This window comes from Choristoneura fumiferana, chromosome 4 (assembly GCF_025370935.1).
Source record: "Choristoneura fumiferana chromosome 4, NRCan_CFum_1, whole genome shotgun sequence".
In the NCBI taxonomy this organism is placed as follows: domain Eukaryota; kingdom Metazoa; phylum Arthropoda; class Insecta; order Lepidoptera; family Tortricidae; genus Choristoneura; species Choristoneura fumiferana.
The window spans coordinates 18,382,597-18,454,685 of record NC_133475.1 but is presented as its reverse complement, the minus strand read 5'-3'; the positions used below and the strand labels follow the sequence as shown (position 1 = coordinate 18,454,685).

At 37.3% G+C, this 72,089-nt stretch overlaps 1 protein-coding gene across 1 annotated transcript; it reads right to left on the bottom strand.

Annotated features, from left to right (window-relative positions):
* Window positions 1-31,310: 31,310 nt before the first annotated feature.
* On the bottom strand, window positions 31,311-55,952 carry LOC141427578 (sodium- and chloride-dependent glycine transporter 1-like). The gene is made up of 12 exons (XM_074087159.1): window positions 55,791-55,952; window positions 48,163-48,334; window positions 47,301-47,579; window positions 44,640-44,862; window positions 42,811-42,925; window positions 41,083-41,262; window positions 40,334-40,523; window positions 37,962-38,161; window positions 37,218-37,349; window positions 36,587-36,721; window positions 34,691-34,843; window positions 31,311-34,174 (listed from the first exon to the last, which is right to left on the bottom strand). Exons 1-12 carry the CDS (start codon window positions 55,818-55,820, stop codon window positions 34,043-34,045), a joined length of 1,941 nt encoding a protein of 646 aa, XP_073943260.1. The 5' UTR covers window positions 55,821-55,952; the 3' UTR covers window positions 31,311-34,042.
* Window positions 55,953-72,089: the final 16,137 nt, after the last annotated feature.

The window sequence follows — 72,089 nt, the reverse complement described above, 5'->3', positions numbered from 1 at the left end:
GCTGTCAGTTTCGTGAGAAATTTATCATTAATAGTCATACTCGTGTTTGCAATTATTTTTTATTATAATGCTTGTCTTAAAAAAAATGACGTGGTTTGTTACTTACACGACTCAAGGAACAGGCATGGTGCAAAATAATGCGTCATAAAGTTAGATATAGCTATTATCTTTGTAAGGCATTCCTGGAAAGCTAAATGAAATCTGTTTGATCACAATTTGCTGTTACAAAAGCGTATAAGGTTTTCTTTCACGAACGCCATATTGACTTAGTTATGACAAAGCTAATGATATTTAATATGTCAAAATCCGTATCGCTGTTTAGACTGCAGAGAGAAATAAAGTAATAGAAATACCCTCCTTCAGGCAGACGGGTAAAATACAACCTCATTATTTGGAGTCAATTAAAAAGTATTGTCATTTGCCCCAAGTATTTGGAGAATATTTTGCCAAGCTGCTCTTCCCTATTCAAAAAGAGTACCTACTTCTAATTTCGTGAAATCAGTTGATTCAATTTGTATGTTACATCGTCCGTCGGAGAGGCTCTACTAAACGAGATGTACAAATCCCGTGAACCCGTGATGGCGTCATTAAATAAAGGAAAGAATTGTGCTCAAAAGAATTCTTCAGAAAATATAACAGTTGAAGTATTTCGTTACTGGAGAGGGCTGAAGTGTTTCCCTTTTAATCGTAATTTCTTCACGGCTCCTGATTTGTTTACGTTATTTTTATTGACTTGGAAATTTGGAAATCGCAGACTCATTTATTATTTAATCATTTTGTTTTCCGCTTTTCGAATCGCTAATGAACAAACATCTGTTGTAATGTATTTCCATGAATGCCACTCGTAGTTAATATCACCTCCATAAAACTACGCTTCATCATCGCAGCCTATATACGTCCCACTGCTGGGCCTCTCCTCTCAGAACAAGAGGGATGGGCCATAGTTCCCACGCGGGCCCAGTGCGGATTGGGAACTTCACACGCACCATTGAATTGCTTCGCAGGTTTGTGCAGGTTTCCTCACGATGTTTTCCTTCACCGCAAAGCTCGTGGTAAATTTCAAATGTAATTCCGCACATGAATTTCGAAAAACTCAGAGGTGCGAGCCGGGGTTTGAACCCACGACCCTCTGTTTGAGAGGCGATAGGTCAAACCACTAGGCCACCACGGAAACCGAAGATCAGTTTTATAAACCGACGACTCCCGAAGTTGTAGTAGTTGTCCTGTGCTTAATTTTACTATTGTCTCGGCCTTACTCAAACTCAAATTCAAATCATTTATTTCATGTAACAAAAGACACATAATATATTAGAAAAAAAACATTTAAGGAGGGGTTAGTAACTTATACACATACATAATTATAACACGTACACTACACGTATACTTAGGTACTTATGTACTTTCCACTGCAGGCTCAACTTCAAAGGGTAATTTTTTTTGTTTGATTTACAAAAGTCTAAACACATGTCAAATATTTGGGCGATTGTTCAAACGTTTCAACCGTCCCATTTTCTGGACACTTCTCTGTAAAAATGGCAAAAGATTCTGATACAGTTTTTTAGTTATCTGGTAGAAATACAGGAACTCTGACAAATAATCGAAAACATCGTCAAAATCTACAGCCAATACGTAAAAAATATGACCAGAAAAATAAAGAATAATTAGCCATTTTGTGATAATCTAAATGACAAACTTTTTCATAGAATAAATACAGTTACTAAGTAGACAACCTAACTCGTTAGCAGTCCGATGAGGCACATGTGCCCCATAAGCGCGATGCTTACTCTTAATAAAATCTCATTTTCGTATGCGAAATGTGAACTAGTTAAATATCGCACCTTTGCGGATTTAATGCCAGCGGGCAGCGACGCAGCCAGTGTGTTACTCTTTCATTGCTTGCCCGCGTCTCTCACCGCACAGTGAACTCACAATTAACACGCAATGAAGTAAGAAAGCGCTCGTCGCATCGTTGCTCGCTGGCGTCTAGTTCGCGGTGTTATATTTTATAACTTTAGCACCTCTGCATTTTACAACAGAATGCAGGAGTGCTCAACCTCGGAAAGCAGTTTCACTCTTAATAATGTGATACTTGTAATGGGCAGGCCACATCTGTTTTTAAGACGAGATAACCGTTGGGGGAGAAAAGTCCTTGAGTGGCGACCACGAACCGGAAGACGAAGCGTTTGGCAGGCCTCCCACAGGTGGCCTGACGACATCGTGAGAGTGGCGGGAAACCGGTGGATGCAAGTGGCGAGTTGTCGTTCATTGTGGCGTTCTAAGGGGGAGGCCTTTGTCCAGCAGTGGACGTTCTTCGGCCTGATGATGATGATGATGATGAATGTGATACTTGTAATACCAGGTCACCGAGCTTTTCTGTTTTTAATGTTACGAGTATCTGTAATATTTTGGAGATTATACCTATTTAAATTGGATGGAGACCACGGATAGGCAAGCGCAGCGTAGGACGTCCACCAACGAGAGCTCGCGGGTTCACAGTGGATGCAAGCCGCTTCCAACCAAAGCAACTGGAAGTCTATGGGGGAGGCCTGTGTCCAACAGTGGACGTCCTACGGCTGAGATGATGATGAACGATTGAAATAAGTTTTAAAAGTAAAATTTTAACTACATAAAGAAAAAAATTAAGTCGCATAAAAATATTGAAGTGGCAATGGGCGGGCCACATCGCTCAAATATCAAATACGAGTTTCTTGGTAGAGAAAGGTCGAGTGGCGACCATGAACCGGAAGACGAAGCGTTGGCAGGCCTCCCAATAGGCGGACTGACATGAGGAAAGTTGCGAGCAACCAGTGGATACAAGACTGGAGATTTGTCGTTCATTGTGGCGTCCTAAGGCGTTTGTTTAACAGCTGACGTCTTCCGGCGGGATTACTAAGGTATGGGCAAAAAACTTTTCCCAAAGTATCACATCCCGAAATATTTTACTCAAATTATCATGGCATGTAAAATTAGCAATTATTTTGCCAAATGATAATTTACCAAATGAATAAAATGCCAAAAAGCTAATAATGCTAAAAATTAGTTTCGGAAATGAAATTACTGGGATAAATATTTTGCCGAAACGCGGTACAACCCTTCTGGCGGATGATGATGAGATGATGAAAGATATTGTTAGTCTAATGAAATTTAAACTAATCGCAGTCACAAGTGATAACTTTGTCTACAGCCCGTCTGGATCGCTACCTATATTTACTAATCCTGCGCCAAAAGAACTGTAAAATTACTAGCACAAGAGATATATTGGTGATTATTTCATAAATCCGTCATCATCATGGCGTTCTAAGGGGGAGCCCTTTGTTCAACAGTGGACGTCTTCCAGCTGATGATGATGATGATATCTATAATCTAATCTATCTTATAGCTTTAAACGAGCAATTTTTGTATATACATTTACATATTTCGGGGATTTAAGAAACGGCTGGAACGATTTCGATGATATTTGGTATGTAAGGGCTTTTGGGGATGAAAAATCTGGGTCCATAATATCGGCTCGCATACTTATTGCAAGTCCGAATGTAATATTTGTCAGAATGATCGTTTGTTATAACACTTTTTTCGCTGAATCCAATAATTGTTCAGAATTGTTATAATACAAACCTAACCTAACCTATAGTTTTCTATAGGATGACCATTTAAAAGTTTCAGAAAAATTTCAGATTTCAGTGGGGAAATAGTATGATTCGGACAAAAATTTCGGTATGACTAGCGAAGAGTATGCGAACTTTGGGGCTCCCAAAAAATTGATCTAACTTGGTCTTATCTCTGGGAAAACGCTGGTTTAGCCTGAGCGGAGCTCGGTCGCCCAGGTACTTAAATTAAACAGCGCATTGGTTTTTAACTGTAATACTGTAACTTTTTGTTGACAAATAAACAAATGAAAATGTATGATGTATGGTATGAATGAATATAATTTTAAGAAATCTGTAAAAAAGAAGTCACTATGACAGCTCAAAAGTGCTATGAAATTCTATTTTCTTAGGTGTAAACGTTGGTTACTATAACTATGTAGTTCAGTTTTCGCGACAGTGTCATCGTGACTCGCACTTGCGTGTTCCCTTGATGACCACAATAAACCTCTTAGAGTTAACGATGGCATAATGGTCACAGAGGCAGCTTGGACCCATTCTAGTGACAATAAAGGCAATAGCTACGTAAAGTTTGCATACATACTTAAATATTGTATTTGCAAATCGTTGCTCTTACTAGTTGGTTAAAAAGCTAAAAATTATTGTAACGGCACAGGATTGCTTAGCTTGCGATATGGTTAATACGCTTTAGTTATACAGTCTGTAGCCACACTCAGTAGTCTCTCGCCTGCTACTGCAAACCAACAAGTCCCAGTTAGCAATAAACGAAGTCATGTTGCAAGACAAGTGTATGTGTGTGTGTGTGTGTGTGTTTGTTTATAGCTTCTTCACGCTAAGTTTAACTTTGCTTGTAGATAGCTGGACGTCGTGAAATAACGTAATACTACTTTTTACGAGATATTTCCACGAAATAAAATTTCTAATTTCAAGTGCTGGGGATGCTTGTAGTTTTTAAGAATCTCTATTGGAATACAGCTAAATCCTGGAATTTCAATTTAACTACCGGAGCTATGGTTTTCGAGTGAAAAGACAAGGACAAAGTCTAGTATGTATTATAATTAAAATCTGTTGCCATACTACCAGGCATACTCGCACAAAAACTCCACATCCCTGGTTCCCAGAGGCCAAAACTTATCTAGACAACAATGAACTCGCCACAGAAGTACTAGGATACCATAACCCGGTTAGATATTGCGGGCGGGGGACGCCGTAGCTTAGCGGCTACGGCTGTCCGGGGTCGGGAGACCGGCCGTACCCGTAAGCGGTTTTACTGCGCTGCCGTAAAGGACGTAACGGCGCCCCGTGGTGTGAGTTTTATTGAATTAGTCACTTTTATTTCCATTCCAAGCGCTAGTGGATTTTTCAATGTTTTGGAGTGCCTTCGAAAGTGAAGAGCTGTAAGCGGTAGGATGTCCCTTGCTGGACATACGCTACTCCTATAGACCTCCAGTTGCTTCGGTTGTAAGTGGCCTGCATATACCGTGAACTCGCGACACATGCATGGTACCATCAGCCAAATAAGTGGTCTATCAATTTTTAATCAAGTTCCTGTCAAATGAATATGTCACTAAAGTAGAACTTTCAAGTTGACAGACACGTCTATTGGCATTATCGTTTTGTGACATGCAAACGATTATCAAATTTAGGGTGGTAGACCACATATTTGGCTAATGGTACAAAGAAGATGGTTTGCAGATATTTTACAGTGCTACCAACATGTTTTGTCACAGTCATACTTACAAAACGTCTAAAAGTTGTATGTATCACATGCGTGAAATTAACTGTCTATATTCTTAATATATGTATAACCAACAAAAAGTTGAAAAATCCCCGACTATGCTACTTCAAAGTTCAATGTCTCAAAAACGGCTGACCAGATTTTGATGAAACATGTCAAAGAACCATTGCTAGAAAACCTGCTTTCAAATAAAAAACCGCATTCAAATCGGTGCACCCGTTTAAGAGCTATGATGCCACAGACAGACCCGCAGACAGACAGACACACATAGCGGTCAAACTTATAACACCCCTCTTTTTCCGTCGGGGGTTAATAAAATAGATTAACAGTGACATTTAAATACTCTTGAATTGAATAGCAAAGCTAAGCCTAAGCATTAGATACTATTCTACTAAATTAGAATAGGATTTGTGGTTTATTAAATCAAAACTAAACATGTAATGATAATGTAGTCTACGTAATGCAATATTAATTGTCCAACCTGACCTGTGACCTGATTATCGATTTATGCTAACTTGTAATGTCTAATGAACAATGTCTTTGTTAAGTAATTATCTAAGCAACAACAATTAACTACCTAATTTCTATTTTTAACCCCCGACGCAAAAAGAGGGGTGTTATAAGTTTGACCGTTATGTGTGTCTGTGTGTGTCTGTGGCACCGTAGCTCTTAAGCCGGTTAACCGATTTGAATGCGGTTTGTTGTTATTTGAAAGTAGGCTTTCTAGCGATGGTTCTTAGACATGTTTTATCAAAATCGGTTCAGCCGTTTCAAGATCATCAGCTCTTTTGTTCGCTGCGGTAGGAATCTTAGACGCATAATGGGTACCTATTTACTTTACTTTCAAACGTATTTGGGATCTTAGATTTGAAACACCCATATATAACTATGCAAGATTATGGAATTCTCGGCCTGATGCTGCAGCCAGGATATCCAGAACACTAGTAGGTACACTCTTGATAAAACCATACCAGATATATCGTGTTTGGATTCGTTTCGATCAGTATTTGATTTCTACATACAATGCAATGGTGGCAACAGGAGATGAGCTGATGCTGCAGCCAGGATATCCAACACACTAGTACAATTTTAAATAAAAAATATACCAAAGTTTAAAAACAAAAATTAAAAAAAAACAATTTAAATTTTTAAAAACCCCCGACACAAAAAACGGCAGCAAAAATAAAAAAACGCCCGAAAAAAAACGCCGCCAAAAAAGACAACTAAAAAGTAAAAAATAATTATGCACCAGCTGTTGCCCGCGACTTTATCTGCGAAGAATTCGTTTATCCCTATCCCGCGGGGACTATGCTGATTTCCCGCAAAATTAGCCTAAGTTAATTTAGTATAAGTACCTAGTAATATTTTTTTTATCCAAGCGTCGTCGGTGTCGGGGGACCGCTAAGGTTAATACTTTAAAAAATACAACATAACTTTAGTTTCCTGTTACCCTTAGCGACCCCGTTGCTTTTACTTAAATAAAGGGAAACCGAAAAATGTCATGAAGGTTCACTTATGATTCTCATTCGATGACCACGACCACTCTGTGAAGAGTGTAGCGACTCAGAAGAGAGAAGAATAACTTTCAATATAAAGTTCCGAATATTTTAGATAAACATAATTCATAAGAACGTGTTTTTACTTGTATCGTGGTTCGGTATAAGTACTTTCATGCAGCCGATCGTCGTACGTTAAACTAAATCATTGATAAGTCCACTCCGCTCGCAATGGAAACCGGATTTAGCCTATTCCTAATAGAAACATGTTTTTACACTTTTAAGCTGCCATTTCGTATTGTGGCCGCCGTCTAACTAGTAGTAACACTGGCCGACGGCGCCATCTTGAATGGAATGACGTTTCTAGGTGACAGTGACAGCTGTCATACTTTCCGCGCCAGGATGTTATGGTTTATGATTGTGTTTAGAGCATCAAATAAAGTATCAGTAAAGCACGCACACACCTACATAATTACACGTCACTGTATTAGCTTTGTGCTCTAAAGGCAATTGTATAGTTAAGCCGCATAATGGTTCTTAGGAGGACCATTACACAGGATTATTGATCCCATGACGGCTGTGACAATGATTAGGGCAACGGCTACACTGGATCTAAAAGACAATGAAAAATACGACTTGCGAAAAATAATAATAAAACGTATATTCCATGCTCTAGCATGTTAGTTACAATCTTGTGTTAGTTATTTAATTGAGATATAATAACATTAAACTAAACTTAACAATATAAAGCCTTAAATATAGCAAGGGGTTGTATAAAGTCCCTGAGTTTATAATAAAATACCTAATTTTGCCGTAATTATTAAGCTCTCACATTTCGAGAGGAGGCCTGTGGCACCAGTGGTACGTCGATATGAGATAATGATGCGATGACCGCATGATCGTGATTCTAGAAGATGCAGCGAAATATCGGTGGTTAATTAGAAGTAAATTCGTCAAAGAACTAAAGTCACTGACATAGCTGGAAAAATATGCAAATTGAAGTGGCAATGGGCGGGCCATATCGCTCGAAGAAGAGATGACCGTTGGGGGAGAAAAGTCCTCGAGTGGCGACCACGAACCGAAAACGAAGCGTTGGCAGGCCTCCACCAGATGGACTGACGACATCGTGAGAGTTGCGGAAAGTGAAGTTGCAAGTGCTATGTTAGCGACGCGCTCGGGCTGTACTTGCCCTTGTTTACAGGTGCGCCAGCCTTTGAAAACGTCGCCGTCACGAGTTTTTGTTCGTAGAAATGTCAGGCCAACGAGCGCCGCTTCCCAAAATTGTGATAAACGGGCTAGAGAAATAGGTACTTTTAATATCTTAGGAGTGTTCAGTGTGTTATAGCTATCTTCATTACAAGTGCACGAAATCTTACAAAGTGTTTCGTTTCATTGTGGCGTTCTAAAGGGAACCTTTGTCCAGCAGTGGACGTTTCCGGCTGAAGACGATGATGATTAATTAGAAGTAACCGCGGTCCACATCTGCAGAAATTATTTCCAGGAAATTTCTTATAATTATCAGAATCTTTTGAAAGGTTGCTAAGTGTTATTTAGTCTTAAACTAAAGTACCGTTAAATATATGGACATCAAATGAATTTATAACCTGAAACGGTGGAAGTGCAGTAATTGATTGCCAGGGAAAATTAATTTAAGTCAAAGAACGTTTCTGTCTCTTTACGAGTACCATTAGGGTTATTGAAAGGAAACGAGTAGAAAAAAAAGAGTATAAAATTTGCCCTAAGACTATGTCATATACAGGGAAAGTATCTTAAATATTGTACATAGAACATTTTTCTGGAAGAAGACTTAATTTTGATTTCGAAAACAATTTTAAACTACATTCAAGATTTTTTTAATCCCTTGTCTAAACCGGGAACCGAACCGGAAAATAGTGAAGAACACCAGTGATTTTACAATAGCAAAAAACACATCCCTCTATGTGGCATAGCCGTGGGAAATCAGTTACTTAATATGTGAAACAAAGAATGATGGGCAAATTGGCCCAAATAACCAATACAAATCTCATGTATACCACGTAAAAGCTAGTTACTTAAGCTTAATTTTCTAATACGGGGGCAAACTTCAAAAACCCCGGAGAATAGAGTTATCAGCTGCCAAATATCACACAACGTTTATTACTATTATTTACGTTGTTTTCATTCCGTGTCTGTACGAACTTAAAATATTTCATCATAAAATATCTCGATTCTCCCAGCCTTCAGTCTTTTTTAGGGTTCCGGAGCCAAAATGGCAAAAACGGAACCCTTATAGTTTCGCCATGTCTGTCTGTCTGTCCGTCCGCGGCTTTGCTCAGGGACTATCAATGCTAGAAAGCTGTAATTTTGCACAATTATGCCGACAAAATGGTACAATTAAAAATTAAAAAAAAAAAAAAAATTGTGTTCCTCCCATACACGTAAAGTGGGGGTGATTCTCTTTTTTCTCATCCAACCCTATGATGTGGGGTCCTAGTTGACTACGGAACCCTAAAAACCGCTAAGAACATGTCGCACCATGCTCAGTGTAGGGTTCCGTAACTGTTACTATAAAAAAAAATAGGGGGCACTCACCTTTTACATAAATAAAATCGATCCTGCGACGATACGACGCGAAAATAGCACTGACGTCATTTTGTTAAGAGCATAGTTTTACGGCAATAACTCAATTTAAAAAATCAAAAACCCGACTGCCTTAAAAACTAAAAGAAGAAAATAAATCTAGTGGTCTAGAACTCTGTCAAAAAGCTCATTTAAGGTTAAACAGTCGGGACCCATTACCAAGATTTTTTGAGCTGGTTACCATTTGAATAGGTCCCGACTGTTGAACCTTAAATGAGCTTCTTGACAGAGTTCTAGAACACTAGATTTACTTTCTTCCTTTTAGTTTTTAAGGCAGTCGGGTTTTTGATTTTTTAAATTTAATGTTTTTTATTTTATACTTTTTTGATATTTCTGTCAAAATAGTACATTAAAAGTATTATATTAACCCGTATATATTTAGAATGGGCTAATTATTAGCTTTCATTTGATTTCCATATTGTTACAATACAAAATATTTTTTTTATTCCTTCGCCATATTGATATATTATATACCTACTCTATGTCACTCCGACAGTTATGACAAATCCAATGATACCTCATATATTACAATCCGTCCAGCCGTTTAGTCTGCAGCGAGGACCAAAGAAATGGACATACATACCCACATACATAAATACATACATAGGTACATACATACTTACATACATACATACATACTTAAATACATACATACATACATACATACATACATACTTACATACATACATACGCTCGAAAAACATAACCCTCCTTCGGGCAGTCGGGTAAAAACGGTATATTCGACCATGTTGAAACCAATTTTGATTGAAAGTATTTATTAAATTTTACTTTGGTATTTTTCCATTTTAGTATTTTCACTTTACCAATTAAACTCACGAAGCTCGTATTTTCTTTTCCAAATTTTATGCTCCACAATTTTGTAATAAATTTTAATATCACTGGAGCTATAGCCGAGATATTTAATCGCGAAAACTGACTTTTCGACTTTGACCTTGAATTATTTACGACGCAGACTCGAGATTAAATGTGATTTGAGACAACATTTAGGACACGATAATGATGCTGTACACGAGTTACCAGCTTATTATCTCTCATTACGAAGTGAATCTCCATATACTACTGCATTAATTATGTCGTAGAAAATTAGCATCAGGCACTTTGTGACAATATTATTTCCTTTATGTTTAGAAAATATCGAGGTAGAATTTTAAATAAAGCAGTATAATAATCGTTAGAACGGAACAAAGAGTTTCCGAAAGACAATGGCAGTGCATTTGACCAACTTTTAATATCAGTGGAGAGGAATAAAGGCGAGCTCATTTAGGAATTACACGGTGCAGTGTGGAGGAAAAATAAAGGCTTTCTGAAGTAGGGAGGGCAAAGGCCGATCTCAGGGTTTTGGTACGGCTACCGCTTAAAACCGGTACAATACCCGGCCATAAATAATAATAATAAATGCCTATAAATGCACATCGGTGTTTGGAAAGAGACTCGGCTAATTTCGGCTTCGTAGAGCGTTGTCACACACTTAAGTGACTTTTGTCAGTCGTACAAGTGCAACAGAGCACGGACGCATTTAGATGAAAATATATAATATAGAGTTGTTGAAAACCCCCAAAACTTTACATTGTACATGCTATCGTACTGTAGGAAAAAAAGAGAACTACCCTTTTTCTAGTAGTTGCAACAGCTCTCTATAGATATTCGAAGTTTACATGTCACTAATTACGTATACTAATCAAGTCCATCCAGGTGCAATATTTATTAGATATAAAACGTCACTTAATAAATACGATGATTGATGGACGGTCGCCGTGTGCCTATCGATATATTTTTACTTTTTATAAAGGAATTCATATGCAATATGCTAAATTACTTTTGAATAATTAATAATCAACGTACATCGCAAATTGGGAGTGGTTCATATTAAATTTTTACTGAAAATATATTTTTTAGTAACTACAGCGTGCATTTTTTTTACAAACACATAGAAACCAGACGTTGGTTGTTTAGTTATATTTATTTATGAAACAATATTGCAATAAGTTCTAACTATCAAATCATACTAATTAATTTTCGATTTTTTTTCGTTTAGCAATGTATTGCGTATGAATTTCACAAAAGAAAGGAGCAAATCTGTGACAGCAAGTGCTTCGTTTTGAATGAAAGCAAAGTAGTGATTATACTAAAACATGACGTACTAATTTATTTTATAAAGAAATAAAGTCGTAATTTTTTAATACAACATAATGTGAAATTATGTATACTAAGACCATTACCAGCTACCCTCAAAGTATAACTTCAGCGTTTTGACAGCGTTTTTTTCAGCTTTCTTTTTCTTTGTTATTATTTCAGTCAGTATTATTAAACGAGGTGACGTTCATGGTTATTTTTTTAACGAAAACTAAAGGCAATACCGATGTTAAATGAAGCATGATCTAAAATTTTGGGCCTTGTCCTTCCGTTGTGCTAGTAAACGGGGTATGTTAATGACACCTAAATGACTGTTTATAAATGCTCGAATATTTACCACTTAAAGTTTGTGGTTAACAAAAAATACATGTTGTATTTTTAGTTTAGCTTATATTTAGTTTTAGGTTTCTATTTTTTTTTTATAATTATTAGTCAAATATTTGTTTTCTGTATTGCATACTTAAATTAGATATTAATCGTCTTTATTTTTGTATGAAAGATTCAATAAGTGTAAGTGGTACTTGTACCAGGAAATATATACTTTTACCATCCTTATTCTACAGCTCGTTTGTTTAAGCAGATATATATGAGAATGGTTACGTTAATTGACTTGTATATTCTCATTGCCTCGTTTGGGAGAGAGTTTTAGAAACCCGAGGAAGTAGGAAGATCCATTAAAACGCCTCTTTATTCAGGATCACTTGAGCCGTCCAGGGTTAAAATAAGTTTTTGGTAAAAAAATATTATTAATACAAGTTTTTTTTCCTGACTGTACTTGTATTGTGACTCAAACTTCATTTGCATACCAAATTTTAAGTCGATGCCATTAACCGTTGAAGAGTTTCGTCCTGCGGAGACAATCCTGGCCGGACTACCAGGATGTCACTACCAGATTATTGTATTGTCAAATTTCAAGACAATCCGAATGCTAGAAGTGGGTCAAATTCAACTTGCCCGCACATACAGTAAACTAATTACTTACCTATACATTGCAAGTTAATAAAACGCTTAAAAAAACACTAATTCTGGTCTTCGACTTCGGGCTTCTCATAGACTCTCGTTCGTAATTCCTTATTTACCGCCCTTAAGACACAATGTACTATAAAAGTAAAAGTCAACATAATGTAATATTTGACTGCAACGACATCGACGATCCTCGAATACAGCTCATGCATTTTAAAACTGACTTAATGTTCGGAGAACTTGACAGGGGTACTAAAACTACTACTGCTTACGTACACAGTCACGTCTAAAAGTATGTATACACAAAAAAAATTAAAAATATGTAGCCACACATTTTCATCATAAATATGTATCTATTACTGACACCCAAAAAATTGTATTCATTAAACTGTTTCAGTATTATGTAATCACAAAATGCTTCAGAAAGTTGCATACTTAAATAAATTCCATTTAAATGTATCCACTCGTAGGCAAAAATAAGTATACATGAATGGGTTCCATATACATATAACCACACCAATTTGGCAAATATTTGTATACGCCGTTTGATTCATAAATATGTATCCAGACTGCAACAACAAACCTTGTCTGACTGGCATAGAATCATAAGTTGTATATTTAACTGATTTGACAATTCACGAAAACAGTGCGGACTTGTCACTGCATACGTCTATCTCACGATTATTCTATGACGTACTTGACAGTCCTTAGATTGAATTGACTTGTAAATATTGAGTATTTCAGTTTAGGGTCATTCTCAGAAAGGTGCACTAAGCATTTTTTGGTTTTTTTTTTAATTATATTGTTAATTGTTAGTGGTAGAGCCGCACTGTAGCCAGTTCTTGGTTTGCAGTACGAATGGGCGGGCTCGACCGGGGTAGTACCACACTCTCACAGAATATCGACGTGAAGCAGGAGCTGGCTAGTCCTGCTACTGTGTTTCGTACGATGAGTGAGAGATCTATAATTAAAATTACAATGATTAAAGATTGCAAATTATAGATGCTTCAGTGGATCTGTCCTCAGTGGATGACCCGAACAACTTGATCGCTTTGGCTTAGTCGATATTAATGACCACTCTGGACGTTTCCAAGTATTTGGTGATCTTGATGGTGTATAAAAAATTAAATATATCCATACCAAATTTCATCCAGCTCACTCCAGTCAGTTCATCCCCCATTTTCTCCCCTTAAGGGTTGCTTTTGGAGATAAAAACTAAGTACCCTATGTTCAGCCCCTTGACAGTCGAAACCAGTCGGTTTCGACGTGATACCGGAACAGACAGAGTTACTTTCAATTCATCACTCCATAGTCGCTTTTTTTGTCTGTACGCTTAGATCTTTCAAACTACGCAACGGATTTTGATGCGGTTTTCACAAATAAATAGTGTGATTCACGGTGTCTATGTATACCGTAACCGTGTTGTGCCGGAACGGGTCACCAGTATATAATATTATTTTAATGGAGTATGGATTCGTAGTATGTATGTCCCTGCCCGCATGCAGGTTACGAAAGAGACAGACATGTAATCTTAACAAAACAGTAATTCTTCAAAAGGAATCAAAATATCAAATCGTGTTTACATATTTATGAATCAAACGGCGTATACAAATATTTGCCAAATTGGTGTGGTTATATGTATATGGAACCCATTCATGTATACTTATTTTTGCCTACGAGGTGGATACATTTAAATGGAATTTATTTAAAGTATGCAACTTTCTGAAGCATTTTGTGATTACATAATACTGAAAAGTTTAATGAATACAATTTTTTGGTGTCAGTAATAGATAAATATTTTTGATACAATGTATGACTACATATTTATGCAACCTTGTTTTTGTATACATATTTTAGACGTGACTGTACCTATCCTTGAGTGCTCGAAATGCATCTCAAAGTATTTTGATGCGAGAATTTACGACCTTACATTGGGCTAGGTAAGTGTCCCAGCGCTGGGCCGGCTGGGAATACGCTGGAGTGCTAAACTCCGCCATCCGTGAGAATTGACGCCACTCGCGCTGCTGAGGGACTGGAGTTGTTTTGACCGGTTTTGCCTCAGTTTTCTATATTGTGTAGCTGTTTTGTTTTCAATTCTAGCTGCTTGAAAGGTTGTTTGTCCAGTGCGGTTATGTAAGTGGTATCTAACTAGGAGTCGAAACATTTAAAGTAGACGTCCGTGTGGTCATTATTAAAACTAAGTAGTTGCCTTCTTAGAGTTTATTTCGTGGGGGGAGGAGAGGAGAAGATCTCTGCTAAAGACAAAGGAAGAAGAAGTGGAAGGAGAAGAGAAGAGGTTTTCTTGCGTAAAAGAAGGAAAAAAGGTGAAGAAAAGAAGGTAATTTTTACCTTCTCTTTCTCTAAATGCACCTTATTGTTTATAGTTTATTTCGACGCTTGAAGGGCGAAATTGTCTAAGCGACATTTTTTTAACATAGTGAGTCATATACATACATATTTTGAATCAATAAAATTTACTGATTCCAAACATGTATATAACTAACTACTTATCTTAAAGCTTTAGGAGCTTGTTTAAATAAAAACAAAGTGGGTACTTAGGGATTTCTAATGACAAAAGTACCTTAGTTTCACATCTGTTAGCACCGTGAACGGTTGTGTTGCTCAGATGATGAACTCTGTTTGAGTTCGAAACAGGCAGCACAATATAGGAGAGGTGATAGTTGGGTTTTTGTAATGTGTGTGTGTGTTCTTACAGTTTGTGTGGACCTGCATGAACACAAAGTTGTTGTATAGACTACGAGTAGATATGTATATTATACATCCTATCGTTAAGTCGCGGATGAGTAAACTAATTGTCGATTAGTTCATTTATACTCGTATGGACCTCCGCAAAGTAAAACCTTATTATTGTTTTGAAGCAAACCCACAGCACTATTAATCGTCCATTATTTTACAAACACTTAAGCTGCTCTGGAATACCATCACAGACCCCGTTATCAAGCGGTGGTGGGTACCTAACACTGAAAATACAAACTGAAATATAGATGCACAGAAAAACCAGAAAAATAAACCAGCACTGGGAATCGAACCCAGGTCCTCGGCATTCCGTGCCACGTGCTATACCGCTACACCACTGCTGGACACCGGTACAGACACGAATTTCCCCTATGCACCACATATCTCAGCTTGTTTGTTTCTTATTTAGCCACTTAAGCAGTGACGCTAGCGACATCTATACCGTAGCCCTCATCGAGAAACTTTCGGCATTCCATTGGAACTAACCGCTCACCCGGACAAGAGATATCGTTATCAAGCAATCAAATTAAGATTGGTTTTTTGGAATCTTTTTGTATTTTTTTTTACCTAACCATTATTGATGTGCTAATTCAATAAAAAACTTTTTTCAACTGAATTTTCACATAAATTTTGTAGAACAGTTCCCATACATAGCTACAACGTCCAGACTTAAATAGTTTGTACTACGCATCATTAATGATAGACAGCCACCAAACTATAGGTATAGACCATCACTATATTCCTAGCGCCATTCTCTTCCCGTTAAAGCTTACAAAAGCGATCTCTACGTCAACAAGCTCAGCTTAATCCTACCATATATCTTTATACTAAGTTCTGTTTCACCGAGAGTCCCGCAAGGCACTGCTAGGCGCTAACTCGCTAAACTCGCCGTAAACTTTAGGCTGACTGTCCAGTTTAGCGGATGAATATTTACGAGTACTAGTAGAATTGCATAAAATCTTCGCTCCTCTTCAGTGGACAGGGCGCGGTTGTGTAACGGTGAAAAACACCAACAACAAAAGTGGACAGGGAGTTGGTACCTAGCTTAATAATTCAGTACCTGGGCGACCGAGCTTTGCTCGGGCTAAAACTCGATAATAAGTGTTTTCCTAGAGATAAAACCAAGCTAGATCGATTTTTCATCCCCGAAAACCCCCACGTAGGTACTAAATTTCATCAAAATCGTTGCAGCCGTTTCTCTGATTCTGACTATATATGATATAAAAAAATTGCTCGTTTAAAGGTATTAGATACAAAACCGGAAAGCGGAGCAACGAATGGGCGAGGTGAAGTGGTCTCGGCCCCGCTTCGCCGTTCTTCTTCCTCGCTCTGCTTCCCGGTTTTGTCAACGAGCGCGAGGGCACGCGGAGAAACCCCGCGAATGGAAAAACAGTTCGTAACTCTTTCGCTTCACTCCGCTCCGCATAACTTTCTCGCTCCGCTCCGCTGCCTCGCTCTGCTCGCTCAGCTTCAGTGAACAGGCAGCCTAAACTCGCCGTAAACCTGCCGCAGTTACTGCGAACGCTTGCAAGGTAAAATGTTGCTTATGCTGTTAACAGAACGTTTATTTATCTAGCGAACTGTATCTACAAGATTAAGGCAGTACACTGATGGATGTGTTTCCGCTTGGAGAGTAAGCTTCGTCGAGATTTTTTTGTATTAAAAGTTAGCAATGATGCATAGCATTTAGATCAATTAGTCAATAGAACATTACTGGGTAAAAAAATATAATATATTTTGTCCGTCAGGTACATTATTAGAAAATGTTGGAATAGTAAGATTGTACAACAAGAGCATAAAACGAGCCATTTTACCCAAAGCGTTCATCAATCCACGCAAGCCGGTTCGGCGAGGGTGAATAGACACTTCGAGGGGAAAATGGGTTTAAACCTCGAATTTTACACTGCTTTTACTTCGATTGAAAGGAAATTAAATAGCAAGAGTAATTAGTAACAATTGTTACCTTACTAGGTACCTTTTATTTTTCATGAATAGCTATGTAATTATATACATTTTTAGTCTGACTACTGGAAGTTGGTAAAATTTAACTTGCAAGATTTGATTACAGACAGACAACGTGACAGTTGAAACTAAATCAAAACTTGTAAAATGTAATTAAAGGTATTTAAAATAAAGACGAATTTCGAGCTTACTAGCTTCTTAAACAAACCTAAAACGAGAAACTAGGTTTATTTAAAAATACACACTGAGCAAATTAAAATGAAATGTTGAAACGAGTTCACGCGATAAAGTATTGGCAACGTCGATAGCAATCAGAAGAATAAAAACATTTATTAGTTTTTCTTTGGCGAGCTAGCACCGGGATTTTGTCTTTGTACAGGAATTCATTAAGAATCTTGGAAGTTCTGTTAGTTTAAATATGATTTCATAGATACGTTTATTTTTTATGAAAAAGTAGTAGGTAGGTGTAGGTAATTCCGGGTGGACGGATTGGGATGAAACTTGATATATGTAAATTGAACAAACAGCGGAGTTCCAACGGTTATGTTATGACATCACACTCCACGTTAGATCTCTCTGTTTATAATTGTCTATGTACACGTACCATCAGCCAAATAAGTGGTCTATCAATTTTTAAACAAATGCCTATCAAATGAATATGTCGCTAAAGTCAAACTTTCAAGTTGACAGACATAGTTACTATTGGCATTATTGTTTTGTGACATGCAAACGATTATCAACTTTAGGGTGGTAGACCATTTATTTGGCTGATGGTACACGCACAACACAAACATCATGCCTGTATTCCCAAATGGGGTAAGCAGAGCACACGAAACGTTACCGCTTCGGAGCCACTTTTAGCAAGTTTTGGTTTTAAGTTTGACAAAAACGGTACAATAGTGACAGGTTGCTAGCCTGTCGCCTACAATATACCTTTACCTATATCCTCAGTCGCCTCTTACGACATCCACGGAAGAAATGGAAAGGTGTAATTCTGGACCGACACCACACGGGTAATTAATTATCTATGTCTTCGTGTTATTTTTAAATTATTTTAAAAATCTTTCACAAGTCGGTTTGCCAAACATTAATAATGTATTTGGGCAGATAAAAAAACACCTGGATATCCCTTAGGTATTCACTGAAATATATTCACTGCAAAGTAACGCTTGTATCAATCGAGTCAATAATGCCACACTGCAAAAGAAAAACAACATACAACTTGAGACTTAAATGCTGTAATATAAAACGTACCGGATCTTAATACAGACTGAAGTATTTGCTAGCATACGTCCGGTCATGAATAACTACACATAGAGGTGTATTACCAATAGAGAGAAAATAAATGTTTATTCGATAAAATACTGCAAATTGATCAGCTGCACTGATTGGCCGATGCTGTCAAGCAGGACAATATACTGTTAGATACGCGGGACACCATCTCGCTGATGAAAAGGTCACGTTGTTTTCATCAGCCGTAGCACGTCCACTGTTTTGTCATCTATAGTTTTTTATAGGGAGGGCGGCGGGGAGCTGGCGCTGCCAAGAGCGCAATCAGCGGTATCGGCAATTTTTGAAAAAACTACAAAGATACAATTTTACTCGCAAATGTGATGAAAAAGATTGTATGTCGCACGGGCGGTAGGCTAGAATTATGAAAATCGACTTCGGGCTTCTAATAGACTCTCGTTCGTAATTCCTTATTCACCGCCCTTAAGACACAATGTACTATTACGGCTCTTTTATCCACAGCAAAGAAAATAGATAAATGGAAGGCCTTAGAAGCGGCCTTAATCTGAGAGGGGTCCACGTAAAATTAAAACATTATGTTTACCTAATAATGAAAATAATACTGTAATCCTTAATAACTGCTAAGAATTTATAAAAGTACATATTATAGGTGCGTGTACAATTAAGTGTGTTATAGGTATAATTTAATATTGTATTTTTATATAAACTTGGCAATTAAGGTATTTTAGTGTACTTATACTGTAAGGCTCGTATTGTGTATTGATAAAATAAATACTTAAATTCTAAAAAATAAATGAAAATGTTACATAACCTAGTCAACAAGATACCGAGCTTCGTGTGCAAGGAATAAAACTCTCCCTTGTTATTATTTTTCATTTTATTTATTATTATCGCTCTATTGTGAAATTCTTCGACGCAAATAATACGTGGGACCTGAAACTATGAAACTTTAAGCTGCTTGCAGCGCTGTGTTTCAGCGTAAGTCGATCTGCGCCTTATCCGGAACTGCATCCGCTATCATACTTCGAGAAGCCATCTTTATGTCTAGCTTTGCTTTATATGGTAGATATCCAAAATATGAAACTTCATTAAAAGTATTTTATTCTTTTATAATATTTTTCACCTATGATGAGTTCTGTGACGTTTCGAGTTTGAAAGTTTTAGAGATGTACCATTTATCGAGTGAACTATCGATTTTTCTACGAGTTATTAGTGCCTGTTTTTGGAGAAGTTGCATTATATTTAATTTCCGCCCACCGGGACACCGTTTTCTCGTTCTTGCTCAATATAATCCCTCAAACGAATTACAAACTCCCGATTCTAGGAGTTCAAAAACAGTCTTTTTAGACCGTTTCGGCATTTTGTCAAAAAATAACAACAAACCTAACGATAAATGAACAATAACAAAATACAATGCAAAGAAAATGCAATGGAGACTCAACTCGTATACAAGGCAGACTCTCAGCGGCAGAAATCTTGCAAGTTTTGTTTAAACATTTAAAATATCTAAATGTTCATTGTTATTGAATAATACACCGCGGCAATTGCCGAATTTGCCGATAATGTTGTGTCACGTCACTAATCTGTTCCGTTTCACACATTGCGTCATTTAGAAAAATAAATATTTTTCTATCGTATTCGATGGAGACTATTTAATGGACACTGATATTGCTATATATATTTAAAATGTACAGTTTTAAATTTTTATGATTATTTTCCTTCAAACTAGAAATTATTTTAAAAAAATATTTTGCGAACATGGTATGCGTAATTCGGAAAATTTTCCAGTGTCACAGAACTCATCATAGATGAAAATGCAATAGTGTATTAACACCTTTTTATGCTTATTGTTTTTTTTCTTAACTTTATTGTTTTAAGTTTATAGTGCATGGATGCTGCTAATGCGATATACTATTGAGCTCCAAAAAGTCTTATTATATCTTTTAATTCTGCTTTTTCATCTCAAATGATCGGTATTGGTTCAGTGTTCCTATTTGCAGATGGAAGTTGTTTCCTTTGTCGAACTGTCTACCTGTCTGACAAAATCTTGTAATATTTGATGCTTCTATTAATTGCTAGTTTAGAAGCATAACTTTGCGTTACATTTGCAGTATAAGAACGTTTTTGTCGATGTTAACGTGGAAATAAGTAACAGCTGCCGAATCCACGAAGAACTTTGAAGACCCCTCTGGGAAAATTACATTTAAACTGCATGAAAAAATGAACACGAGTCGTGTTATAAAAAACTGCAGGTGCTTCGGTTGTGCGAGTGGACTGGCCTTGCTTTTGGGGTCCCATTGTCGGAGGCATCCTGTATATCAAAACCAATATCTATTATGAGTTTTATGTCTTATATAATTATAAACGTACCTATTCGTCCGTACCTTTCCGAATGCAACCTGCGCGGGGCTTACTTTTATTGGGGCACAAAGACCGTCGCCCGCGGCCCAACGGCACGTAAGCTGGCTTTCGACTTGCACTGACATTACTATGTGCTGTTAGTCTAGTTTAGACCTGTCTAGCTGATCCAGTAGTCTTTCCCAAACCACAACAAAAGTGGGACCACCAAGGTGTTTACTGTTTATGAAGGCGGTAAACTTTTTTTTCTGTTTCAATTCTACATTTAGGTTGTAAGATACCCGTGCAGAATTATGAACCCCCATTTGCGAAATTTTGACGCTCTTTATCTTTGTCATTTTTTGTTAAATTTAAAAGAAAACCGATACAGTCAGGGCATGAATGATCTATACAGCCATAATAATATAGCGTCAAATATAGCGTGTCGTATGCTTCTTTTTGACGTACATATATTTTTGACCCTGGTTTTGGCTGTCTATCTGGCTGTGGCATTGTGAATCTCAAACAGATGAACTGATTTTGATTCAGATTTTTACGTAAAAGCGAGTTACCTTGAGGTGATTATTACCTATGTTTCATTAGAATCGGTTTAGCCATCTTTGCCATCTCGAACTTTGAAATAATGTCAATGTCAGGGGTTTTTTAAATTTTCTAAGTTGGTTAGGTTATTCATATGATAAGACAATCTATGCCGGACAGATTATAGTTTTTTTTTCACTTCTCATGCTCGTAAAGTTTATGCTTATGCTGGATCTAGGTGACATAAAATTACTTTTTATGCTCTAGTGCAGAAATTAAAATCATCGTCTAAGACCAAGGCAATTAGGCGTAAACTTGACAGCCACAAACAAAGAAGTTTCAAAAATCAATCAAAATAGATCAATAAAACTAAAAATTTATAATTATAATAGTAATGCGTGAACAATAAAAGGTATATAGTAAGTAAACAATTGTTTTCGCTGTTGCTATTTCATTTCCTCGCCATCGAAGTGAAAAGCAGAGTGTAAAACTCGAGCATTAAACCAATTTTCCCATCGACGTGTCTACCCACCCTCGCCGTACCAGCTCGGGTGGCTATTTGAACGGCACGGGTAAAATGGCTCGTTTTATGCTTGTGTTGTACAATCTACTATTTTACCTAATTTACAGTACCCATCAAATATTTCGGAGCGGCCGAGATAGTCAAAAATATACTCTTTTCTCAAGGCTTTAGAGTTCATGCATCGGTATTTTTTATCACCTATTATCTGACGGCAACGGTATTAGTGAACATTCTCTATTTTTGTAAACCGTCAGGGAAATTTCGGACTTTAGGTCCGCATGAAATGGTTCCGTGCTTGGATGTGTTTAGTTAAGACCCCAAACCACTTGACGGATTAAGACGCAGTTTACACTAGTGGGAATTAGTGGTGGGGTACGCCGTGAAATAACTAAGTAGGAAGACAAAATACGTGTAGTTATATAGTTTTAAAGAATTTATCAAGTTGTCAACTCTAAGTTTATAACCACCGATGCAAAAAGAAAGGTGTAAGTTTGATGCCATGTCTGTTTGTTTGCCTGTCTGTCTGGGGCATCCTAGCTCTCAAACGGAAAGGTCGATTTCAATGCAATTTCTTACGTATAACCGAATTTCCTTGCGATAGGATTTCAGATACTAAACTTTAAAATTACAATTCCACGGGTCTTGCAACTTTTCTAAGTTCCATGAAAATTTCGTAGTTCTGCGTAGACAGCTAGCTCGTTACATTTCAGGCGCAGAATGTTTTCCGCAGGTCTTTGTAGCGCCAGCCGGCGTTTCTCACGGCGCTTGCTGTTTGTTATCTTTGTTTTGAGCCCTGCCGATAGCGATTGCAAGCCTTGATTGAGAGTGAACGCTATCCAATGTGTCAGTGAACGAAATGAAAGAGCTCCGTGATACTGGATTCATCATCATCATCATCATCGGCCTATCTTAGTCCACTGCTGTACATAGGCCTCTCCAATTGCACGCCACGGAGCACGACCATCGGCCACTCTCATCCAGTTCTTGCCAGCCAGCTTGCGAAGATGATCGCTCCACCTAGTCTGAGGGCGTCCCACGCCATCCATTCAAGAACTTGTTTACCCCGGCAGTTATCGGTTCTTCGGCTGATATGGTTGGCCCACTGTTACTTCAGTTTGCTTAGCCGGTGAGCTATGTTGATGACTTTAGTTCTCTCTCTGTCTGTATACTAGATTAACAGTAACTATATAAAATGTACCGAGTACCGATAAAAATGTACCGATTTTGAAACAACATAATTAAAATATCATCGACGACCGAGTAGCAATGAGGTTAGAGAACCTGAGTATGAAGCTTGAGGGCCCGGGTTCGATGCCTGGTGGGTCAAATATTTGTCTGAAAAAAAAAAGCATGTTTTTTCTAGAGTCTTGGGTGTTTAATATAATTTACCTAAGTATGCATTTAAGTATGTTTATCCGTTGCCTAGACGCATAACACAAGCTTTGCTTACTTTGATACAGGTCAATTGGTGTCAAGTATTCAGTGATATATAAAAGGGGTGGTGGCTTCCTCTATTTGTAACCCCCGAGGCAAAAAGAAGTTGATGCCCCCGATGCAAGAAAAAGTTTGACCGCTACACTCGTATGTGTGTCAGTGTCTATCTGTGGTACCGTAACTCTTAAACGGGTAAACCGATTTAAATGCGGTTTTTTTATTTGAAATAAGGTTTTCTGGCGATGGTTCTTATATCAAAATCAAAATCAAAAAGCCTTTATTGCTGAGAAGGGATTATTTACAATATTTGCTTTAATAAGTTAGTCACTTTCAGCGTGCCCTTGTGACACAAAGGCCTCCTCCAGTTCTTTCCAATTGTTTCTCTGTCTTGCTAATCTTGCCCATAAACGGTCCTGCAACTTTTTTCAGGTCATCTGCCCATCTTTTTCTTTGACGGCCTCTTTTTCTTTTTGCATTATAAAGTGGAGTCCAGTCTGTAATCAATGTCGACCATTTTTCTCCCTTATCTCGCATCATATGACCGGTCCATTTCCACTTCAGCGTCCTTGTCGTTTTTTTGACATCCTCAACCCTGGTTATCTTCCTTATATCAATTGCTCGCTTCCTGTGCCGCAGGTTGTTACCTAGCATGCTTCTCTCCATTCCTCTCTGACAGCTCACTAGTTTTTGGAATGATTTTTGCGTGCAAGCAAATCTGACAGCCGTAAGTTATAATTGGTAGAATACATGTATGTAAAGCTTCCTTTTGATCCCCAAACTGTACCGTTTGCCCTTTATTACATCCTTCAGTGACCAGAATCTTTTCCAAGCGTTTGTTATTCTTTTTTTCTTTTCTGATTCCATTTGATCACTGAAAGATACAATCTGACCAGATACACGTAGGAATCGACATATTCAATGTGTATATTATCTACCGCTGTGGTGACCTTGGCTCGGTTGGACATCGCCTTGGTTTTGTTTTATTCAGGGTAAGCCCAGCCTCTTTACTCTTTGTTGCCAGCTCTTGCAGCATCAGTTGTTATATATTGGTTCATATATATTATTTCATCAAAATCGGTTTAGCCGTTTTTGAGATATTTGAACTATGAAGTGACAAAGTCGGGGGTTTTCCAACTTTTCACTACTGATTTTGATGACTATAAAGACGAAGAAGATGTCTAATAAGAAGAAGACTGTGTAAGTGTGTTATTCTTTTAAAGCCTGTGTTATTGTGAACTCGTTAAAGCTCAACTCATGCTGTAACAGCAGTGTAAACTAAAAAGCGGAAATATCCTGTGACTTGGGTTTCCTAGATCTAAGACAAAAGCTACTTATTCCAAGTACAAGTACAAAATCTGTGGTTCGACCACAGTGAAACTTAAAACAGTTTTAGAATAACTGCAGTATCGGTGGATGTGACAACTCTATCTTCTTATGTAGGGTGAATATCGAAATAAATGTAATATAATAAAATTGCAATTAAATATAAAAAAATATGTCTAACGTGAGGAAATGTAAAAGAGACAGGAAATATTCAATCAAAAATCAAAAAAAAAAAATCAAAAATCAAATCATTTATTCAGTTAAATAGGCCGCAATGGGCACTTTTACACGTCATTTTTTAAAACTACCACGCTTTCGGAAAGACCATCATTGCCAAGAAGAATGCGCCGCAAGAAACTTGGCAGAAAGTCATTTTTTCAACATAAAATAATTACAAATAAAATACTTAAAAAACAGTATACAATGAAATAAAAGAAATACAAAATAATAATAATAATAATACAGGGATGTATGGGGTCCCTTAGTTACAAAACTAAACTCTAACTATAATCTACGTTCAGTGGAAGTGTAGACTGCTTCCACCGTCATAAATTAAAAATAATAATAATTATAATAATAATAATTTAATTCTGAAATTTACATTTCAGGTCAAGTAACCATTAAACTTTGGATTCCGAAGGCAAGCTCACGTCTGCCGCCCCCAAAGTTAGCTCACACGAACTCATGTCATGCTCTGAAAGCAGAGCGGTACGAGTGCATGGTATTGCTTCCGTTCCATAAGCTCTATGGGATCGTCTTGGGAGCTTCGACGTCGCGGGCCTGTGACTAGAAATTAAACTAAAAATATACACGTTTAAAATCCATAAGCTTAACAATATACAGCCTTAAATATAGCAAGGGGATGTATAAAGTCCCTGAGTTAATAATAAAATTACTATATAGCAAGGGGATGTAGAAAGTCCCTGAGTTAACAATAAATAAAATTCCTAATCTAAATAATTCAGAGATGTATATAGTCTCTGAATGTCAAGTAACTAATTTAATTAACCAAATTATACAATCTTCAGAGGTGTAAAAAGCCTCCAATGTCAAAAACTTAAAATAATTATTAAAATAAAGAAATGGAGATGTATAAGGTCTCCAAATGTCAAACCAATAAATATTTTTAAATTAAATTCTGCAACGTGGACAACGGCAACAGAACCAGAAACTAGACACGAAATGCGCCGGGACACTGCCAAGTCACACTTCACAACACTTATTATACAACCGACATAAAAAAAACACACACATACACAAACACGAATACATCACATCACACATCAACATCCTAATTTTCATCGGCTTTCAGTTTAGGCCATGTCGCATCAATCACATAAGTACTCCTCAACTTTATAGTAAGCTTTCTTCAAAAAGTGCACTCTTTATGTATTCTTTAAAAGAGTTGTGTGGCAATTTCCATGCTTCTACAGGAACTTTATTGTAAAATCTCACCACAGTTTCACAAAAAAGATTTGCTACTTCCGTAAACGAATTTTGGAACGGCAAGCTTGTGCTTATTACGAGTATTGATTATTCATGTACGTCTGACACTTTTTTAAAGGACTCGATATTCTTGTGTGTATACAATATCACATCATGTATATACTGTGAAAGCTACTGTGATGCAATGTTGAATGAAACAAATAACTCAATTTCGCTACATTTTTTTTTCAAATTAATTGCGAATTTATTATGGTACTTACATTATATCATCATTAACCCGATGTGGGAAGGTAAATTTGTCTCAATATCCGTTTTTTTCTTTTTCTTTGTTAACTAAAATGTCACAAATATTATAAAAAATGTAATGATTTATATAAAATAATTGTACTAATTTTCACTTTGCAAACGAAAAGCATAATTTCAATCTGCATACGTGTCCAACCGGTATAAGAACAAAATGCATACCAACAACCAATGTCAAACGTTAGTATGCATTTCTTTCATTACCTATAAAAAATTATCCCACTAATATATATTATAGCAAAAGTTGTCATGCTACATGAGTATTATTAAATTTTAACGTTATACTTATCAAAAGTTATGCACTTAGTTGTTATGCTAAACGTTAAATTATGAAATTTATGAATTACTCAGCCGGAACATTGTTAAAAAAAATACTGTTTCTATGGTCTGTGGATTCAACGGCATCCCCCGCCAAGCCAACCTCCTACTTTGGACTAAGGGAAGTTAACGCAAGCAATCAGATTTTCCCTTTAAACGTTGCCTTACTGTTCAAAGAACTGTGTAAGTTGAAGCTGACAAGCACGTACGCCGCTGTTCACACTTCCGATGGCAATCAGGCGCTCTCACCGTCGCCTTGAACCTAAGTATTAATCTTCAACTCACACGACAACGTGTTCAATACAATTGAAGACATTATTTTGCCACGTATGGTGATACTTGATTTGATTTAAATGGTATGAAAAGCATTTAAAAACCTATTAAGACACACACGCACTTCCACTTTACTTACATCACTCAGGACTGCGGTAACTAAATATGTTATAAAAAATATAATATCACTATGTTTTTCTCTATTCGTTATAAAGCAAATGCGTTTGTAATGCTTTATTTTACCGCTATTTTACGGCTCACTTAAAATTATGTATACTTAAAATTAGTATACTTACATTATGTATACTTAAAATTATCTGTACTTATTGCACATAAAAATAAAAATACAAATACACAGAGAGGAGAACAAAGGCGAGCTTATTCCTAAAAAGGGATCTCTTCCAGCAAACCTAGTTAGGAGAAAACATAACAATTATAATGTTATAGCTAGCTTCCGCTGGGACTGACGCCCGTTGCTGGAACATACGAGTAGTCTGTCTATTTATTGCTTGTCGTCATTCTTTATTATTTTACAGCTCTTATTTTTCTGTTTTCTTCTATTTAATCAGAAAAAAAAATATTAAACAAAAACACTAAGTATTTACTTAGTGTAAGAAAATACTTAGTGTTTCTTGTTCAATAAATGTCTTTTTCAAGTTGTTTTATATATAATAGACGAAAAAGGCTGGATTATTCAAGTATTCCATCAAACAATCGATATTACAGCATCTTATTCATACAATAAAATACAATACTATTTCTATTTATTGTACACCAGAAATTGTAAGCGATATAAAAAACAGGTACTTAGAGAAAATACCAAAGTTTTATCAATTTAAAAAGTTTATTACACAATTTGGTTTCAACCTTTTAAATGTTATAGAAAATTAATTTTAGAGCAAATAATTGTTACCGTAAGTGATTTTATACAATTTTAATTTAACTTCTTTTGTATACGGAAAAAAGGCAGACCATGTTTTATTCCCTGCTAACCCACTACGTATTCACCAGTAGAATAACAAACGCTCTTTCCACAGTTGATAGAATATGCTAGAAGTTTATTGACCCAATAAAGGGGTGTCAAAAGGGTCTCTAACTATGCCGAAGTTATCCATGGCAGCACGCGGCGAAAAAGTTGTTTCGCAAAATGTAGAAAAGTTGTGGCATTAACAAGATCCGAAGTAAAAAGTACGGGTATTTCGATGCTTCGGAATATGTTTGAGTATTTCTAGGCTTTGTAAGCAAGGAACAATTATAATGGTACGTTTCGGTTGCCATGTAAGTGTTCTGTATTTTTTTAGGATTCCGTTGGACATAACATTGCTCGTTTGCTTGTACATGTCTCTCACAGGGCTGTATCTCAAGATCCGTAATAATTGATACCTAGAGAGCTGAAATTTATGCATCATGTGTCTATTGCTGCTGCAACATAATACAAATTATATTAAATTAAAAATTAAGGGTATCTCATAGTCAAAATACCACAAACGGGACTAATCACGCTAAAACACACGAGTAATATTTACCTCGACGTTTCAACCACATTACAGTGGCCGTGGTCACGAGTAGACTGAAGTGTAGGGTGTCAAGTCTGCCTAGCAGCGCGAGTCCTTCGAACTACCCGCATTTGATCACAAAAAGTACCGGCACTCGTATCTCGAAGTACCCACACTTGATCATTTTTATTTGTCACCCCAAGGGTGTCTCAACCAACCAATATAAAACTCCCCATCGCGTAACCTCCTCGTGTGCTCAAGAGCTGCTGTTCCGTTCTGGATCCGACCAGGGGAAGAGAAGTGCTTGAGCTCGCGCACTCTGGGCATCTGTCAAAGACTTTCTGGCCAATGAGGGTTTTTCGACAGGCAAAATATCGCTAGATGGCGTTAGTAACGTGAGATCCGTTTGACGTTTCAGTCTTCGGGTACTGCCTTTTCGCAACGTAACGTTTGTCAACCTGTTTCATTTCGCAACTTTTCATTTCAAACTCTAAAACTGTGATTATTCCAGGATTTATTTTAGGGCCATCGTGTAGAACCTTTTAGGATAGTTTAGTTTTATAAAAATCCTGAAATTTACAATTTCAGAAATATTAAATAGTTGCGAAATTAAAAGTTGCGAAATGAAACAGGTTGCCAAACGTTTTTCGCCGAAACATTAGTAAAACTTCGGTCTTGCTTACGATTGACAAAATAAGACCATCACTGGGAACCATCAGTGGTGTAGCGGTATAGCACGCGGTACGGAATACCGAGGACCTGGGTTCAATTCCCAGTGATGGTCTTATTTTTCTGGTTTTTCTGTGCATCTATATTTCAGTTTGTATTTTCAATTGAGGTTTTACGGGATGACCGTAAAAGTAAAAATTTGGAATTGAAATAAAAAATACAAAAAGATTCCAAAAAACCAATCTTAACTTTACTTCACTTAATGTAATTTTTAAGTGAGGGAGAGGGATATTTATTATTTTTTTAATTTCATTTGTGATTTTATTTTATCGTATTTGTAATCGTGTCGTAATTTTATGTGTAGTTCTCAATGAATTTATATAACAACTCTAACATTACACGTATAGCAAGGTCTTATAGATGCTATCGCAGTTTGTCTGAGCTGGTGCATCGCATCAGAACGCGTGGCACGCGTCGCACGGCGCCGGACGCGGCTGTGCCAATACGTTGCCGGTCGCAAAACATTTACGCTATTTTAATAAGGATTAAGGTGACTAAGGCTGCTAAGAAACAGAGAACCTTTTGGGCCTGTTGGGCAGTTTATTTCGACAGAAAAATAAACATTTTCCTTAACCACTGTCCTCAAATCATATTTGAAATTTGAAAAATCTGAGAATAACATTACTTATAACATATTTGAGTCAAAAAAATATGCCAATTAAATTATGACTAATGGTTACCCACCTCACTTCGCCTACTTATTTAAAGCCAAGTGCCGAGCTTAGACTTGCAAGAAAAATCGTGCAAGTTGCATTATATTGCGGGGCCGTAAAGCCAACGAGTTTGTCGTGGTCTATCGGGCGCCGCAATGTAATGCAACTTGCACGATTTTTCTTGGAAGTTTAAACTCGGCTTAAGCTTTACATTGTTTTTTCTACATTAATATTAAGTAAAACGCAATTAGTCACATAATTATCAATATTTTTAATTGTCTTACAATTTGATAAAATACAAAACTATGTATAAAAATAAAAATATTTTTTTTTTAAACTTCTTAACATTATTCGTAATTTACGAAACTATAGGGTAATAAATGGCTAACATTTAATAGGAAAAACAGTTTTTTTTTATATAATAAACAATGTACCTACTATTCTATACAAAAATAATGTTAATTTTTATTTATCTTATGTGTTTATTTATTGTATTATTTACAAAAGTTAAATATATGTATGTATTTGCAAGTGAATGATAAAAAATACAATAAATAAAGATACATAAATGTCAGGTTATATAATTACTACCTCAATGATTGATCATATTACAATATCTCTAGTATAACAATTATAGTAGTCATATTTTTAAATGTTTAATGTATTGTGTTTTATTGTTTTTGTTATAAATAAATATATTACTCTATCAAATAAAAACAATTATAGTTATTTAATGTATTTCATCATGTCAGCCGAAAGACGTCCACTGCTGGACATAGCGTAGGCCTCCCCCAAATTAAATTTAATGTACAAACTTACATTATTTAATTTTCATTTACATTCCCGCTAAAATAAGAAACAACTATGTTTAATTGCACTTGTCTTACTTTAAAAAAACGTAAATTATTAAGCAGATAAAAACCTATAGGTAGGTCTACAGAAAACATTTTGGAATTTTTCGAAATGTTGTAAAGGCAAAAAATATTTATTGAAAAAAGCTTTAAATTATATTTAATACTTTCAAGAAACCTTAATAACGAAACTAAGAAAAATAGTGACAACAGTAAGTTTAAATCATATTCAGCCTGAAAATAATAATAGACATAATACATAATGGTTATTAACATAACGCAACTTTCTCAGAAATTATCAACTAACAGGATTGTTTTAGAATGAATCTAACCTCAACCAATTTGCTGATTACACGAGAATTATGTCAAATGACCAATACCTATGTATTTCTTGCATAATTATTTTTAAACTTTTTTCATTTTGACACATTTTCTATAAAACATTATCTATTCTAAACAACGACCAGTGCCTAGCACACCAACTAAGCCTAATTCACGAAAAAATATGCTTGAACTTACAATCTTGGAAACTTAAATCGATTACAAATGTAATCGATTACAAATAATTCGTTCCTATCGTGAAATATCTGAACATACATTACAATAATAAATATGGTAAATACTGTATATACTACTGAAAAATTTAATGTCGATTCTTTTTTTTTATTCGACTAGATGGAAAACGAGCAAGTGGTTCTCCTGATGGTAAGAAATCACCACCGCATATAGACACCTGCAACACCAGGGGGATTGCAGATGCGTTGCCAACCTAGAGGCCTAAGATGGGATAGCTCAAGTGCCAGTAATTTCACCGGCTGCCTTACTCTCCACGCCGAAACACAACAGTGCAAGCACTGCTGCTTCACGGCAGGATTAGCGAGCAAGATCGTGGTAGCAATCCGGATCAACCTTTACTAGGTTCTACGACCTGTAAAGTCAAACCATGAGTTTAAAGACTGAAGTTTATCACACTGAGACGTACTGATCATATTGAGAAGTAAGTCTCCACCACTCCACAGTATAAAAAAGGACCCGTATTCCGTCTCGGCAGCGTCCTTGATATAATTACCTACGCCAGCTCGGTACACAAACGCGCGATAGGGCTGCCTACTATACTAGAGAGAGAGAGAGAGAGAGAGAGAGAGAGAGACATTAATTTACACATATTCAATACACAGAAAAAACAACTAGGAAGAAATAATAATTAAAAAACAAAACCATCGAATAGCATAAATTGGGGCCACTCAGCATAATGTTGCGGCAAGCCACAACGCTGTAATTTCAGTGGGACCCATTAAAACTAAACACATAAAGTATTTGATTTGATAATGTAACATGAAATTTAAAGTGGGGAAAGGATTAGAAGAAATTTAAAGATGAACTAAGTAGTGTTTAACAAAAATGCATTGTGTGTTATTTTAATAAACCACAAAACGTATTATGTTTTAAACGGTTTTATTTGGCTTCATCACTACGTATATTCGTTACCTACAAATTAGCTACGAAAAAGTATTTGCGCCTCTTCTGGGATGTGTTAAAAGATTTTTTGTTGAATTTAAGAGCATAAAAAATTCGCACTGATAAATAACTTCAATAGATACGTTTTTATTATATTGTATTAGAATTATTTAAACATCTGTACACAAAACAATACTGTTTATATCGTTGTGAGTCCGTAAGTTACCGCGGAGCACTCGCGACTGATGGTTGCTGAGGTATGCTGAGAATTCGTGGTGCGTAGGTATAACTGCGTTCCGGCCATTTGTATGAAGACGGTGTACTGCTTCTTTTTTGTACTGTGACGACTCTATATTTGTTATTAGTCTCTCGATGTAAACTTTTTGTACGCTGTCTTTATGAGTACTGAGGCTGACTGCAGTAGCATGACGAATGCGAACGTTTCCGAGATAATACGATAGGAGAGAGGATTATTCGCTACATCTGTGCATTTACTATGAGTACTGACTTTTTTATTTTCAGTGTAAACTGCAAAATCATTACACACACACACACACACACACATCACGCCTGTATTCCCAAATGGGGTAGGCAGAGCACACGAAACGTGCAATTTTAGGTTTTAAGTTTGACAAAAACGGTACAATAGTGACAGGTTGCTAGCCTGTCGCCTACGGTATACCTTAACCTATATCCTCAGTTGCCTCTTACGACATCCACGGAAGAAATGGAGAGGTCATCAAATAATGATTAAAATACCACAAACGGGCCTTATCACGCTAAACACACGAGTAATATTTACCTCGACGTTTCGACCACGTTACAGTGGCCGTGTTCACGAGTAGACAGTCAGGTTATGCCAGTAGTAAGGGGGTAGGGCGAAGGGGGGGTGTAGTCAGGGGAGGTCAGAGTAGGCAGTCTACTCGTGACCACGGCCACTGTAACGTGGTCGTAACGTCGAGGTAAATATTGCTCGTGTGTTTAACGTGATAAGTCTCGTTTGTGGTGTTTTCATTATGAGTGAAAATCGCGAAAGTTAAACATTATAATCATCAAATGATTAAAAACATTTATATAATCTTATACACAAACCATTGGTAACAGACCCTCTCGAATCTCATGTTGAGATAGTAAGTAGGTACTTGGGGCGTAGTTTCCAGTGTAAATTGGGAACTTCACACTCACACCATTCAACTATTTCGCAGGTTATTTAAGGTTAACTTACGATTTTCATTTTTAAAAGCTTTTTATTAACTTGCATGTTTCTTTAATGTAATGTGCGGGTCAAATCTTGCAAGTTAAATTTGACCCACTTCTAGTAATCGGATTGTCTTGAAATTAGGCATAATATACAATTTGCGTGACAACACAATTATCTGGTAGTGACATCCTGGTAGTCCAGCGAAGATCGTCTCCGACTTGAAATTTGGTATGCAAATGTAGTTTGAGTGACAATGCAAGTACAGCCAGCAAAAAAAGCTTGTATTAATGATGTAATTTTTACCAAAAACTTATTCCGGAAAGCTCACGGTATGTTTTAAATGTATTCGCACCTAAATTCCAAAAAAATCAAATGTGCAAGCCCGGGATCGATACCACGAACCTTTGCTTGAGAGGCTAGAGGTTAAGCTTCTGTACCGCGGCATTTTTTATCTACCGTAACTTTTTGTATTAAAATCGTTTATGAAACATCCAAATAATTTAATCATTTTCAACATGAAACTACCAAGAGACATTAATTTAATAATTTCTTTGATTCTTTCTTTGAAAGTTATACAAAGTTTAGTAGTTTATTATATTGACTAGAAACATGTCAACGTAGTCTATGGACTAAAGGCCACGTTATCAATGCCGTTTTGATGTGGAGGCTCGGAGTCTGAGGGGGGTTCGGGGTTTTGACGGCTGGCTGCCATTCTGGAGTGGGGGTGAACAGCTCCCAGCCACGCTGCAAAAAGTAAGTAAACAATTTAGTCATAAAATAAAGTCACATATGCTTAGGAGCAAGTATCAATTTAAATACTGATGATTTCATATCTATACGTAGATGATATGAGAGATATCGTATTGAACGGGGGGTACTGATTCACATCGAAAAGATAGTCGGGTATTCACGTCAAAAAGACTAAGCTAAGATAGGCTGAGTGTATGCAGGCCACTTCCAACCGCAGCAACTGTAGATCCATGGAGAGGACTATGTCTTAAAGTGGACATCCTACGGCTGATATGATGTTGATGCGATGCAGGCTTCTTGAAAATAATGGATGATACTTTAGAATAGAATTATCAAAACTATCGCCAAGTAGAACCTGCAACTGAAAAGACCCCGAAGGAGACCCAAGAAGCAGTGAAAAAGGTTTCTTATGGAGACCAAGACACAAAGCGAAATAGAATCGATAAGGAGGTTAAAGACCAAGAAGGCGCTAGCGCTGCTAGAATGAATAAACATATAAATAATACTCACGTATCCGTTGAAGAAGGCCCAACCAATGCCAACCGGGAATAGAATGAGTGTGGACAGGCCCACCGCCCATCCCAGCAGGTCCGCAAACAGCGGGAACACGTAGTCTTCATAGGCTGGGTTCGTCCAGTCAGACAGAACGAACACAAGGATACCCTGGGAAAAAAATGGGTTAGTTGATTTGGGGAACATGAATAACGACTGATAAATGATTTCTGATAGTGAACCTTTTTAACGCATAGTATATTTATTGGCCAAATAAAAAAAATACTATTGATTTATTCTAGATTAGAGTTTACCCAACGACTTCGCACGCCTAATCCGTGGATTCAGCAGTTGAACAAATTCCTGGTTTTTACTGAAGTCCCATAGGAATTTCCAAAATGTATATCGTGGTCTTCATTTGTACTAAGAACAACTGCGCTAAACTTCATGACCCTAAACCCAGTGATTGAAATGTCACAATTTTATCCCTATCCTGTAGGAATATTGGTGTCAAAAGCCTATGTTATTCCAGACATCTAGCTATCTAGCATACCTGGTCTAATCTCATCCAAATCTGTCCAGCCGTTTTAGCATGAAGAAGTAAGAGTAACAAACATAGACACACACACACACACACACACACGCATACTCACAAACTTTCGCACTTATAATATTAGTACAAAGGATAATAACGTAACTCTTCTAGCGACTTAGTCTAAGTCACCTAGACCTCTCGGCAGAATGGGCGTAGTTGTTGAGAATCAGTAGTGAACCTTCATGATGACTTTCTTGTGAAAATGTGTGGTGGTTTCGACTTGAGTTCAACACCACTGTACTGAAGTCCGAAGTTAGTAGTTGGCAATAGAGAATGCAGCTGCCCACTCTTATTATTAACCTCTTAGTCGTCTTTTACAGGACCATTGGGAACAGTAGCAGCTTTAGGGTAGGGCGCGGGGGGCGACGCCTAGGGCGCCGGACTTAGAGGGGCGCTTTTAAGCCCGGCACCCTGGGCGGAGCCCAACCTACTTTGTAGAAAATTCCCAAAAGTTGGGGGCGCCGTGGAAATCTCGCCCAGGGCGCTGGAAGTGCTAAAACCGGCACTGATCGGGAAGAGATACCTGTCTCTATTCAAGAACCAGGCACGGCATGGAATTAAGTGTAATAATATGACACCATAAAACAATAAGTTGAAGATCGCTGTTCTTGTAAGAAAACATTTAATTTTAGACCTAAAACCCAGATTATTTTTAATAAACTGCTAAATTCGATTATTAGTTATAACTTATAAAAAATAATAATTTAAAACATCAAAAACCCGACTGCAAAAGTGAACTGAAAAGATCTAAACCAGACAAAAAAATTAGAAATATCAAAAGCTAACATAATTTGATGAAAGAAATCGAAACTAGACCAAACAAAAAAGATTTACTTAAAACATGTCCATGGTATTCCTTCAAAATATAATGCAATGATATGAAATGCAGGCGGAGGCATGCATTTTATCACTCAATATCATGCCGTCTGCATTTCATATCATTGCATTATATTTTGAAGGAATACCATGGACATGTTTTAAGTAAATCTTTTTTGTTTGGTCTAGTTTCGATTTCTTTCATCAAATTATGTTAGCTTTTGATATTTCTAATTTTTTTGTCTTGTTTAGATCTTTTCAGTTCACTTTTGCAGTAGGGTTTTTGATTTTTAAATTATTATTTTTATTTAGGTCTTTTCAGTTAAATTATTTACTAGTTTTTTAAACAGTTTCCTTTAAAATTTAAAAGCACGGATTCATTAAAAATTATCAACGTCTCGATATTCAACTAACGAAATAAATGCGTTCGTTTATAGCGGTCAAACTTATAACACCCCTCTCTTTACGTCGGGGGTCAACAAAAAAGACAAAGATAGACTTACGAAGCTTCCGATGGGACAAATGACCATCCACACCGCCTTCCAGTAATAACGTTTCACAATGTTCATCTTCATGCTCATGCTGTCCAAGTCTTTGAAGGCCCGCTCGATGCCGTAACTCCACGCTACGGATATACACTGAAAACAATTCAATTGATGTCAGTGCTAGTTTATTCTGACAAATTTAGTTCTATTAAGAACTGGACCATTTTAAAGGTGTATTTTTTACAATAGAAAAGATTGCGTTACCACTGGAAATAAAACTAAATATGTTACTGTGTACGCTTTCTACTAATTCATTTGAAGTGCCTCTACATGAGCCGACAGTGGTGAGCCTAGTCATCTCCATACATCCTGAGTGCATAGGTAAAGCATTACAGAGTTCCCCGGCAACAAACCCCAGTTAAACTGGGAAGATGGTTCAACAAAGAGGAAGATGAGGTACTCACATAAGAAAGAAAGAAAGGGAGATTTATTTTGGCTCCATAAGTACCACCACCTTACAATAATAAAATAGATAAAACTAAAACTAGCAACACACACATGAGTTTAAAACTCCCTGACAAATAAACTACTGAAACCAATAGTGACTTGGAGATTGTTCGTTGGTATATCTGTCTTTGATGAGCCTTACCTCAGCCATTCCGATGAGCAGGATAGCCCAAGAGGCCGTGTTCCAGTCGAGCAGAGTAAACAGGTACACCCCACCACTGAAGCACATAGGAATACCCAGAATGAAACACGACGTGCAAGTGAATGCCGTCACCTGAAAGAGTACAATTTAAATTAGCTAAATATGAACTCATTTAATTGATACAGCTCAACGCACGATTACTTGGAATTTACAGCCTTATTGTGGTGGTTGTAGCCCATTATGAAGATCGCTTGAAACGAAGATAATTCCTAACGTTTTACGGCGAGTGCTTGTCTTGTGCTATCATGTCATTAAAAAGGGAAAGAAATCTGTTCTATGATTTAGCAAAATAAATGAATGAATGAGCATTGCCTAATTAGGTCTCGTCAATTACAACTTAAAACAAACATACTACTGTTGAGCAAAATCCTCCTCTTTTGTCCAACACCTTGTCTCTATTAATAGCTTGCTCCCACCAATGTAATTAGTATGATTTTGGATAAGTCGCCCCCGCCATATAAATTTCAATCCGCCTATACTGCGGTGGCCATTCCACACCACCCAATGGGTAGTGATTTGGGTCTATCATTACAGGGCATACGGCAGATATAAGAATAAAGGGAGAGGGAGGGCGAGAAAAAATTATTAACACATATTTGATACGCACATAAAACCAAACCATTCCCATTTATATGGCAATCTTGGCACTCTCATGTGCAAGGCGGGTTTTGAAAACCTACTTACCATCCAATAATTCTTCCTCAGCTTAGGCCACTGGTCAACTATTGCTGTGTTAATTGCCTCGATGCCTGCGAATTGACTTCCCAGACCTAAGATGAATAGCATGAAGAAGAAGAGAATGGACCAAAGCTGCGAAACTGGCATCTGGAGAAGTCCTTCAGGGTACGCCACGAAGGCCAGGCCTGGACCTTGAGATGCCACATCTGTAAAAGTCAAAGTCAAAGTCAAAATATCTTTATTCAACTTAGGCCATAACAAGCACTTATGAATGTCAAAAAGAAAATCTACCACCGGTTCGGAAAAACCTCAGTTGAGAAGAAACCGGCAAGAAACTCAACGAGGTATATTTTTTTTAAAACAGATTTACAATATTATTAAATGATAATGTTATACATCACAAGTATTTGAAGGGATCGCTAATGCGGATCGGAATTATTTCCAAATATCCCTGTCCATGATATAGTCATTAACTTTATAATACGCCTTTGATATTAATTTCTTCTTGACAATAGATCTGAATTTTGTATCCGTTCCATTTATAATATTTTTTGGAATTTTATTATAAAAACGTATGCAATTTCCCAGAAACGACTTAAACGAATAAGTTCTCAATTTATATCTATTCTACGGTTGTAACTATATTTCCATCTGTTTCGTGTTTTAGCTGATTTTAGATTATTGGCAAAATCAGACTAGGGATGTCAGCTCAGCAGTAAGTCTTTGATCTTGAATAAAATCACACTTACTGATGATATCATTAACATGGTGGTTTTGGAAAACTTTATGGCCCTTTGTCTTTGTTAAAAAAATCTGCATGGGTTGAAACTTTTCATTTTGTTTTTGAATATGTTTGGCAAATTTCAAGTGGCCAATCAAGCGGTCAGCCACGTTACTGTTGTAAAGGTATAGAATAGATAATAATAAATATCTATAAAGTTTTTTTGCTGCCTTGGCCAAACAACGTACGAGCAAGTCTCGCCGAACTACAAATATGCAATCTTACTCACGTCTATTTTTCACCTATCCGAATTTAGGTATAAAAAATGAATCACGCATGTATCATGATCTCCCGCCTGATATGAAGTGTTAATAACGTTTAGACGATCCCAATATCTAGCAAATATCGCGAGTTATTGGGCGATAACCCTTGTAATGGGATTGTTGCGGTGCAATAACGGCTTATCATTGACGGGAGCAATTACAAGATAGATATGAAATATAGTCTATTATTTTTGGGAAAGTTGAGTGAGAGATGCGAATTTGAAGCTTATTCAACTTCTAGAGGAAGAGGAGTAAGAGAGGACGAGGATGACATTTTTATAAGGGACTAAAAATTACTAATGTACTTAACTGAAAATATAGAAATTACTAGTCTTTACTGGGTGCTGGCTTGCTCTGAATAATTATTAGTTCTGGCAGTTTAATTAAAAACTTGGGAAATTTCGTAAATTGACAAAGGAATAAAAAATAGATCAATCTACATAACAAATGGTATTAAAAAAAAACAAAACTATATTTATTTGTAACAAAATAACGTGATATTACTAAGTACTACTTTTAAATTAAAAATATCTTATGCTTAAAATACCTACTTAGTTACATAAATTAAAATTAATAATTATAATAATAATAAATAAACCTAAACCTAAAACAATAATAATAAGTAATTAATTATTTATTCAAAAAATATACTCGCACATTAACAAACTTTCGCATTAACAATATTAGCAGGATTACTAAAGATAAAAAAACAAAGTAAATTTTCTTATAGATAGAGGAATTGCGAGAAAATTCAACCCAATAAACTTGTTGTTTCAACTTGCAGCTCACAAACTATAACACGTCATGGTGCGTGCGAATAATTGAATTGGTCTTTGTATAAATGACACTATCTTACTATATGCCAGGCAACTATGACGCTGTGAAAACACTAGAGGGAAAAGAAACTCTCATAGCACCGCTATACAATACGTTTCATGCTCAAGTCATTAACTCTTTACCGCAGCTCTCTCCACAATCTATAGACATTCTTGCGGAAAACTAGTTGTGAAAAGGAAATATAATTGTAACTGGGGCCTAATCAAATCTTAAGTATTGTTATAATTTACCTCTACGTAAACTTCTGCAATGTTGCCGAAAAGTCGATCTAACTTTATTAATGTTTAAGTATTTGTTAAATCCCGGGTTTGATTTTAATTGCGAATGAAAATGGGGAAGTTAAACCATTATTACTCTATTTAGTGTTGAAATGAAACCTGTAGTTAACATAAACGCTAACCCCGCAATGGATAGTAATCTGTTACGAGCTTAACTGCAGAACAAAGAAAACGAAGCGGTACATGCAAGAGTTAGACATGGCTGTGATTTGAACATACCATCAACGCTGACGCCCATCTGTTGTGCCTGAAAACCGAGGACGGAGAAGATGGCGAAGCCGGCGTAGATGGACGTGAGGAAATTGGCGAAACTGACGAACACTGCGTCAAAGTGACAGTTGTTGTTGAAATTGTTGTACGAAGCTAGCGTCACTAGCGACCCACATCCGACACCGAAGGAGTAGAAGATCTGAGGAAGATAGAGGATAGTTTGAAAGATGAAAAAAATAATGAAAATACACTTATTGACAACAGTACAATACACATCAATATTATTACTAGACAACACGAAATTTCAAGTTTGGATATTCAAATTCAAATATAGCCTCAAAATGATGTTGGGCATACCTCAACTTTTAATGTGTGTGTGATTTGTGTATCAATTTTAATAATTTAAATCCTTAAAATGTCATTTGGTATTCACGAATATTAACTAGATAAGTAACGGTAAGTGAGAAGGAGTGAACTTCTTTTCTTCCGAGTGGTTTTTTGTCCTAATAGCTTTTAGTGAAGAATTTGAACAAAATGTTTTCAATTTGTGGGTTTATTCTTGTTTTACATTTTTTTCTTAAAACTTGGGAAAAACTCCATTCATCTATTCCACCAGACGTAGCATTACGATACTTTGTATTGACACACGCTATTGAAGATAAGGGAATTTATCGTTGGCAACCTGTCAAAACAGTTTGATTTTTGTCAGCAAGCAGTTAAAAAACTTGACAAAACGAATATCAAGTCAAAAGCGTCACCTGCGAAGCTGCGTCTCCCCACACCCTGGCATCCAGCAGCGTCTCCCAAGTCGGAGACAAGAAGAATGAGATTCCCTCCCCCGCGCCCTCCAGGGTCGCCCCCCGGATCAGCAGCGTCGTCATCATCACGTAGGGGAACAGCGCCGTGAAGTACACCACCTTGCCGGCTGACTGGACACCCTGAAAGAGAAAAGGTTTTAGAGTTCAGTTTTCCCTTGAAGAAGAAGAGACCTTGCAAATTACTGTGACTGAGAATAACTATTTTTAACCCCTGACGCAAAAAGAGGGGTGTTTTAAGTTTGACCGCTATGTGTGTCTGTGTGTGTGTGTGTGTGTGTCTGTCTATGGCACCGTTGCTCTAAGGGGTGGACCGATTTGAATGCGTTTTTTTCTTATTTGAAAGTTTTTCTAGCAATGGTTCTTAGACATGTTTCATCCAAATCGGTTCAACCGTTTTGGAGATATTGAACTTTGAAGTGACAAAATTGGGGGTTTTTCAACTTTTATTGGTTAGGTATATCAATGAACAGAGCTATCTGACAAAGTTAACAGAAACGAAGTAAAATCAGCGCGCATGTTTTTAAACTAACCCTTCACAGTAAATAGTTTTTAAATATTAATAACTTCTTATGTCGAAAACCTGTTAACTGTAGGTATCTTCTGTAATTATTTCAGAACTCAATTCAAGTGTACGACGTCATAATAATGTACTCAATCAGCAAGTGACGCATTAATTAATCAATTAAATCACAAGTATTCAGTTAATCTGTCTTGACAACACATGGCATGATTTTTATCGTTCGTTTAGATGCATTATTAATATTAAGACGATATCTTATCGAGCTGTCGGTAGGCCTCCAACAAGATGGAGCAACGACCTGGTTAAGATCGCGGGATCGCGTTGGATGCGGAAAGAACAAGACCGGTCTGAGTGGAGAGCCTTGGGGGAGGCCTATGTCCAGCAGTGGACGTCTTTCGGCTGACATGATGATGATGATGATGAAATTTGACGACCGGGTGGTCTAGTGGTTAGAGAACCTGACTATCAAGATATTTGTATGAATTATAGGAATGTTTGTTCTCGGGTCTTGGGTGTTTAATATGTAATAATTTATCTATATAAGTATGTTTATCCGTTGTTTAGTATCCATAGTAAAAGCTTTGCTTAGTTTGGGACTAGGTAAATTGTTGTCAAGTGTCCCATGATATATTTTTTTATATCTTATTGAAATCTATCAAGTACTAGTCTTTAATCGCGGCTTCGTAAACGTATCATTAGGCGTCGTAGCAATCGAATTTAAATTACGGGATAAACATTTATCTCAATCCCGTGGGAATTTTGGGATATAAAGTATTCTTTGGATTGCGTCGCAGGTTTGTGCTGGTTTCCTCGCCAATAATAATATAAGCATTTATAATATAAGTAGAATCAATCATGGACGGAAATGTACCGCAACTTACACGATATTTTATATTTCTTGCACCATATCAATGATACTTAAATGTGATCAACAAATATTTTAGTTTAACGATAATAAAGTAAATAACCGTATCAAAGATACGGTAAGATTACGATCTATTTCCTTGATTTTTAAGTATTTATTTCTCCACAAGAAAAGTGGTGGGTTTGAGAAGAGGCCTGTTCTATTTAATGTGACGTGCGCATGCGGAGATGATGATGATGAAGGTGTGGTCTGTCAGTCAGCAAGTGAGTGAGTCGGCACTTACTTTGATAACCACAAGGAAAGCCACGAACCAGGAAAGCGCCAAGCAGCCGACGAGGTGCCACTGGATGGAGCCCCAATTTTCCCAAGTGGCATCGCCACGGCCCAACACGCGTTCACTGTTCAATAAAATTCGTGTAAATAATTGACGTTTGCAATTAATTTTAAGTTTTTCTACCCAAGTTTAGTGTGAAATATATCACTAAAACATACAAGTAGTTAATTCAAAGCATGACAATCATAAATAAGTTCTGTACGGATAAGTAAATAAAAACAGATGAGAGACTGGAACAATCAAGGTTTAATTTGATTGTTGGCATCAATGACTCCTAAGATAATACTTGTTGACAGTGAAACCCATCTGATTAGAAAGAGTTAGATCGCAATTCAACTCAATGTCTCTACGTGTTCCTGAAAAAGGAGATCTTGACAGAGGGACAAGCGAAAAACAAAGTAAAGTGAGTGAGTGTTTGAGGAAGTAGAGTGAATGAGTGACAGATTGAGTGTAGTGTTGGAGGAGTGAGTGAAATGAAGCGACCTGATTTTAAAGATTCGTTTTCCCATTTAAAGTACAAAATCCTACAATCAAGAATAGTGAGTGAGATGCATGTTCACAGGCGAGTTGAACTAACTATTGATAATGTATAATCTTATCGCTGAATGGTGGGCATTGTCAGATTGGCATAAAGTTACGGTGTAAGGGACACGGTCTTACGATAAACGCATTACATTAAGTGCATCAATGACTCAAGAATTATAATGATAAGGACTTAATAATTGCATTAACGGATGTCAGTGTAATATTGTTAAGTTAAATTATAGTAGAACTTATGATGATCGATTGGTAAGTTATGAAGATTAACAAGTGGTTTTTATAGTTGACGAATTTAATTATAGTCAGGGGACTAGAGTATTAACAAAAAAAACAGACTGATAAGGTGTGTGTTTCAAATAATGACCTCAAACGATAAACGTGATGAAACTTGTCTATGAAAGTATTAGTAATAATCGTGTTCGGTTCTTTTGTGGATGTAAGAAGAAATTACAGTTAGTTGTACAACAACTTTTCGGGGATAAAGCCATCGCTAAGTAGGACGTTGCTGATCTTTCAAAAAGTAGTACAGTCGCCTTTTAATGGCACCTAAATATGTTAAAGCAGGATGAGAAAACCTCGGCTGCAAATGCATTCCAAAGTTTCGCATTATTATTAAATCGCGCATTGGAGGAGCAGCGTTATCCATCGAGGTTGTGTTGATGTAAATTACTTTCCTTAGCTTGATAGTTTAAATTCAAGAAAGTGGCGTCCTGATCAAATTCTTCTCCTTTATTTTGTACTCTATATTTAGGTTTGTTTGAGATTGTAGGTACAGTCAAAGAAGCTGAATCGCGTACCAGAGTGGAACCTTTGTGCTATATAAACATTCTATACAATCTTCCGAAGAAATCAGAGCGAAATTAATTATGAAAAGGTCCCACCTTGAACTAAACTGATTTAGTTTCTTCGAGAAACTACCATTAAATAAACGAACTAAAAGAATTTCCTTGCTCACCCGCGACCTAACGATAGCTTAGCTTATGCAAAATATGCGTGTTCATGCAGTTCCTCCACCTCCACACTGTAAGAACACACACAAATCACACAAACCCATCTATCACCACCACCACACTACACTGACGCGTTTCGAACTCAACCAGAGCTCATCTTCAGAGTGACACAAGACACAACCGTACACCATGCTACCAGTTGTTAGACCCAATATACCATATGAATAATTTGTCTGGATACTACTGGGTAATGTACGAGAACTGTTGTAAAGTAAAAGTTCTACGCACTTGTAATACTCCTCAGCGGCCAGAATCCTCGTGATGTTGGAGTACCACGGCACCAGGTCGTCTCCATCGAGGCAGTGTCTCCCGTCGTAAGGCTGGAAGCCACTTCGGATGCAGACGTCTCCGATGGCGACGCAGTCCCGCTCGAAGTAGGTCAGGTCCGTGGCCAAACCGGAGTTGTTGCCTAGCAGTCTGCACGCTTGGTCGTACGAGCCACTGTAGCAAGCTGGGTGGGGTGAGGGTACATAAGGCATCACAAAATAAACCTAACCAATGAGGGTTCCTTGACAAGCGAAGCACCGCTAGATGGCGTTAATATGGATAGGCCCTTTTGACTAAAGTTTGCTCGCGATAGGCTCATTTAGTTATTATTTCAACTTCAACTTTTTTGTTTTTGGCAACCGGTCGCTTAAGGTACTTGTCCCACCGCCGACGATGAGCGAGAAGCGAGCAGAGCGAGTAACTAGGAACGAGTGGGCGAGCAGTGAAAGCGAGAAGCGAGTGAGCGGCACGAGCCGGGCGGCGTTCTCGCCGGCAGTGTGAACCGCCAGCGATCAACTATTTATGTCTCTTTTACTCACACAGGATCTTATATCTTTTGTTCGTTTCTTGAGCGAGAAAATAGTCGATAGCCAATCGTTTCCTCGCCGGCGGTGAGACAACTGCCTTAGGTTAGCGACCGCTACTGCCAATGACTCCTGACAGCAGCAAAAGTGTATATTGTGTTTGACCAGTTTAAAAAAAAATAGTTTCTAAACGTGGGATGCCGTGAAGTGCGTGTTGTGTACCTAAAACAGACATACACAGACATTGAGACAATTATACAAAACGTTAAGACGGTACAAAACATTAAGACATTACAAAACATTAAGACAATACAGGTTGGATCCAAAGGAGAGACAAAAGCGAAAAAAAGTGTAAAGTTTTTTTTGTGATGTATTTAATTATTAAGGTCAGGATTTTTTTGTTAGAGGAGGCAAGAAGTAGCTATTATTTAACTTAAATGTCAAAGTTGTCAAACGGAGCTTACGGTACTACCGCCAACTAGTCTGTCACAGAAATCCTCATTTCATTTTTTTCTACTCCTCTAATGATGAACATCCAGCAATGTATGGAAACATTTTTCAACACACAATTTAAAAATCATGAAAAATATTTATAGTGTTTCAGTCAACCAAGGGTTGGTCAAATTGGGTTACCATCAAGCACACGTTGAAATTTCATAAATAATTTCAAGAGATCTCGTATAAATATGCAACTATCTATAATTTAAAGTTTAAAATTATGCTAAAAACGGCTCAAATAAAAACATCAGAATTAATTTCTGGAATAATGTAATCGCTCAAGAATTCAGTCACAAGTTTATCACGTTTATATTCAGGGCGTGGTTGAATGTAATACCTATTTATCAATAAAATGGCTGCAATTAATGATAGTTCTTGCCTTAATTAGTAGATAACATACAGATACGGACTTATAAGAAAATTATTATCTTACGAAGAAACAGAAATCAGAACTAATCTATGTCCACAAAACTTTCACGACTGATAATTTAAATGAATTCGACGCAGATGTCATAGTCATGTTTTAATAAAAAATGGAAACGACTTCAAAACCTTGAAAATAAGTTTGAAGTCGGTGCCTCAACATGAGCCAGCAGGAGTGATTGAAGCCCAATATATAGTATGTAGGTAAGGTAGACGACTTTTATAGTTCCACCCCTACTGGCTCGTGCTGAGGCACCGACTTCAAACTAGTAGAAAATATTTTCAAGGTTTTTGAAGCCGGTTCCATTTTTTATTAAAAAAAAGTAATTTAATTTTGCAATCGATACTTTTTGTGTGTTTACGCTGTAACTAAATTAAGTCTATAATTCAAGCATATTATATTTCTGTATTTTCAATTTAAATAAATATCATAACTCAAAAACACTAAAGATTCACGCATGACGCTATTAAGGACATTACGGAGGGCCTTGATTTAAATAAAATTGATTGCGTTCGCGAATTAACTTGGTCAATATTAAAAAGCTGCGCTTGCGTTGAAATATTCTGTTAATTCACTCGCCCTCCAACCGCTTGTAAAATAAAATACGTATCGCATCCACCTAAAAAAAGTACCACCGCCACTAATACGTAATAAAATAATACTTTGGGCCCCTGTTCGAGGCTTCTTCAGTGGATATTTAATTTTCACCAATACTGGAGGCAGCATGGTTATGCTTTTTAAACTATATACGATTTCATTTTCAAAACTACGCAAAACACATAACTCAGGCAATCGGGTAAAAACAAAAAAGTTTTGCATTTTAAACTTTCGTGATTCTCACTCATAGTCAAAATACCACAAACGGGACTTATCACGCTATTATTACACAAGTAACCGGGACGATGGGTATAAGCTTTCATCTTCGTGGAATCCAATAACTCGGAATGAATGTTCGGAGGGACGATCGGACGTTGTTATGTCGGTGTGATAGGGTGACTAATAAAAGTGACCAACTATGATACGACGGCACTATTAGTGATCAAGTTAGTTCGAAGAACTCGCGCTGCTAGGCAGACTTGACACCTCACACTTCAGTCTACTCGTGACCACGGCAACACGTTAACGTCGAGGCAATAGCGTGATAAATAACTAAAAAAGTTTTGATATTGATCTTACCTAAAGTATTGTATTCATTTTCACACGACCCCCAATCCAGGTTGCCTGCGATGGATACAATAGTGTAGAACAGTGTCCAAGAAACTACGATCATGTAGTAGATCGAGATGATGGTAATGACCACCAAGGTGCAGTAGCCAAGGCCGCTAAAGAAAGGCGAGATCGCGCTGAAGGCCTTCAAAGGACCCATTCCAGAGTACTGGCCGATGTACAGCTCCAGGAAGAAGATTGGGAGACCGATGAAGATCAGCATGAGGAAGAATGGGATGAGGAAGGCCCCTGGAAGGAAAAGGTGGAATTAGTAAATGTTGATACATTTACACATCATATGACACTAACACCAGTATAATGCACATTCTTGTAATAAATAGAACAACCAGCTTATTGAATTTTGATATCGTTTTATCCATTGAACATAATAATATAAGAAATATAAATGTCACACAGTCTGTAAGAAAGACCAAGAAAAAAAGAAAGAGCCAAGTTTATATTTTTGCTGCTTAGTCTACAACGACGTGCAACTGCACAAACAACTAGTATTTTTCGAGAATGTTGTGTGGAAAAGATTTCATTTTTTTAAGTATACCGTAATTTATTGAAGTATATGAAAACAAAGCAATGTGTGCGCATTAGCAACAGAGAATAATGGAAAAACGGGAAAGGAGATACACACGATATTATCTTTGTCTCTTATTATTAGTTCCGTGGGTTCATTTGAGTGCAACGTATCGCTCACCCGCACCAACCTAAAGGCTAAGTGTTGGATCATCCACGATATAGCAAAGACACGCATGAATGAACCCGAGTGCAGCCAATCAGACGCTTCGAAACTTACTTAATCTATGTCTAATGCGTCACTCACCCCCACCATTCCTGTAGGCTAAGTAGGGGAACCTCCACACGTTCCCGAGGCCGACGGCATAGCCCAGGCAAGCGAGGATGAACTCAAGCGGGCGGCCCCACGACGCGCGGGACGGCGTCGAAGACAGAGAAGTAGCTTCACTCGGTAAAGGCTTTCCACCATTTGCCGGCATCTAAGGGGAAAAATAAACATTACATTACATAATTTATTGAATCAGGCATTACTTTGTCCATATCAATGAACTAAGGGAATTTCTTTGCTCACCCGTGACCTTATATGATAGCTACGTTTATGAAAGATATGCATGTTCATGCAGTTCCTTTAACTCCACTCTGTAAGCTAACCTTCAGAGCAACACAACCGTATACCGTACTACCATACCCCATGTAGTCTAACATCTGGTAGCAAGGTGTACCTGTGTTGCTCTAAAGGTGAGCTTGGTTGAGTTCACAACGCGCCAGTGTAGTGTGGTGGTGGTTATAGATAGGTTTGTGTGATTTGTGTGTGTTCTTACAGTGTGGAGGTGGCGGAACTGCATGAACATGCATATCTTGCATAAACGTAGCTATCATAAGGTCGCGGGTGAACAAAGAAATCGTTAAAGTTCATTACATTCACATTACAAGAAAATTAACACAATATGTAACATGTAGACACATGTAGGTATAGAAGCGGCTTGGTATCAAAAATATCCAAAATAATTTGAAATGTATCTCTATGTGGATAAGACTGATAAATTTCACGTCAATCAGTTGTCAATAGCTCCGGTTGGTGTAGTTATGTGAAGCATACTAAGAAATTATGAGGAACTGGGTTCGATTTCTAGCTCGCTATATTTTTCTAGTTTTTCCGTGTGTGTGAGTCTACAATTTAGGTGACTTCATGTTAATAGAATACAATACAATACAGCACAAAAACTATTTATTGAACACCAACACAATAGTAAGCAGTACAGAAAACAAATGTAGAGATTTTCCAAGGTAAGGAATAGGCTACCTTATCGCTTCAGAGTGATCTTTTCCAGGCAACCTTTACAATAGAAGGAAGTTAGGAATACGTAAGTTTCAATTCTCATCTTTCTGATCTTCATAATAATTTAATTGTTATTATAATAACAGAATAAGTTTAATGTGTACATAAAAGATTTAGGGGCTGTTTCACCACCCATTGTTTAATTTTATTTGACGGATAAATGTGATGCCGTCTCCGTCTATTCGAACAAAACAAAGAGAGACGGCATCACATTTATCCGTCATATCAATTTAATCAATGGATGTTAAAACAGGGGGTTAAACATTAAATTTTTCGATTTTTTCGCATTCGATTCCGTTTAAATTTAAATTGTTGTTGTGCTGAATTAAGAAAATTGAGGAAAAAGTAATGGTTAATACATTTGGATGTCTGACAGGACAAGGTGTGTTAATACTTATTTATTTAAATAGGATCACCAAGTAGTTTAAAACTTATTGCCTTCAGACAAGAGAATAATCGGCTTTATTAAAATGTAAATCAATTCAGACGGCACCGGACGGCAAGTTTTCCTTCAATTCGTATCCCACCATTCAAATAATATTATGCGCAAGTTGTTCGGGGAAGAAGGAACTATCCACCTACACATACTTCTTGTTTATTACTCGAGAACAAGAACCTGTGGAGTCAAAATAACTTTTCCTTTGGTTTTGCCGTAGTCGAGTAATAAATGAAAATTGACTTTCTTGTCCTTATCTGTAAAACTTTTTTAACTCTTTTTCCGTCCTGTTATAACTTCATAAGGGGGTTCAAAAAAAGGCAAAAACAAGTTTGTTGCATGGGAGGTCCCCTAAAATATTTATTTTATTTTAATTTTATTATTTATTTTTAGTGATTATACAACTAAATATTCTATAAATGTCTCAAGCGTGCTATTGCCGTTATTAATATCGAGCAAAAAATGGCAAAAAAAACGTTTGCTGTATGGGAGCCCCCCTTAAATATTTATTTTATTTTAATTTTATTATTTATTTTTAAAGTGATTATACAACTAAATATTCTATAAATGTTTTAAACGTGCTATTGCCGTTATTAATATCGAGCAAAAAATGGCAAAAAAAAACCTTTGCTGTATGGGAGCCCCCCTTTGATATTTATTTTATTCAGTTTTTAGTATTTGTTGTTATAGCGGCCACATAATACATAATTTAAAAAATTAGCATATTAAGCAAGTTTAAAAAATACACGACACAGTTATAATAATATTTTGATAAGAATTATGTGACGGCGGCTAACTCGCTCTATTTCCATATTATTGAGATAAAACCAGTAAGTAAACGTAAGTAGTAAGGTAAACGTCGAGTGCTCGACACGCTAATGTCCAATAGACGACACCCTGCTGTCTTATCTATTGCCAATGACATAAGATTTAAGATGCCAACTATTGGGACAGAGACGAGCACTCAATACAATACAATACAATACCATAACTCTTTATTGCACACCAATACATAGCAAGCAGTACAGAAAACAGGTATATATACACAGAGACTACACTCGTACGTTTACCTTACGTAGCTAATTATTTTTTTCATAGTTTGTGCGTATTATTATCATCATTTGAGTTTCTTTCTTGTCGGTGCAGAATTGTCACTTTTCCCTTTCTCTTGCCCGGCTTTCTAATACGACTCGGTAATGACACGTTAAGAAGTATTACCACCTCTGAAATAAAAAGAGGTTTTTTAACCTTGGAAGGGTACTTAGACGCGTCATCTTTAATAATTATACTACCAGCGCTATCGGATAAACCATCATTGCAAAGAAGAATGCGCCTCAATTTGGCACAGAAAAACATTTTTATAAATATTACCTATCCTACTAATATTATAAATGCGAAAGTTTGTGAGTGAGTGAGTATGTTTGTTACTCCTTCACGCTGAAACGGCTGAACGGATTTATATGAAATTTGGTATGTTTATTCCGATATTCCCACGGGATAGGGATAAAATCTCCAAACAACAACCGCTGGGCTTAGAGTCATGAAATTTGACCATGATTGTTGTTAATGTTTCGTCAACGAAAACAACGATTTAATTTTCGAGAATTTCCACGGGAATTTTTATAATCCCGGAATTTCAATTCAGCTGCTGGATCTAATAATTTACGTGTGCGACGCCGCAGGTAAACACTAGTATTTTTTACAAATCCTACTAATATTTGAAATGTGAAAGTTTGTGAGTGAGAGTGAGTATATTTGCTTCTCCTTCACGCTGAAACGGCCAAACGAATTTAGATGAAATTTGGTATGTATATAGCTGAACATTAGGAATAAAACATAGGCTACTTTTTATTCCGCTATTCCAACGGAATAGGGATAAAATCTCCAAACAACAACCACTGGGCTTAGAGTGATGAAATTTGACATGATTGTTTTAATGTAACGTCAATGAAAAACACGACTACTTTTCGGGGATTTCCCACGGGAATTTTTCAAAATCCCGAAATTTCAATTCAGCTGCTCTATCCATATTTAAAATTCTTTATTATAAGAAGCTGCTGATAATATATTATTTTCATGTCTTTCGGTTGATATTGCAACAGCTACAAATCATGAGGTGATCATTGTCAAACTTAACTTTACTATAACTATAGAATATAGATAGACCTCACGCAAAAAACCTTTTCGTTCAGTTAACAATTTTCTCGCAAGTTACTATAAGATATTATTGTTAAAAAAAAACTTTCTGTCAAGTATCCTGCATTGCAGTCTTCTTAACAAAGATCCTTTCAGAAACCGCTGATAGACTCAAGCAAACCAATAATTAAAAACAAACAATTATCTTATACACAACTCCACGCCACTCTTGTTCGTGCACTCGGAGTCTTCTTAAACCGTATCTCGGAGTTTCTTCAGAATAAAACTTGGCGCTAATTTCTATGAACGTATGCACCTGCGCCGGCGACCTTTGCCGCGACTCCTGCACAACTTAGTTATCCTGGCTTTGCTAGTAATTGGCGCCTCTAGTTAATTAATATGCTAATGCACAGTTTGCGCCTTGAGGTGTAAGAGGAATTAATTAACCAATATAGATAGAATGCTTATACATACGAGTGGTCTAGTTCTTTGCCACGTTATGCTATGATTTTTCGGTTTTCAGCTGTCATAGGGACTTCTCATTTATCGACTTCTAATATTCATATATTAATATCGATACATTATAGTACACATATTCAGGAAGCTTAAAAGTAGAGGTAAACAACAGGTGGGCTTAAAGCTAAAGTGTGATCTCTTCGAGATAACCTTTGGATACCAACTTTTTAGGGTTCCGGAGCCAAAATGGCAAAAACGGAACCCTTATAGTTTCGCCATGTCTGTCTGTCTGTCTGTCTGTCTGTCCGTCCGCGGCTTTTGCTCAGGGACTATTAATGCTATAAAGCTGTAATTTTTCACGGATATATATGTAAAAAAAAAAAATTTAGCGTACATCCCATAGAAGTAGTGGGGGTGTGTTTTTTTTTCTCATCCAACCCTATAGTGTGTGGTATTGTTGGATAGGTATTTTAAAACCTTTAGGGGGTTGGTCAATTCAGTGATTTGTTTGCGAAATATTCAACTTTAAAGTGCAAATTTTCATTAAAATCGAGCTTCCCCCCTCTTAAATCTAAACCGGTGGGTGGAAAATTTGAAAAATTGATTCGAGATTTGAAATTTGAGTCGATAACATAACTTCTTGAAGTTGTTATTTTTTCCGTTCTAGATTTTTGTAAAAGCACTATATTTGCCTCGGCCACCAATTTCTGATTTCGTATCATTAACCAGGTCTAGGTTAGTCAGGCTATGCAAATAGATCTGACTTTTTTCTCATTGCATCACTTAATTATATCACGGATGATCCTAATCGATTGCTCGTCGATAACGCCGTAAGAAACTGATTTTTTATTGTTGAATACGATTTAACCAAATTGTTGTGATTGGCTGCAGATAGCCGTGGTATGTATATCGGATGATTTGTTTAACGATCTATTGATTTCAACTGATAATCGATTTTAATACCAGCAAACGAATTACCTATTTTACAATCGTAAAATAGAAAAAAAATTGTGCCGCTAAAAACTGTGAAAAGGAAAATATTTAGAAAAGTTGAAAGAGGTTTTCTCATCATGACACCGTTTGCAAAAAAAATCCACTGTTGTACATATTACCCTAAGGCTGCATTTCCACCAGAAATATTCGAGGATGTGTTGCGAGAAATGTGTTTGTGATGAATTAAACGAAACGCTTTTTTACGCCTCGCTCAGCACCGCTCTAGTAGAAACAGCTCGACAGAGCGAGGATAGTTAAATGAAGCGTTTCTATTGGTTCCTGACAAATACATTGCTCGCAACGCATCCTCGCACATCTCTGGTGGAATTAGAGCCTAAGAACGCCACAGTATGATTACTTTTATGCTTTGACAAATGGCTTAATTTCGTTAGTAACTACAAACGAATTAGGTAGGTAGATGTAAATAGCAAAATTCACCTACTGTTAGTTGAAGTTAAGAAGGTTGGATTTCTGTATGATAACTGGTGTGTCGCACAATCGCAACTGTTTTGCAAGTGTAGTAGCAGAATTCCAATGTAAAAGGTTAAATCAATCAATTAATAATTCTACATAGTCAAAATACCACAAACGGGACTTATCACGCTATTATTACACAAGTAATATTTACCTCGACGTCTACTCGACGTTGACGCGTCGTCGTTTGAGCCTACTCGTGACCACGGCAACTGTAACGTTGCCGAAACGTCGATGTAAATATTACTTGTGTAATAATAGCGTGATAAGTCCTGTTTGTGGTATTTTGACTATGAGTGAGAATCACGAAAGTTTAAAACGTTATAATAATTCTACAGCAAATAATGACGCACTACAAACGAAACATGCCAAACAAATCAAGCTGTAAAAGCATTGGTTAAAGAAATTTTGTAACTGTGGATTAATTTAATAAATACATAACCTAACCAACAAAATGTTGGAAGTCGGTTCATCACTTCAACTCAACTGATTCTGATAAAACATGTCTAAGAACCATCGCTAGAAATCCAACTTTCAAATAAAAAAACCTGCATTCAAATCGGACCACCGTTTAAGAGCTACACGGTGCCACAGACAGACACGCAGACATACAGACACACATAGCGGTCAAACTTATAACACCCCTCATTTTGCGTCAGGGTTAAAATGCTATAAATAAGAAAACTTAAACCTTTAATAGCTAATAATGACAGGGCACCAATCAAAACACGTATAAATATGTATATTTTTCCCCCAGTTTTCGGCTGCCAATACATTTGGTTTACCAAATTAAACTAACAGTGGATAAATAGATCAAAGATTTCTTATTCGTACCTACCTACATATGTGTAAACTTTACACTGTGTAAAGTAAGACTTGTGTAAATAAACTAAAATAAATCGTCAAAGAAGCGTGACAAGCATTGTTCTTTAATATGTGATTATTTTCATGTTTTCAAATTCACAGCGCATTGGGTCATTTATTTATGTACTTAAAAACTTTAGCAGTATCGCAACCGATACTGACTGTGAGCAAAAAAAAAACAGAGACACTATTTTGAGTTGTTTTTCTCACTTTGTTATTTGTTGACATAAAATATTACATGTGGCGACAAGGTATTGAAATATAGACAGGGTAGGCTATTTAGATAAGTCAGTATTAAATAGTAACTCTGAAACTACGAGTATAAGACAGAAAGATCTGTTGTAAGGAACTATGCCATAGATTTTAGTGGCAAAATAATAGATTAAAAAAAAACTCATACCTACTCAGTTCGGAATCAAGCCCGGTCGTATTAAAGAAAAAATACTTTTATTGCCGATTTCAGCTCTATCGGATAACAGAAAATGATCAAAAAATGGTTTGCAAATTATGAAAATAAGGAGATAAGTTAAATAAAATCAAATGTATATGGTTTTTAGAATTTTTGTAAATATGAAGCGATAGTAGAAATTTTGAGGTTGCTGGTGATCTCTAGCTCTACATTGCGGCAACACCAAATTCAGTTTATTTTGCTTTCGATCTATTGAGATATTTTTGTATTATACATCAGCATTATGTCTTAATAAATTACAAAACAAACTGCTGAGTTTTCTGGGAGCATGACATTATGTTTCTTTGCCCAAATGAGTCGGTATTTTCAATTGGAAACATGCAGACGCAAAAAACTTACTTTTAAGCCCCAGCGTACAAAAGGTTATAATAACTTTAACGCCATATCTGTCTGTCTGGTGTGGCATCGTAGCTCTAAAACGAAAAGACCGATCCCAATGTGATTCTTTACGTGAACACGAATGTCTTTGTGGTGGTTTTAGCTATATTTCATTGAAATCAGTACGGCCGTTTCTGAGATAATCAAACTTTAAAATGAAAATGTCGGGGGTTTTTCAAATTTTCTAACCAAGGTATTATGAAATGTTAAAAATACGTTTTTAATAAATTCAACAAAAAAAATCAGAAAAATGCACATTAACACTAGCAATTTCAAAATACAGAGCCAGCGAATAAAACTGTTGGCAAATCCAACCTTAATGTTATGTTTTGCCACTGTTATCTGCAACTCTTAGACGCAGTATAATTGAACAAACATTGGAATACTTGCCTCATTTATAGCGTAATCTCCACCAGCCATTTTAGAAAACAGTTGTCCGAGTCGTCGTAAGCCTGGTAACCGAACTTTGTGGGAGTCATAAGCACTTCACTGGGTCTTGGGCTCTGGCGGGACATACAGGCACGGCACTGCGCTTCGAGTGGCTGCTGAGGCCGGTCTGCACTTATCGTCGATTCGATAAAAAACCGATAAAGTGTCAGCAATAATCTATTATTGGCCAAAATGTTTCGCCTCACAATCTGACAAGCTGATAAAGAATTATAATAAATATTGAAAGCGGTAGCGATGTCTACTCGTATTGCTTAAAAGGTGATGAGGCAAACGAACTCGATATTTTAGGCAGAGTTAATTACTTTTAATTTTTCATTCAAATTTGATAATTATGAAATTAAATCGATTAAATGCGACGCTCGATAAGCGAATGTCTGATAATTCGGGCAAGTAAGTTATCTGGTGCAATTAATCATATTTTGACGTGAGATTTGCTATCGATTGATTTGTAAATTTTTAGGGAGTTTAATTCCCCTTTTCGAAGATATTTAAGTGTTTGAATGTACTGTAGTGCATTATTAACTGTTTTTAACCCCCGACGCAAAAAGAGGGTGTTATAAGTTTGACCGCTATGAGTTTTTTTTTTTTTTTCTCGGGTGAAAAAAATACGTTAACCCTTAACCACCTACGTGCGGTCTCTCAGACCTTAGCAGATTTAAAAATGATAATAATTCGATGCAATCGCGGCGCACAAACTTCTAATGACTTTGTACCTTTTCCGGGGGTCAATGAATGGCCGCCATGTGGTCGACTCGTTTGGATTTGTATACCTTTGAATTAAGTGAGCATAATACTGGCGACAACGGTCTCAGAGACCGTAGGTAGGTGGTTGCGTAATATTCATACGAGGTCTCCCAGACCGAACGCAGGTGGTTGTGTGTGTTTTATTTGTTAACATTTTTATTACAATAAAAAAATATACATTTTTATTTTTTAGTAAAACATGCTTCCTAGTAACACAGTCACAAAAGGTGGTTAAAATAAGTGGCATAATTGAATGCAAAAGACCAATTTGTCTCGAATGTTAATAAAGGAGGGTCTACGGTCCTCTAACTTTAGCAGAGCCTTGATCCACTGATTATAGCGCTAACAGACGTTTATGAATCATGTTTTTTAGCATCGGGCCTTCAAGGAGCCTTCAAGGAGGCTCTAACTTTTTATGAATAAGGCTGTAAGTAATTAGGTAACAATACAATTACAATGCAGAAATCGTGCACACCATGGTGTTAACAAGAATAAGCAGAGACCCACAAACTAGGCAGAGCGGTCAAGCTTAATTTAAAACAAAAGATTTAACCAACTAATCAGAAATTTACTTAGATACATTATACAACAACACAAGGCCGAAAATCACAAGCTACGTTAAAAGTTATGCCTTCAACAGCATCGTAGTCCAGAGTAAATAACCACTGTCACCGAATACCGAACAGTCCTTAATATTACAGAAGGCCAGTACAGAATTGTAAACCCATGCTCTCACAAAACGCCGGAATCTATTTGCAAAGTGGGATTTTACAGAAGGTAGAGGCAGCCTGTATATAATTTTGCTTAAATGAGACCTATGTAAGTCCAAGCGAAATGAGGATGTATGAGCACTGTACTTAATGGAGTAATTCTTAAAATAAATAATTTCCGTATGGTCAGAACCTGAGCCTCGGAGTTTTAACATCGTAATCAGTGCAAAGCTAAAGATTCACGTGATCAATGCTATATGATAGCTTACATACATGATCACCATTCATTGAAACGAACATAATAATTCAGGACAGTGTTGACTGTTAACCCCAAGTACTACGTAAGGTCTTGTTGAAATGGTGTGTTAATTTTATGCGAGTTGCAATACACTGACGTCGATGTTCAATCACTTACACACATACAGTCGTGCGGCCCCGTAATGAAACAAAACTTGAAGATTATCTCGCACCGTGTAGGTAAATGAAGCTTAATGCAATCTCACGTGCCGGCGCCAAGTGCGTCGCATTAAAACATTTTAATTAAAGGGCAAAGTATTGCATTAATTATTGTTGTTGCGAGCCGGAAGGAGCAGCTGCGGCTAAGATTTATACCTCGTGCCAGACGTGCTGGGCGATGGCGGCCCAGGCATGGGAGCATAGCGTTTTACCCACACCATACCCAGCGAGTGCGAAGCGTGAACGAATTTTCTCGTTTTAGTGTGGGCAAAAATACTTTCGTATGTACAGCTGTCTATTCTTTTTTACAGGTTATTCTCATTAAAGCAAGCTGGTTCAATAATTATAAAGTTTTCTTTTGTCGGTTCAGTTTTTGATAACTTAAAAATGTCGGAGCGTTTAGGGATTGAAAGCATAAAAAACAAATTAAGCAACGTCGGCCATGGTCAGTAGTTGGATGGGTGACCGCCTCCGGTTTTCTTTTTGTTTCTTTTATTGATCTCTTTTTTGTAAATTTGATTTTTACCTAAAAGCTATTGGGGATTGACAACATAAAAAATAGTCTCACGAGATATAACAACGCCCCTCTTCAGCCTCTCTTCAGCCGTAAAAAATCGTCTTCATACAACTGAACGAAGTGTTCTTTTCTTCAAGAAGGACGGTTCACTCAGTTCATTACGAAAACAAAAAAATATTTTCGCTAAAATTGATTAATCAAGTCGCGACGGTTTGCCGATAGGAACCTCATTGTCATAGATAATTATCTTGATTGTTATCGTTCATACACTAAGAAATAATACCAGGATAATAATGTTTCTTACTAAATATCGTAACATCGTCTTAACATCTTCATCATCAGCAGGAACTAAGAAATCCCCTTCAGGCTGCGTTTACACCAGAGATGTGCGAGGATGTGTTGCAAAATAGTAGATTGTTGCACCAAGCAGAAAGTTATTTATTACTGCACCGAGTGCCGATTTGGAGCCCGAGCGTCAGCGAGGGCTTTAAAAAGCACGAGGGCAATATAAATTACTTAACACAATAAAATGCTGCTTAAAAAACGGTGACGGGACGGAATACGATGCGTCACTCCGATTCCGTACCGTTACTGTTTTTTAAGCAACACGGTGTGGCCGCTCTTTAATCAGGGTTAACACACTATTGCAAAACAGCGTCCGAATATCAATGACTAGTTCTTCGTCTTCCGCATTCCTGATTCTATCAACAAAACTCCGGACATGGTCCATGGTCCTTCAAAGCCAAAAAGCGGTATCTCAAAAAAAAAATTGTTAAATTATTGTGTAGCTTAAGACGTTTTGTATCGCATGGTGTAAATAACTCTAAAATGTTTCTTTGACCATTTGGCTTAGGAGAGCAGAATAGTTACGAGTACAGTTAGTTAGGACTGCGCTTCAAAACCATAATTTGTGTTTTCAGAAACTCGTCCCAATTAAACGTTTTAGCTTGTGAGTTGGATCCACGCCCGGGACGGGGGCAGGGTTTCATTAATTTATTCATTAACCCACCTTGTATTAGGGTGTGCAGTCTGATAATGTAGTGCCTCGAGAAATAAGCGAGCGGCCGATTACTCACAATATGTCAATGTTGAAACTACGCAAGTGCGAGTGACAAGTGATTTGACATGTTTACAGAGTTCTGTAGAACAAGGAACCTTATAGTTTCGCCTGATCCGTCCGACCGCGGCTATGCTTAGAAAGCGCTAGTGCTAGAAATCTGAGATTTTCCAAGGATAGGTATTATTAATCTTTTTTATTAGCCCCCGACGCAAAAAGAGGGGTGTTATAAGTTTGACCGCTATGTGTGTCTGTGTGTATGTATCTCTGTGTGATTTTCTGTCTGTCTGTGGCACTGTAGCTCTTAAACGGGTAAGCCGATTTGAATGCGATTTTTTTTAATTTAAAGCAGGGTTTCTAGCGATGGTTCTTAGACATATTTTATCAAAATCGGTTAAGCCGTTTTTGTGATATTGAACTTTGAAGTGACAATGTCGGGGGTTTTCCAACTTTTTGTTGTGAAAAGAATCGAATTTAAAATCTCCATCAAAAGTGAGTGATATAGAAGATGCAGAGTAGATTAACAAGTGCCATTATCGACTTGAGCATACTCGTGCAAAACCGGGCGGGCGGCTAGTTTATCGTAAAAATACTATGAAATTCATATGAAGTGCAAAGTCTGTTTTCGCTAGATTCTAAATTAGTACGAAGCCGTTAATGACGGTGCTGGCTGAAAATCAGCGCTGGGGTGTTTTTAACGCTTCAGCATTATGCTGAGCCAGCGCCCGATTCACAACCGCAATGACACATACCTTTGTGTTGTTTTTTTGTACCTAATAATATTGCTGTCTTGTGTTGTGAATAAATGTATCTCTCTCTCTCTCTCTCTCTCTCTCTCTCTCTCTCTCTCTCTCTCTCTCTCTCTCTCTCTCTCTCTCTCTCTCTCTCTCTCTTTCTCTCTTTCTTTCTTTCTTTAATACGCGAGTCTGACTTGTACTTGACTATTTTTTTCCAATAGTCTATTTACAATGTCCCACTGCCGGGTTCCCTATATCCTTTTGATCTCCGCACAATGAAGGCTTTATGACTAAAGATGACGATAGTAGCATAATGTCCGTTTGACGTTATAGTCTTCCTTGTGATTGGCTCCTTTAGTTATAAGCCAATCACAAACGTAACACAAATGTCAAAATTATAAAACAGACCTCACGTTACCAGCGCCAACTAGTCTACCACAGACACTTTCATATGCGTAATGTCAGGTCGATCTCCTTAAAATAAGTCCAAAGCGTCCACAAGAAGAGAAAAAAACTCCGAAACATTCTGATTTAAAACCAGTGCGAGCCCGTGAATCACATTTTTAAATTTCGAACCGAAATACTGTTTCAACTCACAATTTTTCAAACTACAAGGCGGGCAGCACTATTTCATAGTCATAGCAAGCTCACATGTCGTCATACCTTTGCTTTGATATGTCCCCGTTGGACGCTTTTGTCTATTTCTACTGTCCAGCTTCGCGTTTGAAATTTCGTCGTCTAGGGTTTAAGCCGGACTGTCCAGCGCCATTGGTTTTATCAGATTGAGTCTGGCGTATTGATGACTAATAAAAACAGACAAATATGTATCGGGCCGAGCACAGTGAAGGATTTCGTATACGTAGGTATCCCTGAATTAAGAAAATGTTTTCCACAGCAGCATTGACAGCTATAATCTGTGCGACATTTGGGTACCTATTCATGCAGAATCCAGGTTTTTGTTCTATCGAGTTTTACTCCATTTGGTCCAGTGAAGGCCTAAAAGCCTACCTACTTACTCAGGTTGGGTTTTGTATTTCATCAACGCGCAAAGTGTCTGATCTACGCAGAATTGGGGCTCCATCGACTTTATCTCAATTGTTTATTCTTCGTAGTTATATAAATGTATATAATGCGTTTTAAATTATTATAGAATGTGATTATACCAATTTTAGGGTTCCGTACCTAAAAAAGGAAAAACGGAACCCTTATAGGATCACCTTGTTGTTCGTTTGTCTGTCCATCTGTCTGTCAAGACCTTTTCCTCGGGAACACGTGGAGGTATCAAGTTGAAATTAACAGCTAATACTTAGCCTCTTGAAGCTATAAAAAATAAAGCTTCTACATTATCGCAATCAAAAGATACGGCCATTTGAGTCTTATTGTTCATACATTTCGCAGTAATAATGTAGCGCCGCCCCGGCTCGCACCTCTGGGTTTTTCAAAATTCATGTGCGGGATTACATTTGAAATTTACCACGAGCTTTACGGTGAAGGAAAACATCGTGAAGAAACCTGTACGAACCTGCGAAGCGATTCAATGGTTTCCCAATCCGCAGTGGACCCGCGTGGGAACTATGTCCCAAGCCCTCTTGTTCTGAGAGGAGGCCTGTGCCCAGCAGTGGGACGTATATAGGCTGATGAATGTAGCGTCTGTTTAAAAGTTGAGTTTCTATGCTTTATTCTGTATATGTAGCACTGAATAGTCGTGTAGCTCAAATCTGGACTCTACAGAAAACCATCGTTGCTTTTTCGACGATATTTGGTGTCGGCACCATTAATGATACAATATACTTTTGGTTCTATTATCAGTTACGGGACCATTAGTAAACATGCATCCGCTGAGTATTTCGGATCATTATGCATTCTTTATAAGTAAATGTGTTTTCTCATGATGGCGCATATTCTATTCTATCTCTATCGCATGTACAACGGGGAGTGCTCAGAGGTTATTCGGGTAGATTCCTGCCGTATCCTTTCGCCACCGACCTACGCGACAACACTTCCACCCTCACCATTTAGATGGTTGGCGGTCCTCTACTGTGCGTTTTTCCAGAAATTTCCTGCCTCGCACAGCAAAACTCTGGAATGAACTATCGCCTGCGGTATTCCCGGACCGTTATGACCTTCAAGCTTTCAAGAAAAGAGCGTACTCCTACCTTAAAGGCCGGCAACGCACTGGTGTTGCAGGTGTCCATGGGCGACGTTAATTGCTTACGATCAGGCGATCCGTCTGCTCGTTTGTCCCCTATACAATTTAAAAAAACGCATGATTTTTTCTACGGATGTACCTACTTCAAGCAACCTAAATAAAGATTATGTATTTCTTATTATCATGTCGGTATCCTAGAATTTTAATTAAATGTGCTATTGGTTCATGCAGACAAAGCTGAGGGAAAGCCTCTTCAAAATACACAAACAAAATCATTGTCAACAAATACGAAGTCAGATTTAATAACAAAGGGGAGTCCCGAGTATCATTATATTTTGTATCTCCATTGTGACAAGCTGATATAAAAACCGCTAGAAGCAAAACATCATTTATTTGTCTTATCATTGTCTGCAGTACTTCAACGTTGAGGATCGATGGTTGCTGATATTCAGTGTTATCCCACGATAGTGTTGTACCGAGGGCGAAATTGTTTTTATCGATATTTTTGGGTTGAATTTTCAAAACAATATTTCTTGAAAATAATAACCCGTTAATCATTTATGATAAAAAAACAATGTCTAAAGACACATGATATGAATTCTTGTGATCTGAAATGAACGATTTTTAGTATTCTTTTGTATACAAAAAATCAGCAAAACCAACTATCAAATATCAACTATATTAGTTCATAAAAAAATGTATTAACCATACTGTTAGACAATACCGAACAAACAACATTATTCATTCTGAATTTTATTATGTTTATTTTTATTTTTAAGATTGATAAGTTATTTGCATGCTTTTTACTAACAAAGTGGATGTAATTGTCTGAATAAATTAATTAAATTATTATTTTGTCACGAATATTATTTTTGTTGTAAATGTATCCAATTAAAACAATCCCAACTATTCGAGAAAATATGAGTATGGCTTTATGAAACTGAACGAAACGAAGTATAGCCAGTTATTCTATCGATAATCCCAACACGAGCCCTTCCCTCAGCCCAACGGGTCGCAGTGCATGACATGGAACAACAGAAGATACTGTAGTGCAGTTCATCGTCTACCCTCATTAGCAGATAAGGATTCTCCATCGGGATTGGATTGCGCTCGTCTCGATATATTATTTTCGAAAAATAAAGCTGCAGTTTCACGCTTCTCTGTTTTTTTTTTTATCAGTTCGAGAATAATTGGCAATCTACTTTTGAAGTAACATAACGAAACTAAATACTGATGTTTTGTGTGCTTTTCAGTGATCTGCATAATGGTTTTTGACAGGGCTTAGTCTACGTACTGACAGTCACTGTTAAAACCGGCCAAGAGCGTGTCGGACAGGCCTAAGATAGGATTCCGTAGCCATTACGAAAATTTTCTAAGGATTTCGTATTGTGTACGGGATCTTCGAAGTTTAGGCATATTTTATACCTAAGGCTGCTATTTACCTACTCTAAGGGACTGTTTCCCCACCCATTTATTAATTTTAACTGACGGATAAAGTGATGCCGTCTCGGTCTATTCGAACAAAACAAACAGAGATAGCATCACATTTATCTGTCAGTTAAAACTAATCAATGGATGGTGAAACAGGGGGTTACGTAACAGGGGGGCCGTTATAGTTTTCCTTGTAAATTTTATATGTTATACTTACTGTGATCCTGATTTTTTTCGAATTTTTCCATTCAACCAACGGTTTATATTTTAGTACGCTCGAATTCAATGAAAAGTTCCACTTTAAAATTGAATATTTCGCAAAAAGATCACTCAATCGAAAAATACGGGTTTGCCATTTTGGCTACGAAACCCTAAAAACCATGTAACTTTTATTCAAAAAAATACCAGTATTTTTTTATTTATTTTTCTAATCTCAGACAGCAAAACTGAAGTAAGTTAGTATCTGAACAAACACATATTTAAGTAAATTATCTACTTTTATATTTTTGATAACAAATATTGCAAAAACAACCACTGACTCCCAACGTTAAACATAGTAGAATCGTAGTAATATCAAAGAAAATGTCATTGTCATCTTATTGTTTTAATAATGCGTATTATTTGCGACAAATTTCATAAGGTACAAAGTTCAAAGACTCCGTGAGACTGAAAATAAAACTGATTTCGTTTAACCGTTTAACCGCAAGCGCGGCGCCGAATAAACGGCTTTATGGAAACGTGTGATACAATAAAAAGTTTAGGACGTGTCTCTCAGACACCGGATAAATGTGGCCCGTTTAAATAATTAATGCCGCACGCAGAGTCGCGGGACGGGGACCGCCACAGTACCACAGACATTTGTAGGCCAAGCGCGCACTACGACTTTAATTTTAGCGACACGACTTTAGAATCGCGCTGCGCTGAAAAAGTCGACGATTTCATTCTCAACATGGATTTTATAGTCGCTTGTCTTACCTCGCTCCTTCGGAGGAGCAGAAAAAAAGTATTATTAATATTGGACTCATCCTTTTACAGCTGAAAGACATATCAAAGGTTATTTTTTAACCCCTGACGCAAAAAGAGGGGTGTTATAAGTTTGACCGCTATGTGTGCCTGTTTGTCTGTCTGTGGCACCGTAGCTCTTAAACGGGTGGACCTATTTGTATGCGGTTTTTTTTATTCGAAAGCTGGTTTTCTAGCGATGGTTCTTAGACATGTTTTATCAAAATCGGTTCAGCCGTTTCAAGATCATCAGCTCTTTTGTTCGCTGCGGTAGGAATCTTAGACGCATAACGGATATTTGGGACCTAAAATTTGAAACACCCATATATGCTATATAACTATGCAAGATTATGGAATTCTCGGACTGATGCTGCAGCCAGGATATCCAGAACACTAGTAGGTAAACTCTTGATAAAACCATAACGGATATATCGTGTTTGGATTCCTTTTGATCAGTATTTGATTCTGAAAAATACAATTAAAAAGTAAAAAATAATTATGCACTACCTAGCTGTTGCCCGCGACTTCATCTGCGAAGAATTCGTTTATCCCTATCCCGCGGGGACTATGCTGATTTCCCGCAAAATTAGCCTGAGTTAATTTAGTATAACTATCTACTATTTTTTTTTTATCTAATCGTCGTCGGTGTCGGGGGACCGCTAAGGTTAACTATAAAAAATTCAGCATAATGTACTTTAGTTTCCTGGTTTTCTTTCACATAGTGAAGCTGGTGGTTTTCACACGCAGATGAGACCAAGGAAAGTTGTGAAAGAGGAGAGTTGCAACATCGTCGATTTTTGGAAACCTATTAACTGCTAGCGCGCTTGGAATAGCGCACGTTTGCTAGCTCGAGACCTGTGCCCTTAGTGTAAAGGTGTGTAGCGTTAAATCTCAATTTGTATGGAAACACGAACATCGCAAACGTTTCGCAAGAGGCGCTGTTCGTATTCGCATCATCATGTCAGCCAAAAGACGTCCACTGCTGGACATAGGCCTTCCCCAAGGCTCTCCACTCAGACCGGTATTGTGCTTTTCGCATCCACCGCGATCCCGCGATCTTAACCACGTCGTCGCTCCATCTTGTTGGAGGCCTACCGACAGCTCGCATCAGAAATGATGATATCCGCAATAGAACTAAGGTTACCGACATAGCTCGAAGAATTGCGAAACTGAAGTGGCAATGGGCGGGGCACATTACTCGCAGGACTGATGGCCGATGGGGTCAAAAGGTTCTCGAATGGCGTCCGCGGACCGGGAGACGAGCTGTCGTATTCGCATACAAATTGAGATTTTAACGCAAACGCGATCGAGACGTATTTTGTAACCGAAAACTTACACTAAGGGCACTGAACTAAACCACGCGCGCTACTGCGAGCGCGCTAGCAGTTAATAAGTTCTAAAAAATCGACGTTGTCACTACTCTCCTCTGTCACAACTGTCCTCGGTCTCCCCTGATGTATTTCATGGTCTTAGCTGTTTAATAAAAATCGATTAAGTAGTTTTTGGGATATTGAACTTTGAAAATTAAATGACAATACCCGGTTTTTTTATTTAATTTTAGGTAAAATTATTCTTTGTTTCATCCTTCTTCCTACAAATATTATTATTACAAATGTGAAAGTCTGTGAAGATGTTTGGATGCTTGTTCTGAATCAAGCAATACCGGCTGAACGGATTTACATGAAACATGGCGTACAGATAAACAAAGATCTGCATCGAGACATGGGATACTTGATATCCCAGTAATGCTTTCCCGTGGGATAATATTTTAAGTAAGTTGCAGGTGGTAGGACCTTGTGCAAGGTCCGCCCGGATTGCTACCACCATCTTGCTCGCTAATCCTCCCGTGAAACAGCAGTTCTTGCACTGTTGTGTTTCGGCCTGGAGAGTAAGACACCCGGTGAAATTACTGGCACTTGAGGTATCCCATCTTAGGCCTCTAGGTTGGCAACGCATCTGCAATACCTCTGGTGTTGCAGATGTTTATGGGCGGTGTTGATCTCTTACCATCAGGAGACCCACTTGCTCGTTTGCCATCCAGTCAAATAAAAAAAAAATAAGTTTAATCAAGAATATAGGGTGCTGTTCAAGAACGGTGACGTACCTCAGCTCTCAAGATGACGTGACGTGTTAACTAACTTCGTTTGCATAGTAGGCGTTGTGCGAGGGAACGTGGCCCTCTCACATTGTTACCGTAACATTTTCTCACGCCAAACTCTAAGGCATTTTTTATTGCGTTCCCATGGTAACAAGAATCGAAATAAACTGTTAACTGTCGTTGTATATTTCCAACATTGCACGGGCATAATAACGCGGGTGGGTTAGAACTCTCCTTACCGATGAACGCTACGAAGAACTCGAATCTGAAGTCCTCAACAAGATGGCCAGCAAGATGGACGGACGATTTGGTGCGAGTGGCTGGGAAGGACTGGATGCGGAAAACTCACGACCGCACAGAATGGTCTAAAATGAAAGAGACCTTTACTCAGCATTGGGTAGATCAAAGTGGAAGAAGAAGGAGGAGAAGACAAGCATAATTAGTTATACAACTGTTCAGTTAAGACGGCATTAAGCTATTTCTAATGCATGCTTTAAACTTATTTTACAACTAGAGTTTCGCACGCGTAAACTATTCGATCTTGTAGTTACAATAGAAATTCCGGGATTTTACAAAATCCCTCTGAGAATTCCCAAAAGTTTATATCGTGATATTTTCATTAAGGTTCTGTTAAGAACAACTTCTTACAAAATGTCATGCCCAACCCAGCGGTTGAAATTCCAAGATTTTATCCCTATCCCGTGGGAACATCAGGATAAAAAGTAACCTGTGTTATTCCAGACGTCCAGCTATCTACGTACCAAATTTCATCCAAATCCGTCACGCCGTTTTAGCATGAAAGGGTAACAAACATACACACACACAAACACACACTTTCGCGTCTATAATATTAGCAGGATTGTTTTTAACACCGCCAGGCCTACTGTGGCCATTGCCACTGTGCGCTCGGTCAGAGGCTAATAGCTATTCGGGGACCGCGGAACTTACTTTATTTGGTCAATTTCTTCCCATTTGTTACCGGGCTACGGGTGGCAAAAGATTCTTTCTTGTTACTTTGATACATTGGGTGGGGGAATTAAATGATGACGATTTAGTGGTTAGCGTAGGTGGGAGATTTTTTGGTGTTATGACAAAGAGAATGTTTAAGTAAAGATTTTAACCCTCGAGGCAAAGAGAGGGGTGCTATAAGTCTGACGAATATGTCTGTATGTTTGTCTGTGGCATCGTAGCTCTCCAAAGATCATCGTCTCTCTCTCTATTTTTTTCTTATTTATTTTTTATTTTTTATTCATTGTTCTTATGTTTGCCACGAATAAATGTTTCTTTCTTTCTTTCTTTCTTTCTTTCTTTCTTTCAAAGGATGGACAAACAGAATACAACACGATAACTTTTTATTGAACACCAAAACATGGTAAGAAGTACAGAAAACTGAGCTATAAAGAGATTTTTTTTAACCCCCGACGCCAAAAAGGTGTTATAAGTATGACCGCTATATGTGTCTGTTTGTCTGTCTGTCTGTGTGTAGCTCTTAAACGGGTGGACCAATTTGAATGCGGTTTTTTTATTTGAAAGCAGGTTTTTTAGCAATGGTTCTTAGACATGTTTCAGCAAAACTTTTCGTTTCGGTTCAGCCCTTTTTGAGATATTGAACTTTGATGTGACTAAGTCGGGGATTTTTCAACTTTTTGTTTATTAAAAGGTAAGCAAAGTAATTGTTTTAGTTAATTGATATGGACCTCCGCAAAGTAACGCCTGATTCAATAAATTGGTCTTGCCCTAGCATGTTCGAAGCACTAGTGTTATGGCCCCAAGTTTATGCCTACCATCTAAAGATCCGTTTACCAAAATCGACTCAAACTAACCGAAAGGCTTAAGGGCTTCGTTTGACAAACGTACGTGCCCCAATGAGGTCCCACAAGACCCTAATAAACTTAACAAATGCGGTATCAAAGTCAGGCCCTTCCCATAACGGCATGACGACATATTCCTTGTAAGCTGGCCTGCGACATAGAAGAACCATTCCGTTTTCCCATCAGAGAGTAGTCGTTTTTCATGCTTTTTGCGGGTAGTTTGTTGGCGCTTAGACTACCCGACTTTATTAAAGGATTATCACAAATGGGGAAGTTGAGTTCTCTAACCAAAAATTCTAAAAAAATATGTTTTAAAACAGCTCCAAGAACCATTAATTTTCAATACGCCCGTAACAACCATTTAAGTTTACCCACAAATCGGACAAAATAGTAGGACAGACTTAGTAGGCTTTACATTTACAAGTAAAAGTCAATATGAAATAGTTTATTTTGAACTGAAAAACTTCAATATTTAGAGATTCAATAAATTAGTTTATTTTGCCTTAGCTATGGTAAAATCGGTCTTATAAATAGGACTTTAGCGCGAAGGACTTGCGCCAATCAGCCACCGACAGCCAAAGAGGATGACATTTCAAATCATTGTTCTCAGAGCTCACCACTAGATCGGTTTTTATTTCTTCATTCATATTTTCACTAGCTAATTCAATCTTCTTAAGATATAACTTTCACTATGTCATGTCTCTTGTAAGAACACTCGTTTAATTAATATATTATACTCTTGTTATGCTACATTCAAAACTGATACTGGTACTATGTTAGGCAATACTGAAAATAATTAATGTAGCATTTCAGTTCAGATGATGCATCGTCCATTCGGCTATGACCGCGCTAGGCTGTGAATTATTCCACGTGCTAACGTATTGCCTGTCTGGAGCTAGATTCAATTCAAGCTTGGAAATTAATGCGAATGCCTAATTTATGACTTCTTGTTGGCTAGATAGTAACCGTAACGCTGGCGTGCTGGTTATTCGATACACCGGTAAAATATAGGTCTGGTGTCAGTGGATTGGTACCGCGCTGGACCATGCTTTATACGAGAAATAAAATTCGTGTTTCAATTCATTTATTTATTTATTTAGGGAATTTCGGAAATAAAACACTGTGTGATGGTTCAGTGGCATATCTAATGTCGAACTTGCAAAGCGGAGGTCTAAGTTGCCAAGAGTCCCCTGACACAAACATGTTTTGCTTGAAAGGTGGCCCCAACCTGTTCTATTGTAACAATGTATTATTAAACTAATAAACTTTTTTCATTTTCATTTTTCATTTTCAAGAAGACTGCGAATGCAAAAAAACTTGACAGAAAACCATTTTAAAACAGAAAAAAACAAAAAAATATTATTAAATGTTCATAATCGCGGTCAAAAGGTATCCCATTGGAAATAAGTTTCATTTAACCATGAATCATCATTCAACACAAAACACCTTAGGGAAGCACTTTCATCTCGCTGGGACCGATCTTTGTCTTGCGTCTTGGGTTGGCTGAAAGCTCGTATAATAACTTCCATATTTAGAGCGACTAGCATGTGCATTCGCGGCACCCGTCACAAATGAAGCCAGCAGCGAAGCTGTTTGGCTTTGATGATGGTGCTGCCCTACCACACTCCGACTGACAGACTGACTTGACAATTTTTTCTTAGTTAATCAATTTATTAGTCTTCCAATTTTATTTGTTATTACTTTCTAATGTATCTTTATATTTATAGTTTATAGAATATGTGTAAATATTTAAAATTCAAAATTTAAAGTCAAATGATTTATTCACTAAATAGGCCGCAATGGGCACTTTTACACGTCATTTTTAGGGTTCCTGAGCCAAAATGGCAACAACGGAACCCTCATAGTTTCGCCATGTCTGTCTGTCTGTCTGTCCGTCCGCGGCTTTGCTCAGGGAGTATCAATGCTAGAAAGCTGTAATTTTGAACGGATATATAAATAAAGTATGCCGAAAAAATGGTACAATTAAGAATTCAAAATTAATTATTTTTAGGGTACCTCCTATAGACGTAAAGTGGGGTGATTTTTTTTTTCTCATCCAACCCTATAGTGTGGGGTATCGTTGGATAGGTCTTTTAAAACCATTAGAGGTTTTCTAAGACGATTTTTCGATTCAGCGATGTGTTTGTGAAATATTCAACTTTAAAGTGCAAATTTTCATAAAAATCGAGGTTCCCCGGGGGTCCCCCCCTAAAATCTAAACCCACCGGTGTAAAAATTTGTAAAAAATCAGGATGGTAGTAAGTATATCAAACTTTCAAGGAAAACTATAACGATTAAGTTTGCTTGAGAATTATTAGTAGTTTAAGAGTAAATAGCAGCCTAAGGTATAAAATATACCTAAACTATGGAAGATTCCGTATAAAATACGAAATTCTTAGAAAAATGTTACTTATTTTTTTCGTAATGGCTGCGGAACCCTGTTTTGGGCGTACCCGACACGCTTTTGGCCGGTTTTTTATATCTGAGTAAGTAAGTAAATCTTTAATTGCTAGAATACGTTTACAAAGCGTTACACGAATAAATTTTAGTATGAACCCCTACTGCATAATGTCATGTTTGCTGAAATAATAAGACGTCGTCCGATATTCCAAATTCTGCATTTTGGTCAATCTCACCTTACACCTGATCTCTACACAAAACCAAGTTTTATAACTGCAGATATTCTCTAGAATCCGGAAGCGCATTATTTGGCGGAGGTTGCGTCGGAACTTTGGTTTTAATCTTCGGTGTGCGGCGCTGGGCAGGTTCCAAGGATTTCAGCTTTGCCAGTTCAGCACTACTGTTGTCGGACCTATTCAGGTTTAATGGGGAGAGAATAAACTAGAGTAATGTTTTGACAATTACCAAAGTAAATGTAGTTGAATAAAAACCGACCAAGTGCGCAGTATGGGTCCCGTACTACTATGCGGCATATATTCAATAATAAGTATCGACTATTACTTGTCAATTAGAAAAGCCTGCTAAGCTGTAATAATTTTCATTTTTAATTCGTTCTATATACTACCTCGGTACCATTATGATTTTATTTTTGCATTTTTTCCAGTTACACTGTAGTTTGTGGAGGGGAACGGACACTTATCTTTAAAGAAAAACCCCCGACTTTGTCACTTCAAAGTTCAATATCTCAAAAACGGCTGAACCGATTTTGATGAAACATATCTAAGAACCATCGCTAGAAAACTAGGTTTCAAATAAAAAAACTACGGTACCACAGACAGACAGAAAGACACACATAGCGGTCAAATTTATAACACCCCTCTTTTTGCGTCGGGGGTTAAAAATAGTACCTTCAAGCCTAATATTTTGCAAACAGATCCCTATAGGTATCGAAAAATTAGCGTAGTAAACTTAAAATACTTTTGAAAGACATATCTAACGGTACCCCCCAATTTAGTATGTATTTCCTTAGTGACAGTCGTTTGTCCTACAATCTACAACCTGGCGTCAATCGAACCTTTTCGATATGTTCCAAAATGAGGAATAGCACCAATTTCGCTAACGCCGGG

Coding starts and splice junctions, on each gene's coding strand:
- LOC141427578 (XM_074087159.1), bottom strand. CDS start 55,820: ATGGCTGGTGGAGATTACGCTATAAATGAG. Junction 44,863..47,300: donor AAATGAATACAATACTTTAG/GTAAGATCAATA, acceptor CACCCCACCCAG/CTTGCTACAGTGGCTCGTAC. Junction 41,263..42,810: donor CTTTCCTTGTGGTTATCAAA/GTAAGTGCCGAC, acceptor TTTCTCTTTCAG/GGTGTCCAGTCAGCCGGCAA.